This window comes from Lithobates pipiens, unplaced genomic scaffold, assembly GCF_037356315.1.
Source record: "Lithobates pipiens isolate NorthernLeopardFrog02 unplaced genomic scaffold, aLitPip1_a1.2 Scaffold_18, whole genome shotgun sequence".
Lineage (NCBI taxonomy): Eukaryota > Metazoa > Chordata > Amphibia > Anura > Ranidae > Lithobates > Lithobates pipiens.
In genome coordinates, this window is record NW_027507758.1 from 375,808,916 (window position 1) to 375,881,004 (window position 72,089).

Sequence of the window (72,089 nt, forward strand, 5' to 3'; positions counted from 1 at the left end):
AAAGTCAGGGGGATTCCTCAATTCAACAGTTGTCACTGGAAAAGGAGCCCCATTGGCAGCTTTCCCCTCTATTCCTGTTCTGATGACAAGTCAAAGTTTTGGATGTTCTCTCTGTTTCAGTCCCAGTGACAATGAACAACAGGACAAATTTAAATAATTAAATTAATAGACGTTCTAATCCTTCACCACTCTATCCAAAAGTACAAAAAAAATAATTTGCCAATACATAGACATATACACTTCTCAACAAACAATTTGTGACAAATATATTTTGATAAGCAACATTTATTAACATTATTTTTTGTTCAAAAGTGGGAGATTTCTGCAAATTTTTCCCATTTCGACAGTCATTGGGGAGGGCAGACGACGATTTTTTTGATGGTTTGCAAAAGTGCAACGGACTTTGAATGACTCCTAATGCTGCATACACACGACTGGACTTTATGGCAGAAAAGGTCCGACAGTCTTCCCGACGGACGTTCGACAGAGTTATGACAAACTTACAAACAAACGGACATGCCCAAACACGAACGGACTAAAGTCCGTTCGAAAGTCAGTTCGTTTTGAACACGATGACGCATGACTGGACTAGGAAAGGGAGTTCAATAGCCAGTAACCAATAGCTGCCCTTGCATCGTATTTGGTCCGTTGGACCAGCATAAAGACAAACGTTTTTTTCCTGATAGGAATTGAGTCCATCAGACAGATTTGAAACATGTTCTATTTCTAGGTCCGTTGGAATTTTTTTTAAAGAAAAATGATCAGATTATCCCACACGCGATCGGCATATCTGACGGAATGATTCCGTCTGACCTATTCTGCCAGAAAGTCCGGTCATGTGCACGCGGCATAACAGTTATGAAAGCTCATTTCAACCATCCAAGTCCTTTTTTTTTTGTGACAAAAAAGCGCTTTATTAACCTCCCTAGCGGTAATCCCGAGTCTGCCTCGGGTTGGGATTTTACTATCATAAGCGGTAACCCCGAGCCAGACTCGGGATCGCATCGCTGGATACAGGGAGGACACAGGGAGAAGTTACTTACCTTGTCCCCTGGATCCAGCGATGTCCTCCGCGCTGTGTGATCGAGCTGTCCTCCGCTCGATTCACACAGTGCCCTAGTGCCGCCGAGCTCCGTTCCCTGCGACGTTATGCCGCACGGGAGCGGAGATCGGCGCCAAATTAAAAAAAATAAAAACACACACAGTACTGTAATCTTACAGATTACAGTACTGTATAAAACAATTACACACCCCCTTTGTCCCTAGTGGTCTGTGCAGTGCCCTGCATGCACTTTTATATTATAAATACTGTTTTTTATGCCTGGAATTTGGAGATTGTCCATAGCAACCAAAAAGTGTCCCTTTATGTCAAAAGTGATTTTAGACCAACTAGAAAACATAATAAATTATAATCACTTGTAGAATTGAGCGATAGCGATTTGTGAGGAAATTCGTCATCAAACACTAAATCTAATGACAGCGACAATTCTGCAAATGAGCAAGTTTCAGTGTTTTTGGATTTGATTACATTATTGAATAATTTTTATTATTATTTATTATATTATAAACGTTATCATACCCGGGATGTCTGCTAGACTCTGGTTTGAACAGATTTAAGAGAGTTATTCCTAAGAATTACAGGACTACAATATAAAACGCCAAATTTCCATGCAAAATAATTGTACCGCTTTCAGCACCTAAAACCAGAACTAATCATACCGCCAGGGAGGTTAATCCCATAATTTTACACGTTTTAATAAAAAAAAAAATAGAGTTAAATAAAAAATAAAAATAAATAAATAGCATAACAGTACAAAAATAATTATTAAATACATAAAAAATAAGGGAAAAACAAAAATATAAAGAACTCCTACTACATACACCAAATACACCAAGAAAAGCCCTTTAAAGAATGAAAAAAGTCTAATTTTGCTTCTCCTGACTTTGCCTATTGTGCTACTTTTTTATTTTTTTACAATAGTCACAAAAATTAAGCCATTAAGTTATTTTTTTTTTTTTTTTTTTTTTACTATAAAGGCAAGGAAACAAATAATATCTGGATTTAAAAGGTAACAAAACTACCGTTACTGGGACAGATGTTGCTGTTTTGTATAGTTTGAGTGACCAAGATGGAAATTTGGTTGAAAATGTGCAGTGTATGATTCTACCCATTAATAACTATGCCTCCATGTAGAAAGTTGCAGTGATACAAGTATATTGAGGACCAGACCACAGAAGTTTCATGTGTAAGGATACTGTTGTATTATCCTTTAGGACATTGATCTCAGCATGAGTTCAACCTTTCCTATTGATATGTAAATATGTGATAATAGAGTTATTGTGTGAAGGAGTCACAGTAATTAGTAGAGTGTTTTATAATATGAGTCTTTAATAGGCTGTGTATTGCCAATCATTGGATGTGTTTTACTTTGAGTGGGGAAGAAAAAAGTGTTTTGTTATTGTGTTAAAGATGCAATTTGTGCTAAGAATTGTTTTTATTATGTGATAATCAGACTGATAATCAGCAATCAACTTGCTGTAAGCTGAGGTGCTGTGTGATAACTGAACTGTTAATACTATAGCTCTATTTACAAAGGTTGGAAATTCAATAAAAAAATTCAATAAAAAACATCTAACATTCGGCCCGCCTGTAAGGTTAAAAATATTTTTTTTCTTATAGAGATGAAGACCCAGACAGGGATCCCCAACTCTCCCCTCCTTTTTTTTCTTTTTATTCCTGTTTTGATTGTATCACTTTTTTTTTTATCTCTAACATTCTCTATTCTCTCTATTACCATTCTCTGTTCTTCACCTTTTTCCACCTTTCCTTTACTCCATTCTTTCTTCATATTGGGGATTATTTACTAAAACTGGAGAGTGCAAAATATGGTACAACTCTGCATAGAAACCAATCAGCTTCCAGGTATATATATATATTACAGTATGGAGAGTACTTGTGTATTTTGAGACACTTACTTTGATGAGCCTAGATCAGTCATACTAAGAAATAACTTATTCAGTTTCTGAACACACCTCCCACACTTGACTACAAATCTGTATATAAGGACTTTCTAACATGATCCATGTCTCTGTTTTAAATAATTTTAATAAAATTGACTTTCTCCTGAGGACTACATAAATATTTCACTAAAGAAGTAACTTTGCAAAATTATTTTTAATCTATACCCTAAATCTGATTCTCCCGTAAAGAAGTATTTTATTGCTGTGTTCTTGCTGGGTAGATTAAAGCTCCATACACACAGGCCCGAATGCAGGCCAATATTGGCCAGTTCACTAAAAACTGTCCAACATTCGGCCTATGTGGAAGGTTGGCTTCTGTCGGACGTGCATGCTGGAAAACCAGCAGCTGACTAGCTCCCGATCAGTGCTGTCCGCCAGTGGCAGAGAGCATTGATCGGAGTGTTCTGGAAGTTGGGCCATCCCCCTGTCAGACCACAATATCTCAGTGGGAGAAATCGCTGTGGTAACATCGGATCATTAGTACATTGACTCAGACCGGAGCTGACAATTTTATTTTTTGTTCAATCCGCTGGGTTGAACAAATAAAAACTATTACTGTGTACCAGGCTTAACTTTCTTTATTTGTCTTCGTGACCATAAAAAAGGGAAAATCTAAAATTTTGAGTTGTTCCTGGATAAAGCTGGTCACATGTGATCAAAATTCGATCAGGGTGTGGCAGTCCCCACTTGACAGAAGTAAATCATTTCATTAACTTCTGTTGAAAGGACACGTTGGAAAATCTTTTTGGATCAGTGGCTGCAGCCAATCAGCTGCATCTGCTGATCAGTGCATTCTGACAGCGTTGGGTATTGCTGTCACAATATAATGTTCTGGTACGGGGAATTCCTCCATCCAACTCATTTGTGTGGAAGGAGGAATATGTTATATTTTTATTTTTATCTGCCCTTTGGCTGAACAAAATGAAAAAAAAAAACAACACAAAAATAATGAATGTCCAATGAATGACCAGCTTAATGATTAGAAGGGAATTCTTTCAAAAGGGACTGGCAACTAAAAGAGCATTTCTGTTATTTTGGAGAGATTTGACCTCTTTTCCTTTTGCATCACATAATAGGAAGTGAAGGGAATTCTCAATGAGTGGAATAAAATGGCAGGGGGTTTTAACTTTTTTTCTGCCGTAGCCAAACCATAGCATTTTGGCTTTAGGTATACTTTAAGACAAGGGTCTCCAAATTATGGCCCTCCAGTTGTTCAGGAACTACAATTCCCATCATGCCTAGTCATGTCTGTGAATATCAGAGTTTTACAATGCATCATAGGACATGTAGTTCTGCAACAGCTGGAGGGCTCTAGTTTGGAGATCCCTGCTTTAAGGTAATGATAACTGGCCTTCGCTTTTGGTTGTCTGCCAGCCTCAACACTGTATGGTTAATTTGTTAACCCTTCAGAACCGTCAATTGATGTAGTTAGGGCTGACTATAGGAAAACCCTGACAAATTGTGCTGTACGTATCCTCACTTGTAAAACTTTATAACAAAACTATCGAAGCACAAATTGATATTTTACTGTTGTTTTTTATCTTAACTGCCTCATTCTGCCATATTTTGACTAAGCTGAAAATATTTGTAGATAACTATTGCCAATGTATGGCAGAAGAAGGGAAAGCAATATTACTGTATTTTTTTTAAGCATATATGTCCTTTTTATTCTGTTTTCACTTTACTTTTAGCATTGCAAAATTATTTCACTGTTTTAAGCTTAGAGAAAATAAAGAAACAAAATTGATTCAATAGTCTCTATAAATATGGCAATCTTTATTTTAAAAAAAATGTCCTTAGTGTATGCAGATTAAATATATGTATGCAGATTTGTATAATTGGGGTATATGTCTATGTAATATTTTAGGCAGCCTCAGTGGCAGAATTTAGGTTTGCTAGGCTACCTTTCCAGTATACACTATTTCCTGGTTATTATTGATGCATATTGAATGCACAGTAAATGTTATGCCAAGGGGTTGGGTTTTAATATACTGTCTGTATGGATGTGTCTGCAAATTACTCCATTTATCAAGGTATAGTTAGTAGCAGTTAGTCGCACTAAACTGAACTTATTTAATAAGGTCTGTGCATGTTTTTTTTTTCTCTGGTTGGGGGGATCTGCACAGCAAACAAATAGGTAGCCACAGCCTGAACCTCACATACAGCGGTCTGTGGCTCTGAAGTCTATCGTATGTATGTATATATATATATATATATATATATATATATATATATAAAATTCATATTATGACATTTGGTAACACCCAGAACTCCGAAGTGGGTGGAAACAGAGCCTAGAACGATGGAAGAAAGATTTTACTAGTCAAGTTCCTAAAAAATATAAGCAGCTGGTAGGTTATCCAGACTACCAGGCCCCATCTGTAGTTACTGCTTCTGTGTCAATTGGCTCTGTAAGGCCTATGGTTGATTTAAAAGAAAAAAAGAAATGTTGTTGCCTTTGGTACAATACTTCAGAAATTAGGCAGCTAGAAAATCCACTGAACATAACATATAGTGTGCAAGGTGTTATATGTGTAACTGAAGATATGTATCATAGAAGTGTAAGAGTTAATAAAGATGGTCACTGTACTGCACTATTGGACCTATAAAGAGAAATAAGCTGGTCTTCACAATGCAATGGAACTCAGAAGAGACAGTAGAAAGTGCATACTTCTCAGGAAAAGTAACTTCCAGGCAAGTCTACCACCAGCATAGTACTAATCCTGTAAGCAAACACTTCCATATGTTTGCCACTGTATAAAAGTAATTTGCAGATTCTACCAAACAATTTATCACCCCCTTTACACCTACTGCAATTTCCTCTCCATCTCTCTTTTGTTCTTGCTCCCTCTATATTCATATGATGCAATGCAAATATTATATTCATTGGGATGAGTAAAACAAAGTATCTAATTGCGAAAATCATGTTTAATAAATAAATGACCACTTATAAGGTCTGCATTGGTATGGTATGCCTAAAAATTTAAACAAATAATTTTATGTGTAATCTGTTTATTTGGATTTTCAGGATACAGAAACCATTTAAAAAAAATAAAAATAAAATTCCAGTTATTCCAACAAGTGTTTTACAGTTAAAGGAGACATGCATTTAGATTTATGTGCAATTGCAACAGTAATGGTTGGGAAAAAAAATAATTTTATATTGCAGGTTTTACGACCATTGACCTGTGATATTTTTCAGCAGATCACAGCATATGCTGCAAAAGGTTTAGCTCAATTAGTAGTTTAAAAAAAAAATTGTATAGATTGTATATCATTTTTTGTATGTTTTTATAAGAGACGTATGCTTATTAGCATGTGCATAAAGTAATTTACTAAGGGGTGAATAGTTAACTTTAGTCGTTGAATTATATTTAGTGCAAATGACTAATTTTGGATTTTTTTTAAAAACAGAGTAGAACTGTAAAATAACACTCTTTAGGAAATTGTCAGCACAATAAAATACCTATCGAGAAAGTTATGTGTGTATGTAAAAAAGTTAGTTTAAATAGCGTTGTGCTTCTATTAGGAGATGTCAATAAAGCAATGCTTACAGCTAATTTATGAGACTACCATAAGATCAGATATTAAACTATTGTATTAACTCTTATGTATAATTTTGCTGTGAGTCATATTTTTTATTGATATTTCCTGATCCCCTAGCCTAAGCTCCCCTTTAACTCTTATTCTGCATGTGCTTGTGTAGGGCTCTTTCTGTACTCATCCTCTTCCCCCACCTCTTCCTCGCTCTCAGTGTATCACTCTCTCTCTCCCCTCTCTGCTCATCCTCTCCCCTCTTTTGGGTGGGTCTAGGCTGAGTCAGGATGCTATGTCTGAGTGTGTCAGGTTGGGGGGGAGCCCAGAGTCCCTGCTGTGCCCTGCTGAGCTATTCAATATTGTTAACAGACACTTTCCTCAGGCAGAAACCCTGCTGAGCGACTCATCAACTCCCAGAGTGAGTGCAATATACTTTGGCAAGATTGGAGAGAGGGCTGGGGCAAGGAGGGGGGGCTTTGTTTGCTAACGGTGCCTATAAAACCTGCTTTTGACCAACTCAGCTATAAGAGGAAGCATCAGCTAACTGTGCCTATTTCAGATTGAACTGTGCCCTCTGATCAGTTTGACCTGCTGCAAGAGAAAAGGGTGACAGGGGAACAGGCGTAGTTGCAAAGTGCCACATAGTGCCACATAGTGCTGCTCAGGCACAAGTGACTCAGTGGCAGGGCAGTGGAGAAGAGGATTTATATTAGTGCTCATCTGGTAGGATTAAGGATTGGAAGGGGGAAAGGTATTTCTTCAGCTTACACCACTGAAAAACTGGAAAAATGAAGACAACATGTGCCCAATTCCTCCTACTGGCGCTCTGGATTCTAGATGTTGATGCCTCACGTCGCAAAGCTCTACTTCCAATCAAACCTGAGCAGGATCCTTTGCCATTTAAGTCTCAGATAGGTGAGTGATAACAACACTTAGATTCCCAGACTGTACTTCTTATTCTTTTTTAGTTGATTAACTGAATTAACTGTGTGAGTGTGGAAGAAAAATGGGGTACAGTAGCAAGGATATATCTGTGATGGGGTAGAGTACCACACATCTCTTAGTGGTGGGGTACAGTAGCATGGCTCTGTCTGTGATTGAGTACAGTAGCACAAATCTGTCTGTAATGGACTACAGTAGCACAGATCTGATAGTGGTGGGGGTACAGTGGTATGGATTTGTCTGAGTTGGGGTACAGTAGCATGCATCTCTCAGTGATGGAAACAAAGATATGGATCTATCAGTAGTGGGGTACAGTAGCACTAATCTGTTCTGTGATGGGGTCCAGTAAGTAATTGTGGGGTCATGGGACCTCTAGAAGCATAGGCATCAAATCTTGATTCACGATGCACAGGGTAGGAGGGTTGCATTTGCCCTGACTATATGGGTTTTACACTAGTTTAGGGATTGTGTCCAATTTGCCCCCTCATACATTTAACGAGCCCTGACCTGTGGGGTAAGGCTGTCTATTACTTTGTGGCTGCCTTCGAGCACAAGAGGCAGAGCTGCAGTAAATACGTTTTTTCTGCAGACTTAGGGAATGTTTTGTCACAGTAATGGCTCTCATAGGAAGAGAATTGCTTATTAGTTGTTATGAGAGAATGTTTATGTAACTCAGCCCCATTGCACAGAGCTCTTCTGCTGCCAGAACACGATTTAGTCATGTCTCATTCGGACATTCAGGGTTCTGCACTTTTGAGTTAAATTTTTCCTTCTTCCTTAAAAACTGCATTATTACAGTGTAATATACCAAATGTAGCATCTGTCTTGCAGAACCATAGCTATTTGTCCATTTCACATTCAGAAAAGTTAGGCTCCATATTTCTTTGCATACCCATTGCCTAATCCCCTGTGGTTGGCAATTTTGGTGTATTTTGGCATACATCCTATGATTTTCCAGCTGGTGTGGAACTGCAAGTGCCAAGAAACTCTCTGGTCAGCCATACCTGCTGAATTTTGTTCCACAACAGCTGGAGAGAAGTAATAGATCTGTCACACTTTGTTTCTGCAAGTTGGCCTCCCGTTCTGTGACTGTGCATAGTGTATATTTAGTGTTTGCATTTTGCAGTGGGAGATTGTACATACTGGTAAATGTATTAATTAGATGTTTAGTATACTCAGAAGAAGGTTTTTTTTTAGGATTCCTCACTTTTATCACATTAGACATCACCTTACCTGGCCACATTGTACTGTGAGATCCTGTTTGTGGCACACAATGTCTATGCAGGGCTTGTGTGATGCATATGTGACATCATTTTGTTATTTTTCTGGTAAGAACAATTGTCTTGAGGACATTTCCCCTACAAAATCCATACCTCTGTATAAGTAGTAAACGGCTGCTCCAGGTTTAGATTTCTATATTTCAGATGAGATTGAAGGTGAAGCACATGTTCTTCAGGGCTTAGTTCTATGTGTTTGTTAACTTATGAATTCTGTATTTGCTCCTTCACCAGATTTCTCATCTATTTTCTGTTCTGAAGATGTGTTCCCTGCATTCAGCTGCCTAATACATATCTATTTTTTAGGTTGTCACCTTGGAAATAAGGTGTACTCCCTGGGGGACACATGGCACCCAGATCTTGGAAAACCCTTTGGAATAGCCTACTGTGTGGTATGCCGTTGTGAGGCGGTAAGTGCTGTTTTTCAGAAACTTATGAGTCATTTACTAAATATATTAAATGAAGAAGCATGATGGCTGCATGTGCTGACCAGTTCGTCTGAAATGCTAGCTGACTGGCTATCGTGCTATCTTGCTTTAACACTTTGGAATTGATTTACTAAAATCAGAGAGTTCAAAATCTGGTGCAACTTGTTCAATTAAGCTTTGACAAAAAAAAAAAACTTGGAAGCTGATTTTGTGCAGAGCTGCACTGGATTTTGCACTCTCCAGTTTTAGTAAATCAACCGCTTTGAGTCACTGACCCGAAACAGGTATACAGATAATGACTTCCTTCTTTTCTCTGTATTGCCTGATCTGCATACTTGTTCCAGCTCAGTGATTTAAATAACTGAAGCCAGAAGCTCTACATAAAAGCCAGACAACTGGCATTTTCAGAAGAAAGTGATGCCTACACCTGTATTCTCTCATTACTTATTTACAGTAGTTTAAAGTCAAGTTGGTATTTTTCTTATTTACCTTAAAGAATGCTTCATATTTTGTATTGTTTCACTTGCTAAATGTTGCACCCATTTTTCTTTTTTACTCCATTCTCTGATTTAAAAAAAGAATGCTTAATATTTTCAGGCAAATGTATTATATTGGATCAGATGTCATTTTGTCAAATTAGCTTATGGACGTTACCAAAATCTAGACTTAAATGTATAATAAAATTATAATCAAGTTCAACCAAAAGTAGAATTGCTTCCTGTTATGGATTAATGAATCCATATTCATAAATCCAGAAATAATGGGGGGGGGGGGCATAGTAATAACAATATATATTTTAATGTTTTTTTCCCTTCAGTATGGCTAGCAAAAAGTTTTAGGGCCCATTTACACTATTTTAATGTCCACATTGCAACACACTAAAACGCATGTGTCCAATTTCCCCATAATAATAATAATAATAATAAGCTTTTTTTAGAGGTAGGAAATGTATTTTTTTCTGAATTTTAGTGTGTTGGAAAGCCCATAGAAGTCAATGGCATTGCATCAAAATGCTATATAAAATTAGTTTTTATACATTGGCAGCATATATTCACAAGTCTTAGTAAATGACTGGTAATTGTATCAACTTCTTAAATTCTAAATTCAAAAACACATTGAAAATGTACAGTATGTCAATGTGTGTTGAAATGCCTGCCAATGCACATGGAAGCAATGCACCCATTTAATGCTACAAACAAGAAAAAAATGCACCTCTGCACCTACATCCATGGTCTAAGTAGGTTCATGTTTAAAAAATAGTGGGAAAGGAGAGCTGTCAAAAAAATATCAAAAAATCAACTATCTGCACTTTCATACTGTAATAGTATAAAATAAACAATGATATTACCAAATAAAAATATAATATTTATATAAAGTCACCGGTAACTAAATTAGAACTAGAAGTTTATTTATTTCTGGAAATATCCCAAAGCCTTGTTCCAGATGTACAACACAGCTGATGCAGGAATGGCTCAGCAATCATAGGACCATCAGCTGTGCAGTATATCTGTGCTGCAGTGTGGTACTTAACAGAAAATGTGACCTGCATCAATTTTACTGTGTCACTGCCATTCTTTGAGCCCATACAAATAAATAGTAACGCAGTAAGAAGTAAATATGGAGAGTTCTTAATATTGCATACCATGCTACCAGCAAATAGATTTTGGTATATAAGGAGAGGATATACAATATTCAAGACAATGCAAGCCTTAATTGCGTAAAGTGATTAAAGGTTTGGGGTACCCTGGTTGACCACAAGGGGCTTTTATGTTCCACTATGAACTTCTACCTAAAGTCAGAATTTAGTTGCAGTCTCCTTTTCCAAGCATTATTTTCCTCTTAAATGTCACATGGGCCTGAAAATGAATTAATGTCATGCATTTAACCATATGCATGGAAATTAAAAATGTAAAAAAACTTGACCACTTGAATATGTTTGAAGATAATACAAATTCACTTCAGCTTTTTTTTTTTACACTTTAGGAAAATTAAGTTCGATGTCCTTTGTACCAAAAATAGCACAACGCTGGTTGCTGGGTTCCCCCAATTCGTAATACAGGATATAATTTTTATGCCACAGATTTCATGATCTGTACATTACTTCTTTAGTATGTACAACATGTTGAATGGCTTGCCCTTGTGCCCTTTAAATAAAAAAAAAGTAAAAGAAAAAAAGCCAGAAAATGAGAATGCTATTCAGAAAGCAGTTGAAAACATCCTGACTATGTTGTGATTGATTGCTAATTACAAGATGCATAATGAATTGAAAAGACTGGAGAAGCAAGCAGTAATATGTTAAGTGGAAGTCTTTGTTTTGTATATTGGAAAGCTCAGTCTGAGGGCAATTACTGACAGGCAATAGGAAGATGCTCCTCCTGGTCATTATAGCCTTTAATACCTCTGGTCAAAGTGAGAGTAGCAATCTGGAGGTTGACTTTTTTTTTTTTGTAAAGATTCAGGATTCAAAGATGCCATTAAGTTCCTGGCTAGGATAGCTTGTGAATTACAGAAATAAAACAACCATGCAGCCAATGAAGTCTGAAAAGTTTGAGATCTCATCCTGCATACTTGTTCCAGGTCAAACACTTACTATGGAGAAAAGCTGAGGATGACACAGCCCTGGAACCTGCATCTTTAAAAACATGTCAACCAATAGGTTCACTTTAACTGATGCTGCTCAGGGATGTCAATTACTCATTATTTTTTTAAATCTTCTTGCTTACTTCACTTGTTAGTTTACTTTGTGGTTTGATTGTGCAGAAAAAAATGCCTCTGTAAAACTTCTGGTATATGTCTTTTTTTTTTTTATAGCAACGAGGCCATTGGGGAAAAACATCTGGTAAAATCAGCTGTAAAAGCATTAAGAGTCATTGTCCTGCAATCACCTGTTCCAATCCTATTGAAATGCCTGGACAGTGCTGCCGAGTCTGCCCTAAGGGTAAGATATTTTTAAATTATCTTAAAATATTGGTTAGCCCTTATTCAGTATGGTCTACTACCCTGCAATGTTGTATAATATTTATCAATGACATTTTATTCTATGTCTGTGGACTTTTCAGCTGATTTTTAGCTTTACATCACTAACTACTGAGGGCCTTATATAATAAACAGTTGAGGCCCTATTCACAGTTTGCTATGCCTTGTGGTGTGCTAACACACATGCGTTACCACACAATATGTCATTGTCACAACCTACAAAGGTGACTAGGACTTGAACACCCATGATACATTTTCCTTACAAGTTTTTGCAACTTTTCGGGCTTAACTTTTTTTTTCCCCCTTTCCCAATTCAGCTCTTCCTCTACCCCTCCATCCGAAGAAATCAGAATTTATCTTTGAGGAGTTTGAGTATTTCCAAGAAAAAGACGATGATCTTTATAATGATCGTTCTTACCTTAGCTCTGATGATGTTGGTCCTGAAGACAGCCGTACAGGTATGAACACAAAACTCAAACAATGTAAATGACTAGAAACAGATTTTTTTTATAACACTGAGTAAAAAAACAAAACAAAAAACAAATATGTAAGCATTTCTGAAAACATCTTTAATGCAGCTTTTGCTTATTAGGAAAGGAGGGGAAGTGTGGGGGTATGTGCCAAATCCCGACATTGCTCAGTTTTAACGCTTTCTTTTCTTATTTATTCAAATCTCAGGCACTGGTAATATCATTTAATATAATTTCAACAATCTGAAAAGAAAAAAATCTGATATATCCTTCATGTAACTTTGGGCTGCAAAATATTTTCTGTACACTTGCAACTTTTCTTGTGAATGTTTGCACATGTTCGGATGCACAGTGTGGTGTTTATGTACATGGTCTGTGTTTGTTTTGACAGAATACGTTGCCTTTTTGACTGCTTCCAGTCCTGTGTGGCCCCCAGTGAATAGCGGTCTTGCCAAGGCTAAATTCAATTTGCAGCGTTCTAATTTACTGTTCTCCATCACATACAAAGGGTAAGATTGCTTCTGAATTGTTGTATCGTTTGTTCATTTGTTTAGATGTTCTCTTACAACAATAACTTTACCAATACTTTATCACTCTCTTTGACTTTGCTCTTATTGGTTGTGGTTGAGCTATTACATACTGCTACACAGTCTACAGATTTCTGTTCTAGTCATGTTTTACTGCATTTTTAGATGTTGCCTTCTACATGCTTTTATTTTTATATATTTAATTTGGTGCTATTTTATTGTCTTTAGAATACATGGCCTTTCCCGAGTTCGTTTCACAGACCCTGATGGCTCTGTGTTGTTTGAACATCCTGTGCACAGAATGGGGTACCCACATAGTGACACAGTAAGTAATGTTGCAGTGCCTATTGCTTTGTATTTTCATCCTTGTTGCCTCAATGTATAAGTTCTATATCTTTTTTTTTCTAGATTTGTGGCATATGGAGGTCTGTTCCTCGTCCCTCTCTGCACCTTCTCCGTTTAGGACACGTTCTTGTTTCTCTGGTGACCACAGTACTTTCCGAGCCTGAAATTTCTGGCAAGATTGTTCGTCACAAAGCTTTATTTTCAGGTTGTGCTTCTGAAAAATAACCATAAATTATAGTAAACGTATGATAATAGTGAAGCTTTTATTCAACGGGAAATGTTTTTATTATTTCTAACAGAATCTTTTAGTGCCCTTCTAACACCGGAAAGTACAGAGGAAGCATTGGAACGAGGTCTTGCCATGCTGACGCTTAGTGATGTAGATGACAATCTGCACTTTATCCTTATGCTCAGAGGAATACAAGGAGGAGAACAAGGTAAAATGTTTGGGATTATGTAGAAAGCATTATGCGCAACAGTCATCTATAACCTCTCCACAGCACTATGGAATTTTATCAGTTGTTCAGGCAATACTCTATAGGTGCAATAAAAATTTATTAAAATTGTATTATTCAAGTGCTACATGTCTGACATAGAACATTCTTCATTCAAGAGTTGGAACTCCCTGTTATGGAGTTGTATCAGGATCTGTTTGTGCTGGGAAAATCTAGGTGGGACAGGGGAACAAACTGATCACAAACATTAGAACTACAATTTAGAAAGACGGCAAAGTAATGTAGTAGGAAACCAGCAAATGTGCATTTTTAGTATAGCACTTGTATAGTTAAGTAGTCCAGCAAAAAGAAAATGGATTTATTTTTTTAAGGATGAAATGCAAAGATAAAAGTCAAAGAATTGCTTTATATTATACTGATGTTTGTTTCCCGCAACAGAAAGGATTCCAATAACCGTGCAAATCATACATCTCAATCATGTTATAAGGGAGCTCCACGCCAATATTACAACACAGGTAGGAGACAGTCATAACTATGCTATATGTTTCAGTTATATAAAGTTCCTATAACCCAACATAGTAGCTTGTTTTTATATTAAATGTTCTATATCCTTCTATCCTAAATGTAATGATTGTTTTTATTTATCTAATCACTTTTGATGTCCCTTTCAGGAGCCAGATTTTGCAGAGGTTTTGCCAGACCTCTCTAGCCGAGAGATGCAATGGCTTGGCCAGGGACAGCTGAAGATTGCAGTGCAGACCGAGGGAAGGCATGGACAGCGCATCTCAGGCATTATTACAGTCAGGAAGTCATGTGACAGTAAGTAAAACATTTTAGACAAAAACAGGCCAGTGTGCCAAGTTATACAGGTGATAGGTGTTGACTGATACAGTCGGACTGAATAGCTTTGGGGATTAAAGTAAAATTCCAGTTCAAACTTTTTTATTGCATAAGGAAGTGTTGGAACCTCAGCTTTTAATTGTCATCGATGTCCCTATTAGGGAGGTTTCCTTTCAATTCCTGCATATCAGAGAGACATGAAGTGGGGAAAGTCTTGCCAGTGAGGGCACAGACAGCAACAAAACACTTTTATTAGACTGGAAAAAGGTTAGAACCCCTGTCTGTGTCTCCACTGGGAAGATTTCTCCTCATTTAATGTCCCATTAAGGTATAACCAGTGCAGGAAGTGAAGGAACATTTCTCTGGAAGTGAGGGACTCAATGGGCAGTAAAAATTTGTTAGAGGTTCTTGGGTTGATTTGCTAAAGACAAATCCACTTTGCACTACAAGTGCACTTGGAAGTGCAGTCACTTTAGATCTGAGGGGAAGCTCTGCTGATTTTATCATCCAATCATGTACAAGAAAAAATGCTGTTTTTTATTTTCCTTGCTTGTCCCCCTCAGATCTACAGCGACTGCACTTCCAAGAGCACTTGTAGTGCAAAGTGGATTTGTCTTTAGCAAATCAACCCAAGAACCTCTAACAAATTTTTACTGCCCATTGGCTAGATTTCCAACATAAAGCAACTATTTATGTTCATCTTTTCTAATATATACTGCCAAATTTTCTGCTGGTTATACCATGAGTAGCTTACCTATGCACTAGAATGGTTGCAAACTGATTCCCCTGTCCATCAAGCAAGGTACTTTCTTTCTCTAAGCAAGGCACCCAGAAAGTTAAGCCAGGCTGTCGCTTCAGTCATATTGATTACTCTGAACCCATGAAAGTACAATTGATTTGAATAATCTGTTATCCATGTCAACAGCTCTAGTTGAATACATACTACTCATGAAGAGTGCATTTAGTGCATAATAAATCAACCCCAGTAAATTGCATGTTATTAGTGAGGATATTTATAAAAGAATATAAAGTACAGTGGAATCCTCATACATGGCAGTATATATACAGTATAGATGCTGTAATTTTATACAGGTGAGAAGACTTGTGGAGCAGTGGATCATGATACAGTGTAAGGAGGGAGACTATAGATATAAATGAAACTCAAATATTTAACCAATCATGCATATCACTTCCTTACAATAAGGGAACACATAGTGGTGTGCCTTGGTCAGGTGTCAAAAATTATATATATATATTATATATATATATATATATATATATATATATATTTATATACACACTATAGCCAACCAACATCCCCACCTAATGCCACAAAACCTCTGCTCTTAGCTTAATTATATACATAAAAAAAGCCTATGCTGAGAAAACTGGGGGTATTTTGTAACAATTGATGTCCAGAAGCCATGTGAGAAAATAGAAGTTTTGTCTTGCCCTTTCCTGCACTGAACAATAAAAAGAACAATAATAATAATAATAATAATAATAAGAGAATCATTAGCTACTGCTCATTATAAGGTGCCATTTTATGAAGCACCCCTCTTATTTCACATGAGGGTATGTGAAACTATATGAATATGTTGTGAGTGTGGCATTATTGTGAAGGAAGTCAAATAAAGTAAAAAAAATAGGTCAACAACTGATAACTGTAATATACCGAAACATCCTGATGTATATATGATCTACAGTTATGAAATGTTTACACCTCTTCTATTGTCACAGCTCTGCAGAGTGTTTTATCTGGAGGAGATGCCTTAAACCCAACAAAAAGTGGATCAGTGGGCTCTGCAACTATCACACTTCATGAAAACGGGACAGTGGAGTATCAGGTACACTTTAGAAGTGATCATGTTGGTTTCGCATTTTGTAGATCATAAAGTAGAGGAAAACATTTCTGAGAAGCACTGTCCTTATCTAATGTCTGACATTAGCTGGTGGTCACTCTAATATATGACTTATTCTTACAGCTCCAGCTTGCTGCCATTATGAGTGAAGTGACAGCTGTGACATTGGAGACCAAACCTCGAAGAAAGATTAAGAGAAATATTCTGCATGACCTAACTAAGGATTTCCATGATGGGATGGTAAGAAAATTAGTAATAAATCAAATGTTTTGTTGGCGTAAAATTTGAGAACCTGCTAGCCAACATTTGTTGGTGGAAAGTCCAACAACAAATGTTCGATAGAGCATACACATGGTCGGACTTTCAGCCAACAAGCTCACATCCAACATTTGTTGTCGGAAAATCTGATTGTGTGTACGGGCATTACAGACTAACTATTCATTAATACACCACTTGGAATAAGTGGATAATGCACCATTTCCATATGGACAGGGGGGAAGTGGTTTTGAATAGAACTGAGCAATAAAGCAACAGTTGAGCATGCCTACAGCAAGAATTAAGTCACAGTCATGCATGCAGGCAATACAAGAAGAAAAACACATGCATACTGGACTATGTAAAATGCTACTGTGCAAGGGACTGAAAAGCCTTTTCTATATAAGATAAGCATTCTATATACTTATGTCATGCCCTCTATATGTATTGTAAAGGAAACATGTATGTGAGGTAGAACCCAGTAACATTCTAAATGTCCTAATGTATTCATTTTAGAAAGGATATGTTAAGGAGGAAGGTAAAAAATTGTACTTGGGGGCATACTTTAGGAAGTGGTATATACAGTAAATCAGGGAATTGCAGTAGTTTTCGGCACAGCTGGTGGCAATATCTGAGTGATTTCAAACTAGTGAGTCAGTATACATGTCTGTGAAAGGATACCAGATTATCTGTGTCTCAGGAATTTATTGGTAATGGGAAGCTTCGTTTACAGTGAGGATTTTAATATATATCTGTAACTAGTTTTTGAAAAGCAAACCATCCAAAGACTGATTTTTTTTTCCATTATAGAATCTGTAGGCAAAGACAAACTGGAGGGGATTTACTAAACCTGGAGCACATAGAATTTGGTGCAATTGAGCATAGTGACCAATCAGCTTCAAGAATTTATTGTCAAATTTTAATTGAACAAGCCGAAGTAAGAAGCTGATTGATTACTATGAACTGCTGCACCAGATTCTGTGTGCACCAGTTTTAGTAAACCCCCCCTCCCCCCCAAAATAGCCAGAAGTTTGGGAACTAATAACAAAGCAAAGAGTAATGCTATGCTTTAACTTGTAGTAACTTTAAGTTTTGTATAGCAACACCAGTGAAAATTGATAGAAGAATTCACCGGACATGTTCATTTTTTAAATTTATTGAATGTAAAGCTGATAGAAGAGTTCCTCTACAAATTATATTTAATCCATCATTTATTTACTTTTTCTGATCAGGCTTTTGGGTTGTGGACAGGCGCTAATGCCCGGGATCTGCACATGTTACTTCAGAGCGAACTTTTCCTTAATGTAGCCAGCAAAGATTTCCAAGAAGGAGAACTGAGAGGACAGATCACACCTTTACTATATAGCGGCATGTGGGCCAGACATGAGAGTAAGTGCGGTGACTGTATGTGTGTGTATATTTCTATCTTACATCTCTATAACTGCATATATGAATATCTGTACCATCTATTCATGTAAATGCAGTAAGATAATAAAATCTATGGACGGTGGCTTTGAGGTTGTGTGAGCTACCAGAAATTATGTACAATAGAGATAATCTTGTGGCTTGCAAACCGTCTAAATGTGTGTATCTATTAAAAAACGTTCCCTCTTTCTTCCCTCTGTGTCAATCTTGCAGTTTTCATGCTTCTCCCACCCTCCTGGCTCACGAAAGTTTCATATTCCCTGCTCCTCACAAAGGGAGGTGGCTCATGACTGGGAATCAGTCTTGTTTAACTCTTTGCTGGCTGATTCTCCTAATGAGAATCATACTTTCTGTCCTTTTTGGAACTATTTGCTGAACATTCTGCACATCTGTTTATATTTTTAGATCTTCCAATCCCCCTGGCTGGTCAGTTTGTGTCACCACCCGTGAAGACAGGATCAGCCGGTCATGCCTGGGTGTCTCTGGATGAACACTGCCACCTGCACTATCAGATAGTGGTGACTGGTCTGGGGCGTGCAGAGGATGCAGCACTCAATGTACATCTGCATGGCTTTGCTGAACTAGGTGAAGTCAGTGACAACTCAAATGGTCACAAGAGGCTGCTGAAAGGCTTCTATGGATCGGAGGTGAGTTTAAAGGTGATGCAGGGCCATCTTACTTCTTTGTGTGTTAATGCATGTGCCTTAACATGGTTTATGTCACACATTAACATTAATGTGTGTTGCCTTAAGGTAACACATGACCCTTTCTTTCCAACACATTCTAACACACTAGTGAGCAATTCTACACTACACTACAATGCAGGTACATTGCCTTAGTACAATTGAGGTGCCTTTTAAAATGAATGGCACAGCAGTGCATGTTACTTGCATTACCATACATTGTGATTGCAAAAGTGTAAATGGACCTTCAAGATTTTAGTTTATTTATTTTTTGTGAGTGACACATCATCTGCATATATTAAACTTGACATATATTTGCTCCACAGTGTTGCATTAATAATGTGTATATTTATTACCTACTTAAAAAACTATATAAACGACATTAAAGTGTTACTAAACCCAGGACACTGCATTCACTATATCTGATCTCCCACAGTACACAGAACATGGAAACACAATTATTTTAGTAAATATAAACTGCTAAATACCCTTTTCATTCTCCCCTGATTGTCCTATGAGGCTGCAGGACCCCTGACCCTCTGTCTGGATAGTGATGATTGGTCCTGTGCTGATCACATGCACCCTCCCAAAAAAAAAAACCTCTCAAACTGAACATGTGCAGCTTTCCCCAAGGCTCTGTACTATCAGGAGACAGTAGAATAAGGGGAGGATCAAAGAAGACGGGATCAAACAGACAGGATCAAACAGCGTTTTTGCACAATGCACAGGATTAACCCCTTAGGTTCCACAGTCAGTATAACAACCACGCTTTACTGCATATACAGATTGATTTTACTGTTGTGGGTTTAGTAACACTTTCATTTTGATTTATACTAAATCTCAACTTCACAAACTTTTTTTTTAATTTTGGATAGGAGTGTGGAAGCTTTTATTGCTGCCTGTGCCCCTGTTTGGAAGATTTGTCAGAACAAAAAGTGAAGGAAAATATCCCAACTTCCAGTCTATTTCCCAGGAGAGATGCAGGCAGCTATAAAAGACATTTTCCTAGCAGAATGGGAAAGGGTTAAACCCCTTTTGAAAAAACCTTAATACTGTCTGTGTCCCCATGAGGGAGATTCCTCCTCACATCCTGGTGACAGATGTTAGATACAAGAGAAAGAGAAATCTTCTCTATGGGGACAAAGACAGCATTTAAAATCTGATGGAAAAATCTCCTCAACAGGGATAGCAGTAAATATCTTGCAGAAGTTTTAAACCATTCCTGCCTCTATCCAGTTTGGGCTGGAATATGTTCTAATAACTTTAATCTGAATATTGAACACGAATGACAGGCTATTTTTTCTCTAATGTTAAACAGGCTCAGGGTAGTGTAAAGGACCTTGATCTTGAACTGTTCAGCCACCTCAACCAAGGCACTGCATTCATCCAAGTCAGCACAAAGCTTAATCCGCGTGGAGAGATTCGGGGTCGAGTAAGTATGATGGACTTTTAATGTATGGTTTGTTTTAAAATACCCTATTTTTCGGATTTCTAGATCTTAGATCTAGATTGCGTGCTGTTATAGTGATATTATAACCAAATTCGATGAACACTAACCATATGTACTTCTAACTTATTCCAATTCTAACAGGTACATATTCCAAACAGCTGTGAATCGGGAAGTATACCACTGTCTCCGGAGGACTTTGAGCGTGAATCAGTTGAGAAGAGCAGCCAGCGTCACTCAGAAGATCTTGGAAAGGATTCCAGATCTTGTCATTTTGAAGGAAAACTAAGGGCTCATGGATCTAAGTGGGCCCCTGACTATGACAAGAAATGCACAGTATGCAGTTGTCAGGTAAGGAGATTTTCCAGCCTATAGGAAATCACAGTGTGCCGCTAAAGAGCCCATAAAGCAGTGATGGCGAACCTTGGCACCCCAGATGTTTTGGAACTACACTTCCCATGATACTCATGCACTCTTCAGTGAAGTTGAGCATCATGGGAAATGTTGTTTCAAAACATCTGGGGTGCCAAAGTTCACCATCGCTGTCATAGGGTATCAGTTCTGTTCGGTTAGCAAACAATATCAGATCCTAGTGTCACTCTATAGGGATGATTTAATAGAACTGGAGAGTGCAAAATCTGGTACAGCTGTGCATGGTAACCAATCAGCTTCTAACTTCAGTTTGTTCAATTAAGCTTTGACAAAAAAACAACAACTAGAAGCTGATTGGTTACTATGCAGAGCTGCACCAGATTTCTCCAGTTTTAGTAAATCAACCCTACTGTGTCGCAGAATATAAGGATTTCAAGGCTAATGTGTCTACACTCCCATCCATTATGTTTCCCTGGGTTATCAACAAAACATGGAGAGACTAAAGCTAGAAATTTTGCAGTTATATTATTTTGTAATTAGTTACAGAAAAGAAGCATGCTATCCGTTTGCATTTTATTTGCAATCAGCAACTTCTAGAAATATTTGCAACAGCAAGCAGCAGCAAGTTTAATTTGTGTATGTGATGTTATTTATCTATGTCAAAGTATTAGTAGCAAGTCTTGTCATCTGTAACAGCTTAGCTTTTGTGTACTGAGCTATAATAGCTCTGACACTTAAGTTAGCCAAAGCATCTGACATACATTAAACATAAGCAATTACTGCCTCCATGTGACTGTCCACAGGGCCATGATGACATCTAACATACATATAGTCAAAGCCGAAGTTCAGTTTGCTGAAATAAAATAAATATGTACACAGGAGAATCTTGGTCCAAAACAAATATTTCATTTGCTCTGCTCATTTGATTATTATTCTGCTACATATAACTGCTATGCTAGTATAGTATGCTGATATGACTATGTGTTATAGACAACTGTTAAACATTAGGATGATGGCATTTAAAGGTCGATAGCACTATTTTCCAACAAGTTCAAGCTGCAGACAGGTGATGTGTTTCGTGATGTCACCCACGCTTATTTCTTTGTGGTGTATCCCAAATTTATGCAAGGCTTATGCATTCTTTATTTATAGCTTTTAAAGGTTTTATGCATAAAAAATCCCCAAAAGACAAGACTGGGAGCAGACAATGGGGATGGCCCAGGGTGGGATTTACTAAAACTGGTGCACACAGAATCTGGTGCAGCTGTGCATAGTAACCCATCAGCTTCTAAATTCAGTTTGTTCAATTAAGATTTGGAAATAAAACCTATAAGCTGATGGGTTACTATGCACAGCTGCACCAGTTTTAGTAAATATCCCCCAGTACTGTGACTATGTCTAACATTGGTGTCATGTATTCAAAAAACATTGTTTTTTGTATCTGTGTATGATCCCATTGAAAGTTATGAAAAATATCAGAAATGACAGGTTGAGGCAGATTTACTAATGGGGTTGAGAATCTTCACCCAATAAAATAAGCGCAGTTTCGCTTTAATTATCCAATCATATGAAAAGCCAATTCCTGCTTTTTTTCATCTGCACATCACTGAGTAGTCATATGGGGTTATTTACTAAAATTGGATCATGCAAAATCTGGTGCAACTCTGCACAGAAACCAATCAGCTTCCAGAATTTATTGCCAACACTTTATTGAACAAGGTGACGTTAAAAGCTGCACCAGATTCTGAGTGCTCCAGTTTTAGTAAATCTCCACAAAAGTGAACACAGCTACAGTTTATTTAATAAAGATTCTCAAATCTGTTAGTAAATCAACTCCTTTGCATCCAAACATCCTTTAACAAATCAGAATTTAAAACAGTAATAAACCATCAACTATTTGTGAAAATTCGTACACCCAAGCAGTTGCTTGTTAACAGTTTTCAATGCTACTGGCTCCTGTGCAGCTTCTCTGGACTTACAGTTCTCCCAGGAAAGAGTTAGCAGTGGACAGTGCAGTTTGGAGCCAGTCTGTTAGCTTAGAGAAGGGAAGGGGTGGGAGCAGGAAAATGCCCTTCTAGGCTATGGGGCTGTGTGTTTCTATTGATGCACACACTGCAGGGAGCCAAAGCTCTAGTCTTTGCATGCAAGGGTGGCTCCATAGGACGCTGCAAGAGAAAGGAGCCATCCTGAAACTGGACATCAGCTTAAACTGGAACATAGGCAAGAATTAAAAGATAAAGAAGCTGCATACTTAGTGAATTATTAAATTGGCAGCTGAAAATGCTTAAAAAAAAAAAAAAGAGGTCTAATATAGCTTTAGGTTTTTGTTGTTGAGGTATTCTTCAGTCAATCAGGTATTATTTCAGATTTCAGATCAGCTGTATAATTAGGTTTTGTATATCCATGCTTACTGTAAAACCAGCCATAAATGGATTGAATCTCAGCTGGTTCAGCAAATAGCGGCCAAAATTGGATCTATCTATAGGCAGGCTGGTTATACCCAAATCGATCCACCGATCGAATTGGGTACAACCAGCCTGTCTGATTTTTTACATGTGATTACTGCCGGTGGCTATAGCTGCTAGCAGTGACCATTGTGCTCTGAAAGCCAGGAAGACTCCCAGGTGGCAGAACACAATAGCACTGCTGGAGGAATTCCCCCATCAACACTGACCCATGGTGGAAGGAAAGAAAATCGAATCATCTATGGCTTTCCTTAATAACACAAAGCAATCTAGAAATAAAAGGCAAGAGATGCGGATTAAGTATGTTTTAAATTGCTGTGAGGTTCCTCATTGTCCCATTATTTAATCTGTTGAATTTTTGTTTTCACTCTCTCTTTTAGAGACGCACTGTGATCTGTGACCCTATTGTGTGCCAACCTCTGAACTGTACTGAGCCTGTCCAGTTATCTGACCAGTGCTGTCCAGTGTGTGAGGGTAAGTTGTTCAAAATGCATTTTTACATGAGTCAATGAGGTGTAGATTGTAAGCTCTTCTGAGCATGGCCCTCTTAATTCTCTTGTATTTTATTGTATTGTAACTGTATTGTTTCCTTTAATATTGCCAAGTGATGTGTAAACTGTTGGCGCTATATAAATCCTGTATAATGATATAATAATATAATAATCATTTTGCAGTTTTTGGAAAAAACTGAAAATGCAGACTCAGGGCTATAATCCAGATATAGAGTTTGAATAAAAATATATTTTTAAGAAGTAGCTAGCCATTTGTAATACTATACACAAATCGTTTAGGAATAAAAATTGATTTTACCTTTCACGATATAAAGTTCCTTCTCAGATTTTTCCCTTTATACCAATATTTGGCTTTTTTTTTCAGAAAAGAAAGAAAACCTGGAAGTGAAAAAGCCCGTAAAACCTCAAGCTGAAGGTAAGAACAGTTTGAAAGTTTTCCTTTCTAAACTATTTATTCCACCCTTATAGTGGATACTTAGTTACTTGACGATAATCTTCTACTTTTTTGCAGGTTGTTATTTTAATGGGTTTTGGAGGGCAGCTGGTACACATTGGCATCCAGTGGTTGAACCTTTTGGTCTAGTCCTTTGTGCAACTTGCACCTGCAAGGTATGATTTACTCGATATCTTAGTACTTCTATGTCCTATAAACATATATCTGCCGATAAATTGATATAATCCACTCATGCATATCTCTTTTGTTATTAGACTTCCTCACCTGATCTTCCAGACCTCCACTGTGTGAGAAAGACCTGCCCACGGCTTACTTGTGCTAATCCAATCCGTGCCAACCCAATGGACTGCTGCAAGAAGTGTCCAGGTGAGAGAAAGTGGCACATTGCAAAGAAACACATATTAAAACCATTTTAATGAGATTTATTAAAGGACAGTATGTTAGAGCTTTCACTATACATGAACGTGTAAATAATAAGGCGGTAAGGTTTGGATGCAGCGGGGAAGGATTTTTACTGTTGCCTGTGTCCTAGCCAGGGAGATTGACCCTCATTTTCTGTCCCAGTGATCACTCAGGAATGGAGCAGAACCTCCCCAACAGGGACACAGACAGCAATACAATTCCGTCAGGTTCTCCGCATTTTTTCTGCTACAGTGACCTCATAGGAGGCGCAGAGAAATATCTCCAGTAGGGACACAGCTAGTAGTTAATACCTGATAGATGTTATAACCCTTCCAAGCTATCAGAAACATTCTAGGAGATGCACTTGAAATATATTATGTTCTCACCTTCTTTACTAATAAGACTAATGGACTATTCTCCCTTACAGAGGAAGAGCAAAACCCTGTGGGGTTGGTATACAGAATGCAGTCTGATGAACCACGGAATTGCAAAGTGAGGGGTCAAGTGTATTCTAACAATGAAAAGTGGCACCCAACTTTTCTACAACTTGGAGGAGAGGTGAAGTGTTTGACCTGTGTTTGTGTGGTAAGTAGAAATGGTAGAAAATGTGCGGTTTCAGACAAAAATTATGAGGAAATATGATGAAGTATAATTTCACTAAAATGCCAGAATATAGCTAAGTGTGACAGTGTTAATGTGGTGGGAAAAAACACTTGTGACTCCACAGTGATATAATACAACCACTTATATCTTGACAGGATGGTGTTCCTCAGTGTAACAGACAGAAATGGAAATGCAGTGACCCTGAATGTAAAGTTAGAGGGGAGTCAGATGGATTTTGCTGCAGTGACTGCTATGGTAGGTATCTCCCAAATGTATGCAGTATGCATCACATAACCTTATTAAAATGTTGTCTTTCTTGTGCATTCAGCTCTTTTTTTAAAAACAATCTACTTAGCTGGTCAGAACTAGTCCTTGATAGAGTCTATTCTACATTTTCATACCTCTTACTGTGAAGAAACCTTTCTATATGTGAAGGTTAAATCTCTTCCTCCACATGTAAAGGGCGCCCCTTTCCTTATAATGGCCCTAAGGGAACAACTCTAAACCACTCCTTTCTAACGATACTGCTCTACTTGTAGATCAAACCCAGGAAGAAGATGAGAAGTACAACTCTGAGGAGCCAGCGGGTACATGGAGCTACTAAAGATGAGAGAAGGGGAATTTGGAATTCAGAATATTTTGGATACAGTTTCAAGTCACTGCAGGATTCTCCAATGACATCTCCTCATTTTGGATACTTTATTTGAAAATTATGACTCTGTGATATCCTACCCCTCTCCAAAAAACACCTCAAGACAGATCTGACCTAATAACTGTCTTTGCCAGCAAGAATTTCAGAATTGCCATAGAACTATGCTATGGTATTATTACTAGGAATCGTCTGAAGACAACTGCAGGACAGCGATGCCGTAATTTCCATTACAACATATTTGTAGGACTACGATGTTATGGCTTTCCTAATGAGGCGACTGCAAGATTTATGTCATACTGATCCTTGGTCATCCTGTGTAAGGATAACACTTGCAGAACTATGATGTCAGAGCTTCCCTAAATAGGCAACTGCAAGAATATGATATCATACCGACCCTTTACTGTTCTGTATAAGGGATGTACAAAGTGTAAAATGTGACAGTGTGATGCAGACTTTAACAAATGATCAGCTCATCTGCTTGGCTAAAGCATTTCTAGTTTTAGCTACCCCCAAGAAAATTGAGTACCTTTCTGGAAGAACATTTATCGCAGCATACAACTATAATGTACTCTACTGTATCCTGTGAAATGGGATGGTTTGCAGCACTGAATGAAAAGTGATTGCTAACACACAAGGATTACATTGTAGATATGAGAACAACTGGGTATGTGTATGTACATACATACATGCCTACTGCTGATATATATCATGAATGTATTAACAACATACACATGGGTTTTCAGATTTTGCACAAAGGCCTGTGAGGATTTTGTATGTATTATTTATAGCGTTTTCAGTGGATGCAGCAACTGTGTGAATTGATTATTTTGATTGTATTTATTAAACTTCAATTAAACTGCAGAAAGTTTCCAACTACTTATGACTACAGCATTTCACATTTTTATAGCGTTAAGGAGGTGTAGATGAGCATAGTTCCACTGAACATGCTTATTGAGTTATTATTCTAAAGTCAATTTAAATTTTTTATGTGACTTTTATATTTTATATGCTTGCTTTCCATCCCGCAGTTAACACAAAACAGAAGTGAGAGAAGGCAGAAGGTTCCTTCAGGCAATGTTTTTCCGTAAGCCCTGCCATATCCCATCAGATGAAAGACTACTTAGATAGAGTTTAACCCCTTTTCAAGTGTATTGACATGTGTGTGCCTTGCATTCCCCTTGCCTAAGGGACAATTTACACCTTGGAATCCTGGTGCGTTGCTTTAATGCATTCACATTAATGCACTTTTTTTTTTGCATGCATGCATTGCATGCATTGTGTTAAGGCAACACACCAAAATGTCAACTAATAAAAGGACATGTGCCATTTTTGGCAACCACGGTAGTACTTTACTGTGTATTTCAGGGCCCTGCAATGCACGTGCAGTTGAGCTCTATTGCCTTCAAAACAAATGGCACCGCAATATGCTATTATATTTTATGTACATTACTGCTTCTCATCGCAGCACAAATGTCTATTTTCAGCCTTAAAGTGGTAGTATGGTCATTTTTTTAACTTTTACCTACAGGAAAGCCTATAATAAGGCTTACCTGTAGGTAAAAAAAATATCTCCTAAACCTGTACGGTTTAGGAGATATTCCCCTCGGTATGCGCCGCTGACTGCAGCGGCGCATGCGCACAAGGGGGTTCTCTCCGTGAAAATCCGGCAGCGCTCGTGCGGCCGGACTGAAATCTCCCGCGCGCATGCGCGGGAGTGACGATATCGCGGCTCCGGCCACTCACAGCGCCGGAGCCGCGATACCCGGAAGAGACGCCGAGGGAGCATGTCGGCTCCCTCGGCGTGGATCGGGCCAGATGTCGGGGCCTCGTTCTAAGGTAAGTATTTCATAATGAGCTAGTATGCGGTGCATACTAGCTCATTATGCCTTTTGCTTTGCAGGTTAAAAAAAAAAAAAAAAAACATTGCGGGTTTACTACCGCTTTAATGATGTGAGATCTTCTCTACTTGCTCATTTTCTTTTCTTGCATTTGTGACCTGAGCATACTGACCCTTCTTAAACCTCCTAACCCTATATATCATAAAGCTTGAAGATTGGTCTTTCCATGCCTGGCCTAGCCTGTACATTAACAGACAGTTTCAATCCTGTGAATGAATAGCCACCCACCCCACGCCTGACTAAATGCCACAGTCCAGGTAATGACTCTATGAACTAACAAGCAACTGCAGATCTACAGACTGACATCAACCCTTTCCAGGCTAACAATCACCCATCTGAAAAATACAGAACCTTATGCTTGCAGACTGACAGTGTATCAGCCTTCATTACCCTAATGTACATACTATTTTGATGGAATTGGGAGACTACAGCTCCCAGCATGTATTGCAAGTGATTAGGGGGCCTGCAAGTTCTACCATAATATGTATGCGTTGATATTCTGTGACTGGGGAGACCCAGTAAAACACCATGTATGGCCTGTGTTTCAGGGACGTGCGTAGAGGTCAGTGGCTGGTGAGGCACTGGCTAGTATCAGAGCCAGATACACACAGCTTACATATGCCGCAATCATTAGAGCGAGAGCAATAATTCTAGCATTAGACCTTCTCTGTAACTCTAAACATGTAATCTGTAAAAAATGTAAAGCGCCGCCTATGGAGATTTTTAAGTACTGAAGTTTAGCGCTATTCCACCAGTGTGCACAATTTTAAAGAGTGACATGTTAGGTATCTATTTACTTGGCGTAACAAGATCCTTCACATTATACAAGAAAAAATTTGGGTTATCGTTATTTTTTTTTTCTTTATGACAGTTTTTTTCCCCCAAAAAAATGGGTTTGAAAAATTGCTGAGCAAATACCGTGCAACAATCGCCATTTTATTCCCTAGGGTGTCTGCTAAAAAAATCTATATAATATTTGGGGGTTCTGAGTTATTTTCTAGCCTAAAAATTATGATTATTACATTTAGGAGAGAAGTGTCAGAATTGGCCTGGGCGGCAAGGGATTCATTACCATAAGTAATATACAAATAATTATTATACATTATTTTTAAGGTCATTTAATATATTTTCAAAAACTGTACTCAAGCAGATGGCTTAACAGACAAATTACTGAAATTTGAAGTTATAACTTCAAACCAGTAATTTCACAGTAAATAGATAAATAATAAATTATTATGTTATAACATATAGCATAATAATATATGATTTAGCTTTATTATAACAGTACCTTTTCAACAGCAGCAGATTTTCATTCTCCCTCTTAACTGTGTGAGAAAAAACATGGGATTGTGGGTAAATCTTATAGTTTTTCATTGTAGTTAACCACTTGAGGACCGCCGTATTGCCATTGTACGTCAGCACAATGGCACAGGCAGGCATAATCACGTACATCTACGTGATTGCCTTCCAGCGGGTGGGGGGTCCGATCGGACCCCCTCCCGCTGGATACGGCGGTCCGATTCGGTCCAGGAGCGCTCCGTGATGAGGGGATGGCCGTTGGTTTTCGGCCACCCCCTCTGGATCGCTCCTGGCCAATGAGAAGCTTCCTCCCCTGTGTATTGTTTACACAGGAAGGAGGAAGTGATGTCATTCTCCTCGGGGCGGTCTTTTTGACCGGACTACGAGGAGAACAGTAAAAGTAAGTGTGCACCAACACTACACTGACATGTAGGTACACACAGGCACACAAACCCCCCCCGATCCCCCCCCCGATCGCCCCCCGATCCCCCCCCCGCCCCCCCTCCCCCCCCAGTCACAGTGTCACTGATTGCATTGATCATTTCTTTACTGATCAATGCATTCAGTGTCAGTTGTGACAGTAAAAACTGTCAGGACAGTTAGTGTTAGGTCCAGGGTAGCCCCCTATCACCCCCCAATAAAGATTTAACCCCCTGATTGCCCCTAGAGTTAACCCTTTCACCCCCTTTTGCCAGTGTCACTAAGCGATCATTTTTCTGATCGCTGCATGTGTCGCTAGTGTCGCTAGGTAGCTAGTTATTTTTTTAGGTTCACCGCCAGGTTTTTATAGCGCTAGGTACCCCGATATACTACCCAATAATGTTTTTAACCCCCTGATTGCCGCTAGTTAACCCTTTCACCCCCTTTTGCCAGTGTCACTAAGCGATCGTTTTTCTGATCGCTGCATTAGTGTCGCTACAGTCGCTAGGTAGCTAGTTATTTTTTTAGGTTCACCGCCAGGTTTTTATAGCGCTAGGTACCCCGATATACTACCCAATAATGTTTTTAACCCCCTGATTGCCGCTAGTTAACCTTTTCACCCCCTTTTGCCAGTGTCACTAAGCGATCATTTTTCTGATCGCTGCATGTGTCGCTAGGTAGCTAGTTATTTTTTTAGGTTCACCGCCAGGTTTTTATATCGCTAGGTACCCCGATATACTACCCAATAATGGTTTTAACCCCCTGATTGCCGCTAGTTAACCCTTTCACCCCCTTTTGCCAGTGTCACTAAGCGATCGTTTTTCTGATCGCTGCATTAGTGTCGCTACAGTCGCTAGGTAGCTAGTTATTTTTTTAGGTTCACCGCCAGGTTTTTATAGCGCTAGGTACCCCGATATACTACCCAATAATGGTTTTAACCCCCTGATTTCCGCTAGTTAACCCTTTCACCCCCTTTTGCCAGTGTCACTAAGCGATAATTTTTCTGAACGCTGCATCAGTGTCGCTAGTGTCGCTAGGTAGCTAGTTATTTTTTTAGGTTCACCGCCAGGTTTTTATAGCGCTAGGTACCCCGATATACTACCCAATAATGGCTTTAACCCCCTGATTGCTGCTAGTTAACCCTTTCACCCCCTTTCACCAGCGATCACAGTATAAGTGTCACTGGTGACGCTGGTTAGCCAGTTAGTTATTTAGGTTCCCCATCAGGTTTTTATATAGCGCCAGGGACCCCCATATACTACCTAATAAAAATTTGAACCCCCTGATTGCCCCTAGTTAACCCTTTCACCACTGATCACCGTATAAGTGTTACGGGTGACTCTGGTTAGTTTGTTTTTTATAGCATTTTATATTCAAATCCGGAAGGCAGTGCTTGGTTTTCGGGGTCCCGTACGTGGCTAGGCTCCCAAAAAGTCCCCCACATGTGGTATCCCCGTACTCGGGAGAAGCAGCAGAATTTATTTTGGGGTGTAATTTGACTTCTGCACATAGCATGTGTGAGCAATATATCATTTAGTGACAACTTTGTGCAAAAAAAAAAAAGTTTGTAATATTCCCGCAACTTTTGGCAAATAGCTTGGGGTGTCTACTTTCCAAAATGGGGTCATTTGGGGGGGTTTTGTGCTATTTTGGCATTTTATGGCCTTCGAAACTGTGATAGGTAGTGAGAAGTTAAATCAAAAATTTGCACCCTTAGAAATCCTGAAGGTGGTGATTGGTTTTCGGGGTGCCGTGCGCGACTAGACTCCCAAAAAGTCCCACACATGTGGTATCCCCGTACTCGGGAGAAGCAGCAGAATGTATTTTGGGGTGTCATTTCACATATGCCCATAGCATGTGTGAGCAATATATCATTTAGTGACAACTTGGTGCAAAAAAAAAAAAGTTTGTAATATTCCCGCAACTTGTGGCAAAATATAAAATATTCCATGGACTCAACATGCCTCTCAGTAAATAGCTTGGGGTGTCTACTTTCCAAAATGGGGTCATTTTGGGGGGTTTTGTGCTATTTTGGCATTTTATGGCCTTCGAAACTGTGATAGGTAGTGAGGAGTTAAATCAAAAATTTGCACCCTTAGAAATCCTGAAGGTGGTGATTGGTTTTCGGGGTGCCCTGCGCGACTAGACTCCCAAAAAGTCCCACACACGTGGTATCGCCATACTCGGGAGAAGTAGCGGAATATATTTTGGGGTGCAATTCCACATATAACCATGGCATGTGTGAGCAATATATCATTTAGTGACAACTTTTTGTAAAAAAAAAATTTTTTTTTTTTTTTTGTCATTATTCAATCCCTTAGGACAAAAAAAATAAATATTCAATGGGCTCAACATACCCATCAGCAATTTCCTTGGGGTGTCTACTTTCCAAAATGGGGTCATTTGGGGGGGATTTGTACTGCCCTGCCATTTTAGCACCTCAAGAAATTAGATCGGCAGTCATAAATTAAAAGCTGTGTAAATTCCAGAAAATGTACTCTAGTTTGTAGACGCTATAACTTTTGCGCAAACCAAAAAATATACGCTTATTGACATTTTTTTTACTAAAGACATGTGGCTGAATAAATTTTGCCCTCAATGTATGACTAAAATTTAGTTTATTCGATTTTTCTTATAACAAAAAGAAGAAAATATCTTTTTTTTTCAAAATTTTCGCTCTTTTTCCATTTATATCGCAAAAAAAAAAAATCGCAGAGGCAATCAAATACCATCAAAAGATAGCTCTATTTGTGGGAAGAAAAGGACGCAAATTTCGTTTGGGTGCAATATTGCATGACCGCGCAATTACCAGTTAAAGCAGCGCAGTGCGAAATTGCAAAAAGACCTCTGGTCCTTAAGGTGTTTATTGGTCCGGAGCTGAAGTGGTTAAAGAGGGCTGGGCTGGAAGGGAGCATTTGTCTTTTAGCCCTTGCACACATGGTAGGACACTCCGACGGAAAATGTCCGATCGGACCATGTTGTCGGATAATCCGACCGTGTGTGGGCTTCATCGGACTTTTTCCGTCGGAATGTCCGACCAACAAAGTTTGAAAGCTGGATATAAAAATGTCCTGATCCGATCGGACTTTGTCCGATCATTTGTAGAGAATTCCGATCTGACAAAGTGCCACGCATGATCAGATCAAATTCCTAGACCAAAGCTATTGGCTACTAGCCTGAACGTAGTCCCGTCGTAACAAAATAACGTCATCACGTTATGAACGATCGTATTTTCCGACAACTTTGTCCGACCGTGTGTATGCAACACCAGTTTCGGACTAAATCCGTCGGAATTTATATGACGAATTTGGTTGTCGGAATATCCGACCGTGTGTACAAGGGCTATGACACTTGCCCCTTCTATGACACTGCAGTGAGAGGCGTGCCTCCACTGCAGCATTTTTATTGGATAGCTGGGGCTAATGGTACTTTACCTTTGGCCCAAGACTCCAAGCTGTTCATTGAGCTCAGTGCCTCTGACAAGAAGTCAGAGGCATTGTGAGCTCATCCTCTCAGTCTGCTGCAAACAGAGTGTGCCAGCTTGTATTTAAACTGGCCGCGCTGTATGTTGCTTCTGACAGGCTGTGCAAGGAGCCCCGTATCTCTGGAACCATAAGGTCATAGAAGCCCCACATTTTTACCAGTTGTGAGGTAGGACTTAGGGCTTTTTTTATGTTCATGGCAGGTAAGACTCTGCCTCACCTGACTGCACGTCCCTGCCAGGGCCGTCTTTAATATTGATTGGACCCTGGGCAAAAAAAATTCTTGGGCCCCCATGCAATTTCACTCTCCACCTGCTCTGAGACATACAATAAATAGCAGGTAGACTTAAAATCAGCTTAATGTATCAGATCAGGCAGCAATTGCGATTGGTTGCCAGTGGTTACAGCATATCATTACTGCTTAATGACTGGTTGCTAGAGGTTACAGCACACATCATTTCGGCTCACTGATTAGTTGCCAGAGGTTACAGCAAAGTGATTTCTGCTTGTTTATTGGTTGCTAGAGATTACTGTACAGTAATACTGCTCACTGATTGGTTGCTAGAGGTTACAGCACATCATCTCCTCACTGCAGGGGAGCATGATATACTGTACATATGAATGCCGCCTTTATTTACATATCAATGCTGCCGAATGCAGCTATTTACTTAGTAATGCAGCCCCTATTTACATATGAATGTCGGTTATTTACATATAAACACGGGGTCTGCCGGTGAGTCATCCATACACAACAATAGGGCAGAGCTGGGCAGTATTAGTACCAACACTTCAGACTGAGATATCAGGACACAGCATGGGACTAAAACTGCAAGGGACAAGGGAATTTAAACTGGGATAATTGGCAAGTATGAGGCAGCTGCATAGTGCCCCACATCAATGACAGGGCCCGGGGCAGCTGCCCCTTTTGCCCTGCCTTAAAAACGGCCCTGGTCCCTGCTATGTTTACTATATAACTATGGCCTGTATTCTATGTAACTCGGGAAAATTAAATGTCTCATTATGGCTTATAGACAGTGTATCATGTGAAAGAGAGACCAGAAGTCCCAGAATTTATGATATACACTATATAAGTCTGAGGGAAATCCTGACATTTATAGATATAGCCACCTTCCAAACACCCAACCGTAACTGGCTATTGGGTCATTCAAGCAATTAGTACACATTTGGTAGTATTTTATTACTGTATTTAATGAGTCCTTTTTTGACTATCATGTCAGCAAGTGCAGTCAACATAAATGCTAAATTGTGGTTGGCAAAAAGTAGCTGGTCCCATGTTCTTACAGTAACTAATTTTAAGATTTTAAGATTTTTTTTTAAGGCATTACCATAAAAAAGCATAAGCTTGGCCAGCGGACTGTGTTATGAATTATTTTAAAAACCTGTTAAAAAATATTTAAAAATACAGACAATAATTACGAGAAAGGTACTTTATCAGAGTCACAGGCAGAAGAAATCATTAACATTTTCTTCTATTGGAAGATGAAGCTATTCGTGAAGGTTTGTATTATATGGATTACTGTGTACTGTAATTACCATGCCTTCACAGTGTGCACAGGCAGAACCGGAAAAATATACTGTAGTAGCAAACAGCTATCATACATCATCGTGGAGCATCATACTATGCTCCAGCCATATGCAATTAATGGCTACAAGATGCTTTTGCATTCCATTTGTGTAGCCTGCTCTATAGGGAGCTGTTTGTTCCATCTGTTTAGAAAAGCAATTAATATTCCTAGTGAACAATCAGTAGTGATTTAATAGCAAAATTGTGCTACTTAAAACTACATTTCCTAATCATTTATTAAAGCACAACTTCACTCTCTCAATCAACATTGACTATTTTTAATCCTTATGCTGCTCTAGCATTAGTAAATTGAAAGCAAAGTATACCATATTTACTAGTTTTAAACTTCTTTCTTTTACTTCTTTTTTTTCAGTTACATTACTTCCTGGTTTCCAGCCTTACGCAAATTATATCACACATCCCCAAGAGTCTTCAGGAGGGTAGGGGGAGTTTTCTCATCCAAGCACACCCTCCTGCTTGCCTGAGCTAATCATAGATGGATTCCAGGAAGTAAATGCTAAATGAATCATTTTCCCTTACTCAAGAAGGCCACGGCCAGAAATGCTAGGTGCAGGGATTTCAAACCTTGACACTCCAGATGTTTTGGAACTACATTTCCCATGATGCTCCTATACTCTGCAGTGCAGTTGAATGTCATTAAATGTAGTTCCAAAACATCTGGGGTGTCAAGGTTTGACATCACTGCAGCTAAGGGGTGTTTCTTAAAGTGATTTCACAGCAAAATAAAGAATGGAGACATGGATGGATGAGTTTGGGTGAGTTTGCACTGAGTTTACACTGAATATTAAAATTTATTAAATAGCCGTTTTGGTTTGTGGTGTGGTGTTAGATGCAGTGTAGTGCCACTTTAAGGGGCACAGAGTAGAAGTAATTCTGAGGCGTATGGATTATACTGCTGCCTACATGAGCTTGAACACCGGCAAACAAAAACTGTTAGTCGGCCAGGATAACTCCTACCCCCATCATGCTTCAATTTTTCGCTGATGTCCTAGAATAATTGACGTTTTCTCTCCTTAGAGAGAAGCAAACCCTTTTTACTACACATTTTTCTATTTTTATCTAAATCTTTTTTCTTCAATCACATTTACAATATTTGCTTACTGCAAAGCCAAGAGTGCTCTTTTATGTAATTTTTGCCAGATTGGCCAGTACCAAGAATTGCCTTAGGGGCCATACTCAGACCCCTCCATGAAGCTGTTGGGCTGGCCTGTAATGTCACCTTCAAGCACTGTGCTGTGCTTTGGGTGCTCTCCAGATGCCCAGTACACTGTTAATTACCCGCAGAGTATTTTACAGATCTAGGGCTGTGAAACATTTGCTGATGGAATCCTGTCACTGAAGACTGTGTTCCTCCAGATTTCAGTTGTGCCCCCCCCCCCCAGGACATTGTACCCACGCCTCCTGAGCTTCTCTTTCAATCCCCACACTCAGGGCTGGGGCAAGGGGTGAGGGGCAGCCTGGCACAGTTAACTAATGTAAAGTCCAGACAGAAGTGTCAGCGGCAGAGAGGGGAGAACTATGAAAAGGGGTGGGCTCTCTGTCCCCCCCCCCCCCCATCATAACAGCAATCCTCCATAGATTCAGATTACACAGGGTCGCTCTTAGAGCGGAAGGTACACGGCTTGATTACCTGCCCCTACCCACATTTCTGGGAGATGAGCAGTCCTAGGAAGAGATAGAGGGCGGGCAATCAAGCTGTGTATAGTGCAATCTAAGAACGACCCTGTGTAATCTGCTATATAGATGGAGCACTGTCGTGACAGGAGGGGGGAGAGCATAGTTCCCATCTGTAGGATTGGAGGGGGGCTTGTGGAGGCGGGATGATAGGGGGCTGTTTAGACTGAAAAGGGAAGGGTAAGGGGGTCATTTGTGCTAGGAGGAGGAATGGGGGTGGTATATGTTAGAAGGGAGGATTAGGGAAGATTTTTGCTTGAAACAATCTCGCTCACTGTGTCCAGTTCAGAAAAGGAAGGGGCTGGTAAATGACCCTTCCTCCGCTCTTCATCCTGACAGATCCCCACAGCATGCGGTAGAGGGGAGGAGAGAAGCTGGCTGTGGGGGACGAAGGAGAGCGGAAGAGTAGGACAGAGAGCTGGAGAAGAATGGGGGGGGGTTAAAGGACATGGAGGGAAGCCGTAGAAGAACGGGGGGAGAAGAACAGGGGGATGAAAGTACAAGGAGGAGGCTGGAGGAGGAGGATAAAGGGAAAAGTCAGGGATGATCGGTGCAGCAGGAGGGACAGCTGTGATCACCAATCTCCCTGTATAGCTTTTTAGCCGACAGCCACGGGAGGGAGAGAAGGAGAAGCGGATGTCAGCTACAGGGAGATCGGTGTTCACAGCTGTCCCTTCTGCTGCATTGATCATACCGACTGTGAACCAGGGGACCATCCAGGATCAGCCCCGCAGCTGGGATATTGGGCAGCACTTGCGGGTGTCTGGGAGCCGTCCCCAAAATGTGAGAGGCTCCCGCATCTCGCAGGAGACTTAGAATGTCTGAAAGTGGATGTAAACCCACTCTCAACCTTTCTAAACTACTGCCATAGTGGTTATCTATAAGGATATACATGCCTCCGGCATGTATCCTTACGTGTCAAATGACTCCCCGCCCACCTCTACACTCCTTTTGTTAATATACATTTTCTCCTATGTATTTCTTACACTAACATATAGTAAAAGTCACCACATGGCTTCAGCATGCCCAATCATGCTGAGGCGTGGAGCAGCCAATAATGGGAGAGCAGAAGAAAAAAGAAGGAGGAGATCTGATGTACACAGAATGTCTCTCTCAGGCTCATGCATGAGATATGTAAATCACCTGTCACTCACAGCAAGGGGGGAGAAACAGACTCCTATTTCTCTGTCTGACCATTTTTATCTTACTGAAAAAAAGATAAGAGGACTGCTCAGACCTGGATTAACTCTTTGTAGCAAAACTGGGCACAGATGACATGAAATCCTATACTGTACAAGGTGCAAGCCTTAATTAAAAAAATATTTTCTGGGTTTACATCCATGGTATTTACCATGGTGCTAGTCCCTGTGCTTGTTCTAAATAATAGGATTTTTATATACAGCTTACCTGTAAAATCCTTTTCTTGAGAGTACATCACGGGGCACAGGAGCTTCATTACATAGTGGGTTATATAGGCACCTCTGGTGATTGGACACGGGCTAACCCCAATTAAGGAGAATTCCTCCCCTATATAACCCCTCCCATATGGGAGGCACCTCAGTTTTGTAGCAAAGCAATAAGAAACCACGTAAAACCCAAGAAGGGTGGGAGCACTGTGTCCGTGATGTACTCTCAAGAAAAGGATTTTACAGGTAAGCTGTATATAAAAATCCTATTTTCTTGATCATACATCACGGGACACAGGAGCTTCATTACATAGTGGGATGTCCCAAAGCAATGCTCAGTTTGCGGGGAGGGAGACACAGATAAGAATTATAGACCGCCATGGACCAGAGGATCTAAACTGTAGCCTGCAGTACACTGCGCCCAAAGGCAGTATCCTCTTACCCTTTGACATCCACCTAATAAAATCTGGTGAATGTGTGGACTGATGACCAAGTCGCAGCCTTACAGATCTGAGCCAGGGAGGCCTGGTGATGCACTGCCCAAGAAGCACTTACAGCCCTAGTTGAGTGCGCTTTCACTTGAAAAGGAGGAATCTTCCCCTTTACACTATAGGCCTGAAGAATAACTTGTGTAATCCATCTTGAGAGAGTGGATTTTGATGCCGGTTGGCCCTTCTTAGGGCCTTCTGGCAAAATAAACAATCAGTCTTTCTTATCTGAGCAGTTGCCTGGAGATAGACACTGACTACCCTTACCACATCTAGAGTGTGCAAAGACTCTTCTTCTGCGGACTGTGGATCTGAAAAAAAGGATGGTAGGATAACATCTTGATTCAAATGGAATCCTGAAACCACCTTAGGTAGAAAGGACCTATTAGGGCGCATCACTACTCGGTCCTTATGAATAATTAGATAAGGTTCCTTACTCGAGAGAGCTGCCAGCTCTGACACTCTTCTAGCCGAGGATATGGCTATCAAGAAAACGAATTTTTTCGTCAAAAGAACTAACGAAGCCTGATGCAATGGTTCAAATGGTTGTCCCTGTAATGCTGAGAGAACCAAATTCAGAACCCATGGGCATACCGGAGGTTTGACTGGCGGCCTTAACCGCATGGCCCCCTGAATGAAAGCCCGCACAAGGGAATGTGATGCAAGTGGCTTCTGGAAAAACACTGACAATGCTGAAATCTGAACCTTGATAGTGCTTACTGCCAAATTTATTTCTAGGCCTGACTGGAGGAAAGCCAAGATCCTGCTAACGACATTCTTTCTAGGATGCCATCCCCTGGGTTCACACCAGGAAACATATGCCTTCCAGATTTTGTAGTAAATAAGCCTGGAGGCCAGCTTTCTGGCATTGACCAGAGTAGAAAGGACTGGCTCCGAGAGCCCACGGTCTCTCAGAATGTGGGTCTCAGCAACCAAACCGTTAAATTCAGACTGTGTAAAGCAGGATGGTAAATTGGACCCTGGGAGAGCAGATCTGACCAGAGAGGAAGGATCCAAGGCCTGCCTACTGCCAACTTCATGATCTCTGCATACCAAGGTCGCCTGGGCTAAGCCGGGGCCACCAATAGAACCGACTTTGTTTCCCTCTTGACTCTTCCCAGGAACTGTGACAGAAGTGGGTATGGTGGGAAGGCATAAATTAGATTGTACCGATCCCAGGGAATTGTCACAGCATCTGACCCCTGAGCAAATACATCTCTTGTCCTTGACACAAACTTGCTTCCTGTTGAATCTGGATGCAAACAGATCTATGTCTGGAGTGCCCCATTTGTGACATATGGTCTGAAAAATGTCGGGGTGTAGAGCCCATTCTCCTGGGCATAACTGTTGGCAGCTTAGAAAGTCTGCTTGCCAATTTTGCACTTCTGGAATGAAGACTGCAGAAAGGCATGGAACATGCCTCTCTGCCCAAGCAAGTATGCGATTCACTTCCACTTCCTGGAACTCTAGTTTGTAGCCCAGAGATATTGAGGAAGTTACCCACTTGTCCCGAATCTCTTCCCACCAGGCTTCTGCAAACTGCAGGAGCCTTCCCCCCACTTGGCCGAGTGGGGGAGCGCCCCTTCACAAGGAATCTTTTGGGCTCTGCTTGGCAGGCTTTCACCCCCCCAAGTCTTTTTCTGCCCCTGGGCGTGACCTTGGGCCTTCCTCTAGAGGGAAGGCAGTCGCCACTGCTTAGAACTTGATGAGCTTGATGCTCCGGGAGAAAGAGAACGCCTAAATGATGGATGTTTGTACTTTTTAATTGGCAGGAGAGTAGATTTACCCCCCTGTAATCTTTTGGACGAATTTATCCAATTCCTCCCCAAATAAGCGTTCCCCTTTAAATGGGAACCCAGTCAAATATCTTTAACACGACAGCTCAGCTGCCCAATTCTTGAGCCACAGGGCCCTTCGCATGTGTACCAACTGGAAAGACAAACAAGATGCTTGTTGGACCGAATCCAAAATCGCATCAATCGTGAAACACAGAATTTGAGGAATTTCTGCATAATTCTCCACTTCCTCACTGGGAAGGAGGCCAAGCATCTGCTTAAAGCGGAGGTCCACCCTAAAGTGGACCTTCCGCTCATCGGAACCCTCCCCCCTCCGGCGCCACAATTGGCACCTTTCAGGGGGGAGGGGGGTGCAGATACCTGTACAGTACAGGTATCTGCACCCACTTCCGGGATAGCTCTCTGCGGAAAGGGGCGTAGATTACGCCCCTTTCCGCAAGTGCCCGCCCCTTTCCGCAAGTGCCCCGCTGCCTGCTGGGAAAACACACAGATCCCAGAGGCAGCGGGGACCGTCCTTATTGCGCAGCGCGGCTCGCGCATGCGCAGTAGGGAACCGGGAAATGAAGCCGAAAGGCTCCATTTCCTGATTCCCATACCCAAGATGGCGGCGGCAGCACCCAAGAGACGATCAACAGATCGGCTTCGGGTGCCGACATCGCGGGCGCGCTGGACAGGTAAGTGTCACTATTTTAAAAGTCAGCAGCTGCAGTATTTGTAGCTGCTGGCTTTTAAAAAAAAAAAAAAGGCGGAGTCCCGGCGGAGTCCCGCTTTAACCTGTTCCTTGAGGAACTGACACAACCCCACAGTTGCGACTGTAGGTTGCACTACAGCTCCAGCCATGGAAAAGGAGGCTTTCAATAACGTTTCCAGCTTCTTATCAGTTGGATCCTTACCTGAGCATTATCCAAAGGACAGGTCAGGTTTTTTATTCACACAAGAAACAGCTGCATCGACAGATGGGACTCCCCATTTCTTGTTGAAACTTTCCTCCAGAGGATAAAGCATAGAAATCCTTTTAAGAGGAGCAAACAGTTTATCGGGATGTCCCCAATCCTCATACAACAATTTATCCATTAAGGGATGAATTGGAAAGGAAAAGACAGTCTGTGGGATTTTCCTGACCCCCAGGGAAGAAACAGAGGATGTAGCGGCCTCAGCAGCGGACATTCTGAAAGTTGTACGCACCAATTCAGTGTAATATTGAACTTGCTTTCTAAGTGCCTGGGAGGAGGGGACTCTCCTCTGATTCATCCGACTGCTCTTGATCCCTATCCCATGATAGGGATCTCTCCTCATTGTCAGAGGTGTCATGTGAATGTCATGGTTATGCAGTGATCTTCCTGTGTTTGCTTACCTCCTCTCATCTGTCCAGACTAAGAGGCCAGCCACTTCCACCTGGTGGTTTTTATAACCTCTCCTCTAAGCATGGCTCCACCCCAGGCCCTATCAGGGAGCCCTATATTAACCTGTGCACTGCAGGCCATCAGTGCTGATCAACCATTGTGTATTCGGCTTCCTGTTACCTGCCGTGTGCTCTTCTGTTGTTCCGTTACCGACTTTGGCGTGTCTTTGACTATCCCTGTTTGCCTGTGATCCTGACCTTTTGGTGTGTCCCTGACTTTTCCCGTCTGCTTGTAGCCCCGACCTTGGCTTTGTCCCTCACCATCCCTATCCTCCTGTTGCCTACTGTGGGTGGGAGCTGGGGGACCCTGGGGGTCGCGACCTGGAGCCAGTTGCAGCCAAGTCCATCCTCACCACTCGAGGCTCTGGTGAACACCTGCTGGCTCTTAGACTCCGCGCCCCAGGGAATCTTACGCTCTAACCCCGTTGGGACCTGTCTCCCATCCGCAGCAGTCAGCTGTAGGGTCCACAACCTTGCGGTGCACTCCTGATTCCTACGGTGTGCATCTGTCACCTCGCCTCAAGGTGACCTGACAGTTTGATCAGCCATGGACCCGGCTGACGTGCCGCTTCCTGCAGATGATCCATTGCAGAGCTTAGTTCGCAGACTTGAGACCCAAGAATCGCATCAGACTCAGGTGATGCGATTCCTTCAGGATTTGGCATCGCGTGTTGAACAGGTTCAGGCCTCATTAGGACCCCCGGTTCAACAACCTCAACCGTTATCTGCCGCTGCACCTATCGCATCAGTCGCAGCCACACATTCATTATAACTACCAGCTCCGGTATGTTTCTCTGGGGACTCCAAGGCTTGCAGGGGGTTCCTTAGTCAGTGCACAATTCATTTTGAACTTCAGCCCCAAAACTTCCTGTCCGATCAGGCAAAAGTCACATATATCATACCCCTCCTATCCGGCGAGGCGTTAGCTTGGGCCGCCCCTCTGTGGGAACTGATAGCGCCAGCAATTTATGCAGCGCTTTACAATATATGATGTCAAAATTAACCTACATAATTAACCCTCAGAACCCCATTACCGTTCTGAGGCAAAAACTAAATTTACACATGAATAACACTTTGTCCAAAATGTCATTCGCTAAACCAAAGAAAGACACAAGACACAGTCCTTCAATAGTAGGTTAGAGGATAAGGGGGAGTTCAGGCACCTAGTAATTGCGGGTTAGAGGTATTAGTCAGATTCAGAGGACAAACAGCTCCACAGACTGGATCCAGCAGTCACCGGATAGCCCACGCTCACTTGACCTAGCAGCCGTACCAGATTCTTTCAGCCGATCCGGCGATACTGTAAGGATATTGATCCGGGTTGCGTCCTCAAACTGAGTTTCCAGGCTCCTCCAGAGACACCAGCCTTGCGCTAGGTCCTCCACTGGAAAAGTCCTCTCCTGGATCCTCCAGCTTTTCTTGGCTTCTCCCCGCAGGAGAGACAGCACAGGACCACCCCTGGATCAGTAGGCCCCAAGAAATTCCCGGGCCTACACTCTCAGTTGTGAACCCTCATTGCCAGCCGGCCCCGAGGCACAAGACCATGCGACACAGACCCCAGGCCAGAAGGGTTGGGATAACGCACCCGGAAAACGAACCAAAAATAAATGGCGTCGGTACCTTAAATACCCTCTCCCACAGCAGGGAAACCACACCCACTGAACCATTTCCGCGCAAGAGGTGGCATTCAATGCATCCAGCCTGTTGCTGTTCCATACCAAACAGTGACAGCGACACCTACGGTCAGGTGGGAATCAGTGCAACCCAGCTGGACTGGTGCAGAAACCAGAACTTTTAGAGAAATTAGTCTGAGCCAAACTACAGCTTCAGACAATTAAATTTGAAAAAAAACAATAGTGCCTGCTCATCAGGAGCTGGGCGCTACATTAGGTTAAGGTTTATAAATGTCATAGAGTTTACTGAACACTGATATGATAATCATTCATATGCATGTTGCTATGAACCATATTTAGTAGGTGATTACTTATCCTATTGATCATTGTACATTGATAATAGTCTTATATATATAACCTGTAAAACTGTCAATATTTCCCCAGTGTACCCTCCTCTATCTTTGAAGATATGTCTATCAACATTCCAAAGTCAAAGCTATCTCCTGCCACTCCTCAAAAGGTGAAAAGAATGTTTGTGAAGTCCAGGATTCCATGAAATACCCATTTGAACTCTGCTCTTTTCTGTCCATTTCTAATCAATAAACATTAAAGTACTGTAACACTACAGATATTAAAATGAATATCAGTATTGTAATACCATACATTTTAATGGTTAACTAAAATTAAACAAACCAGTTGCTTCAGCAGCCATCTGATGAAAGCAGCCATTACTAATCTGCAGATTGCATAGGTCCAGGACAGTGATTCTCTAGCAGGGAAGCTGAAAAAATGCCGTTTCATTGCTCTAGAAAGTGAATGCAACCCATAGGCAGAATATGAGTGGTTTCATCATAAGCTTTTCAGTCAGCGGTATTTGGTTAACACCAGATTACCCTAGTGTAGTGACATCAGTGAAAACGTTTTATTCTATTTTTTGGTAGAAGGGAGATGGGTTATAATCTCTGTCGGGTTTTTATTGCTATCTGTTTCCCTGTAGGGTCAAAATAACCTTACAGTTTGTCCTGGAGATAACTGTTACTGACAAATTGTACAGTTAATACTCCAAATATTCAAAAATATTGTGGTTGTCAATGGAACAGTAGTAGGTGGGACACATGATCCCTTGACAATTTATGTGGGATTACTCCTCAAATTGGTGAGATTTACACTTACACTACATTACCAAAAGTATTTATTGGGATGCCTGCCTTTACACGCATATGAACTTTAATGGAATCCTAGGCTTAGTCCGTAGGGTTTTATATTGAGTTGGCCCACCCTTTGCAGCTATAACAGTTTCAATTCTTCTGGGAATGTCTATGGGATGAGAAGGCCTGGCTCGCAGTCTCCGCTCTATTTAATCCCAGCGGTGTTCTATCTGATTGAGTTCAGGACTCTGTGCAAGCCAGTCAAGTTGCTCCACCCCAAACTCGCTCATCCATGTCTTTATGGACCTTGTTTTGTGAACTAGTTCAAATCATTTGGTGGAGGGGGATTATGGTGTGGGGCTGTTTTTCAGGGGCTGGGCTTGGCCCCTTAGTTCCAATGAAGGGAACTCTTTAAAGTGTCAGCATACCAAGACATTTTGGACAATTTCATGCTTCCAACTTTGTGGGAACAGTTTGGGGATGTCCCCTTCCTGTTCCAATATGATTGTGCACAAACAAGGTCCATAAAGACATGGGTGAGCAATTTTGGGGTGGAGGAACTTCACTGGCCTACACAGAGTCCTGACCTCAATCTGATAGAACACCTTTGGGATGAATTAGAGCGGAGACTGCAAGCCAAGCCTTCTCGTTCACATCAGTGAATGATCTCACAAATGTGCTTCTGGAAGAATGGTCAAACATTCCCATAGACACACTCCTAAACCTTGTGGACAGCCTTCTCAGAAGAGTTTAAGCTGTTATAACAGCAAAGGGTGGGCCAACTCAATATTGAACCCTACGGACTACGACTGGGATGCCATTAAAGTTAATGTACGTGTAAACGTAGGCGTCCCAATACTTTCGGTAATAGCGTACATCTGTCTTTGTTTATAGAGACAGAAAGTCCAGGGAAATTTCCCCAATGTGAAAACAGGCAGCAATACAAACCTAACACACTCTTTTAAAAGCCAGGAAAAGGAGTAGTGGAGTTACACTTTAAAATCAAACTACTTCTACATAATAGACATTAATTGCAATTACTATGTTTTAGAAATGGCTGTACAAAATAGTACAAAACACAAATTCTCTGTACTGTACTGCAGATTTCAGTATGCTATACCAAAATCTTCCAGAAGAGGGAACAAACGCACCATAACTATCTCTATAAAATGTATCCATGATCTTCCTTTTTCCTTGATGCTCCAAAAATCATCATGAATAATTCTATATATACTGTACATTATAGTTATAAAACTCTGTCTGGATTGACACCCCCCCCCCCCCCCCCCCATGCTTGTTTTTTTTATCACAATTTTTATCACATCTGATTGCTATTGAAGACTCACTTGACTACAACTGCCACCCTGCAGGTGAGCCTAAAATCCAAATGGCATGAGTCATATATGAATCTTGCAGATAGTGGGATGTGAATGCTGAATAATGAGATCCAATTCAGATATTGGTTTGGATCCATAATTATTATTATTATTATAAAGGATTAATACAGTATATCAATCTCCTATTTATAAACAGACCCCTTAGAACAGTTTTTGTTTACACCATGCAGTAAAATATGTGATTTAAAGGGAACAAACTTTTTTCTTCAATAGAACCCCCCAAGCATTCTTGTGGAAGATCGTATGCTTCTATCTATATGCATCGGGAAAGAAAAATTACAATGAGTTATAAGATTTTAATTTTCCTGGTGCCTACATGGAAACATACTAGTGCTAAATTAGAGCTGATAGGATGGATTAAATGCTTAACAGTTTTAATGACAGAAAAGACTGAAGCTTGAATCATTCTTCTCCTAAAGTTTATTTTCGTCTATGCATAGCTCTCAACTGTCCCTGATTTGGAGGGACTGTCCCTGTTTTGGAGCAATGTCCCTCTGTCCCTCTGTCCCTCATTCCTCCTCATTTGTCCCTCATTTTGGTCTGATCTATATAGTTGTCTATAAAATGCACTTTTTATCTATCAAACTGTGTTTTCCAGTGCTAATCCTTTCATCTGATGTCTAAATTGCTGCATTTGTAAATTCCAAAATCCATTATAAAGGAATATTAAAGTGAAAAAAGTGCAGCGCTAATAAATGAATGATAATAAAAAGATTCTCAAAAGAGAAAACTAAGGCAATTGTCTCAAAGCAATTGCTATGAATGAATGAACCACTGATATTTAATTATATAAAAAATAAAAAGGAGAAGGTAACATAGCTCAGGCATGCTTATGCCGTGTACACACGTAGCGGACTATCCGGCGGACTTAGTCTGGCGGACTTCCCGCCGGACTGTCCGCCGGACTTCCCGAACGAGCTACTTGCCCACACATGGCACTTTTTCAGCGGACTAATACGGCGTACTAAGTCCGCCGGACTATCCGCCGTACTTTTGAAATGAACGGACTCGCCCACACACACGGAGCACCTTGTCCCCATGTTGATGAGGACAAGGGCCTCTTCCCGACAACCCTGGCCGTTGGTTGTCGGGGTCTGTGGGTGGGGGCTTATTGGAATCCGGGAGCCCTCTTTAATAAGGGGGCCCCGGATACCGGCCCCCCACCCTATGTGAATGAGTATGGGGTACAATGTACCCCTACCCATTCACCTGTAAAAAAAAAGTAAAAAAAACACAACACACAAGGGTTAAAATAGTTTATTGCACAGCTCCGGGGGTCTTCCATCTTCAGGGGTCTTCTCGCCGGACTCCTCCACTATCTTCTGCTAACTCTTTTACTAGCGGAGGAGCCCGGCTTTCTTCTTTGCCACCGCCGCCCTCTTCTTCCGACTTCGGGGGTCTTGTCCCCCTCTTCAGTTCTTCTTGCCGGGCCACCGCGCCTTCTTCTAGCTCTTTTACAGGCGGTGGCCCGGTCTTCTATCGCCGCTGTAGCCGTCTTCTGTTCTCTTCTTCTCTTCTTTTCTTCTCTTCAGATGTTGCCTCGTCGATGTCTCTGCTTACAATGACGGGGACGCGGCGCACGGCGACTTATATAGGCACATCGCCGGATGATGTCCCCGCCCATTATGATGTCACAGTTCCAGAGGAAACTTATATCAAATTATATCTTGAGCAAGACCGATCCCTGTCATCAATATAGAGGGACTTTATCTTAAATCTCTTGACTTTCGCTACTAGCCATAATTACTTTTGGTTTGGAGGCAATTTCTTTTTACAAACTGTCGGTGTAGGTATGGGCGCAAAGTTCGCCCCTAGCTTAGCGAATTTATTTATAGCCTGTTTGGAAAGTGAAGTGATTGATGTTGATCCACCAAAGGAGCTACTCCTATGAAGAAGATACATTGATGATGTACTCCTCCTCTGGAAAAGGGACCTGTCTTCTCTTGAGGCCTTTTTCCAGAGGCTCAATTTGAATGATAGGGGCATCTCCCTGCAGTACGAGGCCAGCCAATTACAGATCCATTTTTTGATCTTAATATATCAGTTGTAGACAGTGAATTAACAACGTGTTTAATTGTGTTCTATGCCTGTATACATTTGCTGATAGGTGCCCCTCATTCACATCTCCAAAAATTGGGAGGTATGATCTATGTAATAGGATTCACTCTATAGTGCCTTAGGAAAATAGTGAGAAGGCCATCTTGCCACCTTCTCAAATGTTTTCCGATATTCTGGCACTAGCTGCCCAAGAAGCTGCAATCGATCTTGTATCTACCACCTGGTTGTAGGGATGTGTCCCTCAAAACATTGGCTTCAGTTTGTCCTTTGCTATTGCTTAATTAACCACTTACCGACCAGCGCACGATGATGTACGTCCTATTTTTGAAAAGGGAAATCTCGGTAATGGCAGCAGCTGCTGCCACAACCGAGATATCCATCTCTTCAGGCACCGGTCGTCTGTACGATAACGGTGGTCTCCGCGGCGCATTCGCCGCGAGATCACCGATATCGGCCGCGGGAGAGGTGCCACCCCCCTCCCGCCGCCCTCCCGCCACCCTCCCGCACCTTCCGCCGCTTATCGGAGCCGTCGGTAGCGGCGGAGGCGATCGGGTCCTTTCGCTAGCTGGGTACGAGTGAGGCTAAGATGGCCCCCACTCGTCTCTATGCCATAGAAGGGCGGAAGCGACGTCAAAACGCCACTTCCGCCCATACCTCTTAAAGGTATATTTTTTTTAAATGTCATTTTTTCTTTTTTCTTTTTTTTTTTTTTTGCATTTTAGTCCAAATATGAGATCTGAGGACTTTTTGACCCCAGATCTCATATTTAAGAGGACCTGTCATGCTTTTTTCTATTACAAGGGATGTTTACATTCCTTGTAATAGGAATAAAAGTGATCCATTTTTTTTTTTAAAACAGTGTAAAAATAAATAAAATCAATTAAAATAAATAAGAAAAAAAAAGGTTTTTAAAAACCCCCCCGTCACGACGAGCTTGCGCACAGAAGCGAGCGCATACGTTAGTAGCGTCCGCATATGAAAACGGTGGTCAAACCACACATGTGAGGTATTGCCGCAATCAGCAGAGCGAGAGCAATAATTCTAGCCCTAGACCTCCTCTGTAACACAAAAAATGCAACCTGTAGAATTTTTTAAATGTCGCTTATGGAGATTTTTGAGGCTAAATGTTGAACATGACGCCATTCCACGAGGGCGCAATTTTGAAGCGTGACATGTTGGGTATCAACTTACTCGGCGTACCATTATCTTTCACAATATAAAAAAAAATTGGGCTAATTTTACTGTTGTCTTATTTTTTTATTCAAAAAAGTGATTTTTTTTCCAAAAAAAGTGCGCTTGTATGACCACTGCGCAAATACGGTGTGAAAAAAAGTATTTCAATGACCGCCATTTTATTCTGTAGGGTGTTAGAAAAAAAACAATATAAAATGTTTGGGGGTTCTAAGTAATTTTCTAGCAAAAAAAAAACTGTTTTAAACATGTAAACACCAAATCTGAAAAAGAGGCCTGGTCCTTAAATGGTTAAGAGTGCTTTTTTAAGAATGGCTTTTTATCTGTCAAATCTTAATATGTGGCAACACTGTTATCATAGAAAAGATGATACTAAGAAGTGTGAAAAAGATAGTTGTAGACGGTTTGTCAATACACCCAGAAACTGTTTATAGAATATAATCATAAATACTAATAAATATGTCTGGAACATAATTGGAACTAACTTTAAGATTGTACACTAATACATATATACTGTATAGACTTTATGAAGATGTGTATTAATTACTAACAGGTGTTAAGAGGGACAAATATATGTGTATAACTGTATAAACAATTCTATTAATGTGGGCTTGTCTTTAATGGTGGCAAGCAATGTGTCATGACTCTGCAGTAGTGTCCATGTCTGTTTGCTCACCTTTCTGTTGTGTTCAGCTTAGAGGCCAGTCGCTGTTCACCTGCATGCTTAAGTAATCTTCCCTCAAGCATGGCTCCACCCCAGCCTCTAATTAGGAACAATATATTAACCTGTGCACTGCAAGCCAAACCTTGCTGATCAATACTGTGTGTTTGGCTTCCATGTGCTCATTGCTGTGTGTCCTATGTCTGATCCTGTTTACTAACTTTGGCTTGTTCTTGACTGTCCTCGTCTGCTTCATATCCTGACCTTTGGCACGTTCTTTGACTATCCCTATCTGCTTGTTGCCCTGACCTTTTGGCTTATCTCCTGACTAACCTTGTTGTCCCAGTCTGCTGCTTTCTTTCTATTCTCCAGTAGTTTACCATGAGCGTGAGCTGGGAGACCCTGGTGGCTGCAACCTGGAGCCAGACTGCAACAAAGTCCATCAAGGGCCATCAGGGGCACTGGTGAACACCCGCTGGCTCTTAGATTCCACGCCCTGGGAAATCTCCTGCTCTAGCTCCCAGTATGAACCGTGTTGGTGCTCCAGAGTACCTGCTTTCCTGAACCACCCGGAGCTCCATCCACAGCAGTCACCCGTAGGGTCCACTACCTCAGTGGTGCACTCCTGACCGCAAAGGGGTGCATCTGTCACCTGGCCTCAAGTGACATGACGCAATGGGTGGACATTTTACTATTGGTGTAATGTTGTAAATATCGCTTGCTCATATCCTGATAATATATTGTATTTAAAATACCGAACCAAGAAATAAAAGACGAGCGATTCATTATTCTGTGTCCATGTATTGACTTTAGTCTACATTGGAATATGAACCAGCGACCCTTTAGGTGAGACCTGCTAGGTGAGAGTGCTAACCACTACACCACTGTGCCGGGTCAGGTTGTAATATCCTTTCGCTGGTCTAAGGATTTAGTGCAATAACCTCCAAACTATTTACTAGCAAGTCCAGATGTGGCCCTTTGCTTTTTTTGGACCTTGAGGCACTATTCCTCCCACTGATATAAAGCAGTATTCCTTCCACTGACACCAACAGTGGGACATCTTTCTTCCTACTAACACCAACAATGGGGCACTATTTCTTCCACTGACACCATTGATGGAGCACTATTTATCCATGTCCAAATTTTGCTTATTCAGAGGCTTGGTGAATGGCTCAACTAATGGGGTGTTTGGTGGAGGGGAACCTAGCAGCAATACTACTACCGATGCAAAATGGGACAGTGTCCCACTCAGGGTGGTTGTTAGATTGCTAGTATCTGTACACAATGTAAGAAGACACAACTCTAGTCCTTGCATGTAAAGTTGATTTTATAGGATGCTGTAAGAGAAAGGAGCCACCCTGAACCAGGAAACTAAGGATGGTGCTCGTGGAACTGGAACATAGGCAACATTTAAATGATAAATACTGTCAGGAATCATGAAACAGGCAGAGACAGAATTTGCAGTAAAAATCACACCTTTTAATAAAATGGTAAAAATGCTACAACTGGTAAATGTAGCCAGGGTTTGGTAGCAAAATGGGATGGTCAGAACAAGCCAATAAATCAGGAAGCCAGAGATCAGTGTAGTCAGAGGTAGCAGACAGGATCAGGAACCACAAGGGACATCAGCCAGGCAAGGCTTCAACAGGTACACAGCAGAGAGTCTCTAGATATGTTGACCAAGGCAGAGGCATTGAAGAAATTAACCAGGCAGTTTAATTAAGGACAACCCGCAGTTGTTATACGTCGCTACTTTGACGTTAAATACTGTTGTTATGGCAGCAGCTAGCTTCCACAACCCTGATATTTTTAAAAACGTCCGGCAGTCCTCTTTCAGATAAAAGTGGTCTCAGTGGTGGATTCGACGCAAGATCACTTTTATCGAAGGCGGGAGAGCGCCCGCTCCCCTCCCGCCACTCTCCAGTTGTCTCCATCGCTTATCGGAGTCACCAGTAGCGGCGGAGATGATCGGGGTCCTATCCCCTCACTGCCTGGATGCTGAGTGAGGGAAAGATGGCCCCGCTTAGCTCCATAGCATTGGAGGGTGGAAGCTACATCAAACGTCACTTATGCCTAATGCTCTTAAAGGGGAATTATTATTTTTTGGAAAAAAAAAACATTTCATTTTTTTTTTTATGCCATTTTAGTGTAAATATGAGATCTGAGGTCTTTTTGAACCCAGATCTCATATTTAAGAGATCCTGTCATGCTTTTTTTTCTATTACAAGGGATGTTTACATTCATTGTAATAGGAATAAAAGTGACCCAAACATTCTTTTTTAAAAGGACAGAGTAAAAATAAAAAGTTTGCAAAAGTGAATGCATACATAAGTCACGCCAGCATATAAAAATGGTGTTCAGACCACACATGTGAGTCCCATGGAACAGTTCAGTTCAATAGAGTTACACTTACATAGGCCGCCTCAAGCCTGATTTCATTGATAAGTGACTGTCACGGGAAGTACATTCCCAGGGAAAGAGTTCACTAACACTTTGCAAAATTGAAGTTACTGCTTTATATTATCCTACACTGCTTTACCGACCAGAAATCCTCCAGATTCTAATTACTGCAATATAAATGGCTAGCTGAAGACAAGAAGATAAGAGACTATATTCTTTACTGTAAGGCCTTACAGTGTTGCTATTACCTACTAGAGACTGTAGGGGGAATATTGAGTAATTATATTGTCTTATCATCCTGCTCAAATACTGTGTAGCATATTACAGCTCTTATAGTGTCTGTGCAGTGTGCTGGAAGTGGGAAAGTGCCCAGTGCTAAGGTTATTGCCTGAGCATTAGTCCCACTTGGAGACACGCCTGCAGGAGCGATACAGGTAGCTCTCATGTGATAGCCATTCACAACTATTTGCTTCAGTGTTGTATACCAATTACGGTTCTTGTTTGAACCTGTTCTATAAACTTATCTTTTGGTTTAATACTATCTGTTATGAGGCTTGTTCATTCTTCAAACAGGTATAGCAGTGTATACTCAGGTGACAACACAGGTAAAGTGAATATAATCTGTGACTATTCAACTGTCTTTAATTATTGGGTTTTGCACCTACACTGTTACACAGCTGTGTCAAGCGGGTTGAGCCAAATCATTGGGGGTGGAAATAACAGAGTACAGGCCCAATTAATTATCAGCCGCTCCTTCGGGGTAAGTGCTACATATACTGAATATATATATATATATATATATATATATATATATATATATATATATATATATATATATATATATATAAATAATGTTTGGGAGTTCTAAGTGTAAATTCCTAGCAAAAAAATGATTTGAAATGAAATGAACTTGTAAACACAGAGTCTGAAAAATAGGCTCAGTGCTTAGGTGGTTAAATAGCCAGAAGGGGCTGGTAGTGGGCTTGACTGACAAGCAGGAGATGATCAATAGGTTAGCCTCTGTGGAAGATGAGTACTGACAGCTGAGCAACCTAAACACAAAGAAGGGAAGGCTGAGAGCCCAGCCCTGACACATACTAAGTGATAAGTGATTAGATAAGCTGCTGAAAGTGCTCAAAAAATGAGGGTTTATTATCACTTCAACTTTTTTACTTCTGTCTGTGTTGTTATTACAGAGATTTCCCCTCACTTTCTGACCTAAAGACATTTTTTTTTACCAGACGGGAAGTGACGGAATCTCTAGCAGAGTCCCCAACAGTAGTAAGGCCATGGTTTTTCCCAACTGCCCCTCTTAACCACTTGCAGACCGGACCATTTTGCTGGTCAAAGACCAGACCACTTTTTGGGATTCGGCACTGCGTCGCTTTAACTGACAATTGCGCGGTCGTGCGACGTGGCTCCCAAACAAAATTGACGTCTTTTTTTTCCCACAAATAGAGATTTCTTTTGGTGGTATTTGATCACCTCTGCGGTTTTTATTTTTTGCGCTATAAACAAAAATAGAGCGACAATTTTGAAAAAAACGCATTATTTTTTACTTTTTGTTATAATAAATATCCCCCAAAAATATATAAAAAAACGTTTTTTTCACTCAGTTTAGGCCGATACGTATTCTTCTACATATTTTTGGTAAAAAAAATCGCAATAAGCGATTATTGATTGGTTTGCGCAAAAGTTATAGCGTTTACAAAATAGGGATAGTTTTATAGCATTTCTATTAATAATTTTTTATTATTTATTTTTTTACTAGTAATGGCGGCGATCAGCGATTTTTATTGTGACTGCGACATTGTGGGGGACCCATCGGACATTTTTGACACATTTTTGGGACCATTGTCATTTATACAGTAATCACTGCTATATAAATGCAGTGATTCCTGTGTAAATGACACTCGCAGTGAAGGGGTTAACCAGTGGGTGGCAATGTAGGGGTTAAGTGTTCCTAGGGGTGTGTTACTAACTGTGGGGGGGTTGGGCTTTCATTTAGTGAACACTGATCTCTGCTCCAATCACATGGAGCAGAGATCAGCGTCACTAGTTGCTAGGCAGAATGGAAAAATGCTGTTTACTCGGCATTTCCTCCATTCGGCCGCTCCGTGAGACGATCGCGGGGATGCCCGCGGCGATCGAGTCCGCGGGTCCCGCGACCGGACTCACGGGGGTCCCGACCAGCGCGGGAGCGCACCGCCGGCGGCGCGCTCCCGATAGCAGGGCGGCATTGAATATTGGACGTACCTGTACGCCAATATGCCTGCCCGTGCCATTCTGTCGACGTACATCGTCGTGCGCTGGTCGGGAAGTGGTTAAGCTGCAAAGACAAGACTGAGTTGCACATATATATCACACTTGTGGCAAAAATTATACCCCTATAGTGTGCTGTCATCGAATGTGATCCATTTAAGAGAACTGCAGCTGTGACATGGTGATACAGGCTTTTAGAGTTAAAACAGGCACAGAGGAGGCAACATAGCTCCTCCCAGCTGCCTGTCATTGCTCATGTAGCACCCTGAGGTTTAGGCAGGGTTGCTAGTAAATTTATCTATACTTCTCATAGACTGTGTTACCATGCATTCTAACAATGTGGGGAAGAACCAACAAGTCTCATTGCTCATGGGAAAGTATCAGCCTGCTCTTTTGACACTTCCCACTAGCGCTGTGAGGGTTAAAACAGACTCCATTACAGATTTGGCACGATGTAGAAGTAAACGTGCGGGCGCTAAAGTTTCCAGAAAGTATCTGCACCAATCCATTGGCAGGGGGAGGAGCCCCCACTCTGCAGAGGAGGATAAGGAAGTGTTGCCACGTGTGCCTGGTTGTGGGTTGGAGAAGATGGCGCAGTTTGGAAGTACGATGGCTGATTGGCAGATGTACGCTCCGGGTGTTGGTTTCGGTCTGAGTGAGTCAAAACCTGCCACCCACAGATATGTATATATTGTAAACATCATTGGTTGTAGATAGTGGGTCTAGATAGATTCCCAATGGCAGGTATATGACTGCATCCTAAATTTCCAGCGCGTTTCGTGTATGACACACTCCCTCAGGAGTGGATCGTCAAAACTATCTACAAAATATATAATATAGTCTGGACCCTAATATAGCACTAGAGTTAACAGGAACAGGCAAGGCTGCCAATCCTGGGTACTTACATGAGATACATTGGTGTAAGGTGAGTATGGAGCCAGGGCCAGAAAGATTTGTCTCTCCCGGTAGCTGAGGTGGTCTAAGGCCGCGCACTAGTAGGGCACACATACAGGGTCCCCAAAACACAGATCACCAGTCTTCATGGTGTATGCAAGTGAGCAAGGTGGTAATATTCAACAGATCTATTTTCAATAAAAATAATATCCATGAATGATATAGTATGTAAATGGGGTGCATTGAAGATAGATAGTCAGATAAGACCATGGTGACAATGAAACCATGTGCAAGTGAAGTTATAGTAGTGAGCCACAAACTAGGAAAGCAGGAATGAAAGAAGAGTGTCCAGAGAACACCATGACCAATTACCAAGGCATCAAGACGCAGTAAAGAAAAAGTGACTCATTGAAAGAGGCATTGTGAAAGGATAGCATGGTAATTACCTGGAGTGTGTGCATAAGAGCAGGGAGTTCCTTAGAAGGGCAACCTGTCCAAATATGTTGTAGGAAGAACTGTATCTGGGGCAGTACTATACATATATGCCCCACACACGCAGATCATCACCAGCGCCACGTTGTCACGCCATGGGCGGTAATCACCGCCGTAACCAATGGCCACAGATCCCAGCTGTGCTGGCTATGGTGAAAGAATTCATGTCGCTGCCCCGACGCCTAGAAATTACATCACAGCGGAGACACAGTGTGTGGCACTGATGGGCTGCGGGAACCCGCCCAACCCCCCAAGCCACCCCGTCCACAAAGTACATTGCAGCTCCTGGGCATGAAACAAGGAATGATCTGAAACATGGGCAACCATAACAGACACTAAGTTTAATTAGTGAATTCAATGCAAAAAGTGCCATGAGATAACATGTCATAACAATATAAATGTCAAAGTATGTGGGCCCCAAATAGATAAACTAATATATGGGGCAAACCTCACACAAGGACGGCAGGGGGAACACTGTCAATCCAGAAATCAATTGTCTCCATCCCTGTTACATATGAAAATATGGGGGGCATTTTGAGACTTTAACCACTTCCTGACCAGCTGCCGTAGTTTTACTGGGGCAGGTTGGCTCAGCTGGGCATATCAACGTTCCCTTACGTTGCTTTTCTTTTTGGCCACTAGGGGCGTGCGTGATGACTGCCGGGCACCCACGATCACTCGTGACAGAGTGAGAACCAGGACTTGTGTGTGTAAACACACAGATCTCAGTTCTTTCAGGGGAGTAGAGACAGATTGTGTGTTCATACTAAGTATGAACACTAGTGATGGACGAACTTCCGACGGGACGTTTCGTGAACGTGGACCGCGAACGCGGCCGATAGTTCACGAACCGGAACATTCGCGGCGGGCCCCATAGACTTCAATGGGAGGCGAACTTCGCAAACCTACAGGTCAAATTTGCAGCCACAAAATAATTAATAGCTGTGCAAACATAGTCCCACCACATGGCCAATGACATAACACATGTATGAGGTGAATCTGGGATCGACAACTACAAGCATTCTTTTTTTATATGGGAAAATGTTGTGACAATTCAGGACTGTGGAGTGCATGAAGGCAATGGAGGAGAGGGAAGGTCAGGGTAGGCAAAGAAGAGGGTGCAGGAGATGATCACCAGCAGCGTGACATACAGCAATGACACCTGCACCGTGATAGAGTCATCTGACAACAGCACCGTGATAGAGAGCACTGACATCAGCAGCGTGACATAAAGCACTAACACCAGCACCGTGAAATGCAGCACTGACAGCAGCACCGTGATAGAGAGCACTGACATCAGCAGCGTGACATACAGCAATGACACCTGCACCGTGATAGAGTCATCTGACAATAGCACCGTGATAGAGAGCACTGACATCAGCAGCGTGACATAAAGCACTAACACCAGCACCGTGATATACAGCACTGACAGCAGCACCGTGATAGAGAGTACGGACATCAGCACCGTGATATACAGCACTGACACCTGCACTGTAAGCAGCCCCAGGAGGAAGTCAGCATAGCACAGGGATGGTATGAGCCCCTCATAATGAGCATAGCACAGGGATGGTGGGAGCCCCTCATAATGAGCATAGCACAGGGATGGTGGGAGCCCCTCATAATGAGCATAGCACAGGGATGGTGGGAGCCCTTCATAATAAGCAGCCCCAGGAGGATGTCAGCAAAGCACAGGGATGGTGGGAGCCCCTCATAATAAGCAGCCAAAGCTTGCAAATTGGGCAAGCTCTGGCCAGAGGTCAAGCCTGCCCACCCAGTAGTCCAGGGGTTCATCACTCCTCAGAGCGTCCACATCAGCCGTTAACCCGATGTAGTCGGACACCTGACGGTCTAGGCGTTCCCTGATGCTGGATCCGGATGACACCTGTCGATGGGTCGGCTGAAAGAATGACCTCATATCCGAAGTCACCAACACATCTTCAAACCGGCCTCTTCTTGCAGGCGCTGTTGGATTGGTACCCACAACTCCTTCTCTGGGAGTGGGAATTGCTCCTCTGCCAGCGCACGCAAAGGCAGAATACAGCATTTCTTGAAGCAAGGCCTGGAAGTGCTCCATTCTGCCAGCCCTCTGTGACGGCGGTAACATTTCCGCCATTTTGTGTTTGTACCGGGGGTCTAAGTACGTTGCCACCCAGTACTGGTCCTTGACCCTTATGCTTTTTATACGGGGGTCCCTATTAAAACACTGGAGCATGAAGGCCCCCATTTGCACTAAACTGGAAGCGGTGTGGTGGCCTGGCTCCTGCTTATCATCCAGGATAATGTCGTCCTCTTCATTCTCCTCTCCCCATCCACGCACAACAGGGATCCCAGAAAGGTTTAAAGCATGCTCTTCTTGCTCCTCCTCATCCGCCCCTGCACCATCCTCCTCTGACTCCTCTTCAGACTCCTGTTGTTGACTTGTCTCAGATAGAGTAGCCCCCCCCTGGGAATTCATCCAGCATTGCGACTTCCTCATCTTCCCACTCCTGCTCCTCCACAGCTTGATCAATGACACGACGCAATGCACGCTCCATAAAGAAGGCATAAGGTACCATGTCACTGATGGCGCCATGGCTGCGACTGACCAGTTTGGTGATCTCCTCAAATGGGCGCAGAAGTCTGTATGCGTCGCGCATGAGCAGCCACTGGCGCGGTGAAAAAAAACCCAGCTCCCCAGAACCTGTTCTGCCGCAGAGTTCATACAGGTAGACGTTAACTGCACGTTTCTGCTGGAGCAGCCTATCAAGCATATAGAAGGTTGAGTTCCATCACGTCGGGCAATCGCAAATAAGACGTCTGACCGGCAGATTGTGTTGCCGCTGAATGTCAGCAAGGCGAGCCATGGCCGTGTAAGATCTTCTGAAATGGGCCGAGATTTTCCTTGCCTGCCGCAAGATGTCCTGGACCCCAGGGAATTTGACAAGGAATCGCTGCACGACCAAGTTTAAGACGTGTGCCATGCATGGCACGTGCGTGATTTTGCCCTGTTTCAATGCGCTAAGCAGATTGGCACCGTTGTCACACACCACTTTACCAACTGTCAAATTAAGTGGTGTTAGCCACTGATCTGCCTGTGAATGCAAAGGTGAAAGGAGTGCCGGGCCAGTGTGGCTCTTGGCTTCCAGGCACAACAGACGCAGCACGGCATGGCAACGTCTCACCTGGCATGTCGAATAGGTTCTGGGGAGCTTGGGCAGCGCAGCGGAAGAGACGCTAGCAGCGGAAAAGGAGGAGTCAGCCGAGGAGGAGAGGGAGGAGGATGGAGTAGGAGGAGGAGGAGAAGAAGAGTCAGGCCTGCATGCAATCCGTGGCGGTAAAACCAAATCTAAACGGGTGCCACGGGTTACATGCTTGACGGCCGTCAGAAGGTTCACCCAGTGGGCACTAAAAGTGATATACCTTCCCTGCCCGTGTTTGCTAGACCACGTGTCTGTGGTCAGATGTATCTTGGCACCGACACTGTGTGCCAGAGATACATTCACTTGCCGCTGAACATGGCCATATAGCTCTGGGATGCCCTTCTCTGAGAAATACTTCCTTCCTGGGACCTTCCATTGTGGTGTTCCAATGACCACAAATTTGCGAAAGGCCTCCGAGTCCACCAGTTTATATGGCAGTAGTTGGCGGGCTATGAGTTCTGACAAGCCAGCCGTCAACCGTTGGGCAAGAGGGTTATCCGGCGTCATCATTTTTTTAGGCTCGAACATTAGGCCCACGGAAGCCTGCCTTTTTGCAGAAAAACGTGAGCTTGGTGTGATGGAAGGTGGAGTGGAGGACAATTGTGAGGAGAGAGGAGAAGGAGAAGTAGAAGACGAGGCTGGACGGTGAGAGCCTGGAGTGTGGCTTTGTGTGTTCCGTTGCTCCCACTGGGCTCGGTGATGGCTGCTCATGTGCCTTCTTAAGGCGGTCGTCCCTAGGTGAGTGTTGGGCTTACCGCGACTAATGCGTTGACTGCAAAGATTGCAGATGGCAACGCTATTGTCAGCAGCGGACACGTTAAAATAAGCCCACACTGCGGAGCCATGTGCCGGTGTCCTGGGAGCGCCAGATGTTACCGTACATGGTCGATGACTCGCTCCTGATACATTTGCAGTCTGCTTTGTCCTTCCTGTGCAATGTAAGTTATTGCTGCTTCTCCTCCCTATCTGCTAGTCCATATCTCCCTCTGAACTCCCCTCCTCTTCCTCTCTTGTGGGCACCCACGTGACATCACTAGACACGTCATTATCGACGTCACCTTCCCCACCGCTATAAGTAGAGATCTCGGAGTAGGCAGCAACACCGGGGACCAATCTCCTCCTTGGGCTGATCTGGGTACTGTCGTCAGACTGCTGAGTAGCGGTTGTTGCTACCTCCTCTTCCTGATCCAATACCAAGAGTGGCTGCGCATCAGAAATGTCTTGATATGGATCGGAAAATAATTCCTGTAACTCAACCGGAAGGTATGTGGTGGTGGTGGTGTTGGTGGTAGTATCTTTGGGGGTGCACATAGCAGAGAGTGAAGAAGAGGGTGCAGATCGAGAGGATGAGGAGGGTGCAGAAGAGTAAGACTGAGTGAGCCACTCAACCAAGTCTGGTGCGTCCTTTAAAGTAATTGAATGCACCTTCTGCAACTTCCCACTTTGGTTCAAGCCTGTTGCTCCTGCCCTACCCCTACCACCCCTGCGGAAGGGCCTGCCTCTTCCTCTGCCTGTCATTCTTTAAATGACCCTGTGACAAAACTCTCAGTCCCTATACCGATGAAGGACTGCTGCAGTATAGGGCAGCGGTCAGCAGTAGTGCACCTCAACCCTATGTATTGTGGACCTATACCAGTCCTTATAGAATAGCAGACTGTACCTCACTCAACCCTATGTACTGTAGTACCCTATACCTTACCAGTCCTTATAAGGACCTTTGTGGAACAAGTAAGTTTTGTGTGACTGATTAGCAGACTGTATGTCAGTCCCTATACAGATGAAGGACTGCTGCAGTATAGGGCAGCGGTCAGCAGTAGTGCACCTCAACCCTATGTATTGTGGACCTATACCAGTCCTTATAGAATGGCAGACTGTACCTCACTCAACCCTATGTACTGTAGCACCCAAGACAGACCAAGTTACCAGTCCTTATAAGGACCTTTGGGGAACAAGTAGGTTGTGTGTGACTGATTAGCATACTGTACGTCAGTCCCTATACAGATGAAGGACTGCTGCAGTATAGGGCAGCGGTCAGCAGTAGTGCACCTCAACCCTATGTATTGTGGACCTATACCAGTCCTTATAGAATAGCAGACTGTACCTCACTCAACCCTATGTACTATAGCACCCTACACCAGGTTATTACCAGTCCTTATAAGGACCTTTGTGGAACAAGTAGGTTGTGTGTGACTGATTAGCAGACTGTACGTCAGTCCCTATACCGATGAAGGACTGCTGCAGTATAGGGCAGCGGTCAGCAGTAGTGCACCTCAACCCTATGTATTGTGGACCTATACCAGTCCTTATAGAATAGCAGACTGTACCTCACTCAACCCTATGTACTATAGCACCCTACACCAGGTTATTACCAGTCCTTATAAGGACCTTTGTGGAACAAGTAGGTTGTGAATGATTAGCAGACTGCAGCAGAAGGGCAGCAGTCAAGTATAATATTCTTTCTATATTTGGAAGAAAGAATATTATACGTGTACAAGCCTATTACCATACCACTGATACCAGTCCTGAAAAGAACCTTTGTGGACCTAATATAGTAACAGCTACTGATTAAACTGACCCTCACTGCCTCACACACTGCTTCCTGCCTGTCCCTATATAAACTGACAAAACAGAGGCTACTGGAACAATAACTGGAATAGCACTTTTGTGGACCTGATAGTAACAGCTAATGACTAAACTGACTGTCCCTACAGCAGACACACCGTCCTGTCCCTTTCTCTAAACTGACAAAAGACACTCAGGCTGCTACAACAATCAGTAGCACAGCAAACCTATATCCTGAACTACACCTAACACCTATACCATGATACCAGTCCTTAAAAGAACTTTTGTGGACCTAATAGCTAGCGATTTGGGTCACAGAAGTCTCTCCCTGCTCCACACAGCAACCTCTCCCTACAGTGACAGAAGAAAGAATGTAAAATGGCCGCCGGATCAGGTCTATTTATAAGTTAGGGGGAATGTCCAAGTGTCCATGTGCTGTAATGTTTCAATTGGCTGTCCTGTACCCCATGATGGATATGTCATCATAGGTCAAAGTTCTTTTACACAGTAAACACAGAAGTCCGCTGGGCGAACGGCGCCAATAGTCCGCCGAACGGGCAGACCGCGAACAGCCGAAATTCGCAGCGAAACGACTGCCGGGCGAACCGTTCGGCCATCACTAATGAACACCAAACACAGTGAAGGAACACAGTTAACCCCTTGATCGCCTCCTAATGTTAACCTCTTCGCTACCAGTGACATTTATACAGTAATCAGTGCATATTCTTGTTTTGATTTTGTTTTTGTTTTTGATATACAAACGTTCACGTTCAAATAGTCACCATAAAATAATCACAACAAGGATGCAAAATCCAATAAAATCTGTGTTCCTGACTCAGTAAACATCACTGAAATATAACAATTAAGTATATAGTGTAGTTGGGGAGATTTTACTGTCTCCTATTAGCATCCTACCAAAATTTTACAACACGGCATTACAGAGTTGGTAACAGGAACATTTCAGGAAAGAAGAAAGAAAGAAAGAAAGAAAGAAAGAAAGAAAGAGAGAAAAAAAAGGGGGACGGCATGGGCGTCCGCAGAACTTTTTTCAGGGGGGGCATCATTTTAGGGACACCCATGCACCTCCACGTTTCGACAATGTCATTATCACATTATCATGGTCAGAGACTGCAGACGTAGTACAGTTCATAAGATTAGTAATGGATAATGACCAACAGGCCCTTTTACCAGACCCAGCGAAACTACAGCAGTGATCCCTCCGGCTTGACAATCGATCACTCTGGGTCCCCCGGGGGCGACTCTGGTCAGTAGTGTAGCATGTCGGTACCCTGGTCTCTCAGGCTTCCGCCCGGCACACTCCTCATTCTTTGTCCTGTACCACTCTCTCCCTCAGCTTTTTTCCAGGCTGCAGTCTCTCAATCTCTTTTGATCGAGCTGCAGCCTCCTCCCTGTGGAAAATGGGGCTAGCAATCTTTGGGACTACATGTCCCATGATGCTCTCCTCTCCTGGTCTCCTTTGATTGGCCCTCAGTTATGGCCAATAGGGAAGGAACAGAGCGGGCAGGAAGCCCAGATAGTAACGCGACTGTGCTAAATTTAAGATCTGGCCCCCAATTCCAGGGGGGGGGCACTTGACCCCCCTTGCTCCTACCTGCGGACGCCCATGGGGGACGGGGAAGAATCAGGAAAGAGTAGAGTTGGGTGTGTCCCTTCACTCCGGGTCTCCCCTAATAAACCCGTCACGCTCTCAAGGAGAGAGATAAGAGATCCAGGGGCTCCACACACCTTTTCAAACCTAGTTTGCCTATCCTGATGGATACTCAGTATTTTGTGATCCATGAGATCTTTTGTTTCACCAGGGTAATATTGATTACAGGCGATATCCATGCACGTACAATGGTTATTTTAGCCGCTAGAAGGATGAAAGATATGAGAATGCACAGATGTCTGGGGATCTCCTCCAGAAGATCACTGAACAACACCGTTTTAGCCCTTCTAGGTATATTTTGTCTGGTCATGGAGTAGATCAGGTTAAACATTCTAATCCCGAACTGTCGGACCTTTGGCAGGACCACCAGACATGGTACATATCTCCCTCCTGTCCGCATCCCCTAAAGCACAGGGAAGAGGTACCAGGGTATATTTTTGCTAGCTTCGTAAGAACAAGGTACCAGTGCGATAACACTTTATAATTCGCCTCCACCAATGAGGTGTTGAGTATTCCCTTGTGCACCATGGTTGACCATTTCATCAACACCTCCTCCTCAATTATCTCCCCTAGGTCCACCTCGCATGGCGTTTGGTAGGAGGGTTTGGTACCCTGATTAAACATGTTGTATAATTCCGTGATCTCTCCCTGTGCTTCTGGCCCTTTCACACACCTGTGCTCAAAGATGGTCCTTGTAGTGATATCTACCCCTCTGTAGGGTTTGTAAGAAGTGTATTATTTGGTAGAGACTAAATGTCTATCTGGGGGACATTTCAAAGGTTTCCTTAAAGTGATTGGGTTTTCTTACCCCTTGTGATCTATAAAATGAGCTAATCTGTATAGCCCCTTGTTGACCCACCAGGTGAATTGGGCAATCTGTTGGCCTGGGATGAAATGAGAATTTTTGAATAGTGGAGCCACTGGCGAGTGGGGCGATTTTAAGGGGTACTGTTTACATGCTGTGTCCCACAAACGTAGGGAGTGGGACAGAGTTGGGCTCAGCACCAGCCGCTGTTCTTTTGCATGGAGCCACATAAGGAGATCTAGGAGAATGGTGAGGCTGGCCTGTGACTCCAAGTGGACCCAGACAGGTCTATATCGTTAATTAAACATTTGATAGAATTGTACCAATTGTGCTGCTCTATAATATTGTAGGAAATGCAGAACTCCCAGTCCGCCCCTCCATTTAGAACTATACAGTGTGGAACAGGCTACGCGGTAGCCCCCTTTGTTCCATATAAATTTGTAGATCAGGGTTTGTAAATTCCAGAAGAAAATAGGAGGAATTGGAATTGGAACGCATCTAAAATAGTAAAGTATTTGAGGGAGAACCGTCATTTTAATGGCCGCTATTCTACCCATCCAGGAAATATCATGTGTTTGCCAGGTTTTCAGGTCACGCTCTGTGGAGTCATAAAGTGGAGTGTAGTTTGTCCGATACAATGTAACAATGTCAGAGGTCAGTTTGACTCCAAGATATCGGAGCACCTGCGTACACCATTTGAATGAAAACAATGGTCGTATAGAGTCTAAAACAGTTTCCGGGATGTTTATATTTAGTGCCTCCGATTTCGATTCGTTTACCCTTATTACAGAAATAGTTCCAAAGTCAAACATTAAGACAAATAAATTGGGTAAGGTCGTGACAGGATCCGATATGAATAGTAACATATCATCGGCAAATAGGCCACATTTGTGCATTTGCTGACACTTTCGATACCGTGAATATTGGGATTGGATCGGATAGCTATTGCCAATGTCTCAATAGCTATCACAAAGAGGAGCGGTGAGAGAGGACAACACTGTCTGGTTCCTCTTCTGATTTGGAAAGGGTTCGATGTACGACCAAACCCAATAATATTAGCCGATGGGTTGGAATATAAATCACTCATTAGATGAAGAAAATTCGGCCCACAGTTTCTGCAATATATGGAACAGAAAAGGCCAGGATATGGAGTCAAAGGCCTTATGCAGGTCCAGTGAAAATAGCATGCCCCGTTGATTCTCCCCACTATCCCAGTTTGAACGTATCACGGAGACAAGGTCTATGGCCCTTCTAATCTGATCTGCAGCCTCTCTACCCTGAACAAATCCAACCTGGTTGATGTGGATGTATTGTGTTAAAAATGTATTGAATCTATTCGTGTATATTTAGGTCAGGAGTTTTAAGTCATTATTGATCAAGGATATTGGGCGATATTTGGCCACATCAGTATGATCCTTGTCCGGTTTCGGTATCAAACATATGTTAGCTTTGTTAGAGTCTGCGTCGAGGGTTGCACCGTCTCTTATTGCCATAAAGAACTGTAGAAGATGAGGGACTAACTAAGTGGCAAATTTCTTAAAATATGCTGCAGAGAAGTCATCTGGGCCTGGGGTTTTAGAGATCTTGGCCTGTTTAATTACCGTCAGCACCTCTTCTGCTGTGATTTCCCCCTCCAAAATCTCCCAATGAGAGGTTTAGAGGGAGGGGAGGGCGAGATCCTTGATAAAACGGCCTATGGCTCCCATGGACACAAGCTCTTGTACAGCATATAATGAGGAGTAGTAGTCGTGGAATAATTTCATTACCGTTTGTAGGTTTTGTGTCAGGGTGCCATTCGTGCGTCTGAGCTTAGGGATCTCCGTTCTGTGGATTCAGGGTGTTAGGTTACGAGCTAACATGGTTCCTGGTTTATCTTTTAGTGTGTAAAAGGAGGCTTTGGACCAGCTAAGATTTTTTTCCACTCGTCGTCAAACATAGATTCAATTCTAGCCGGATAGAATCTATTTTTTCTCTAAGATCTAAGTTTGGATTTTATTTATGTCGGGTAATTAGGTCAGACAACTCTTTTTCTTTATCATGAATAGAGCGTTTGAGTTTTTCTTGAGGCGGGATGCTATTTGAAGCAGGTAACCCCTGATCATGGCTTTGTGGGCCGCCCAGTAAATCACTGGTGAGGTGTCTTCTGGTTTATTTAATGTAAAGTATTCTTTAATGTGTTGTTCTATGTCAAAACAGACTGATGGATTACTCAAGAGTGATTCATTCAGTCTCCAAGAGGTAGGACCCCTGTGTATTTGTAAAGAGTCACACAATGTCCAGATCAAAGCGTGGTCTGACCATGTCACGTCTACTATCTTACTTTCCTTGCGCCGTTTGAGGATTGGTAAAAAAATTATCGATTCTAGAATAGGTTCGGTGAACATTGTAAAAGAACATGTAGACCTTCCTGGAAGGGTTGAGTTCCTGCCATATATCAATCAGATTGTGGTAGTGTAACATTTTCGGCAGGTTTTGACCCAATTTTAGGGTAACATTTAGTAGTAGTTGATGGCTGTCTTGTTTTGTCAAATATGGAGTCTAGGGCTAGGGCTAGGTCAGGGGACACAGCATGGAGCAGAATTCTGAAGGAAGAAAGTTGACCTGTGATAGGAGCGTAATAGGAGAGCAGTGAAACTGGGGAGCCCTCTAGCTGCCCTACCAGCATTAAATAGCGTCCCTCCGGATCACAAATCTTCTTTTCCAGTGAGAAAGAAACCCACTTGGAAAAGCAGATCGCAACACCTCCTGTCTTCCCTGGACCATTCGCCAAGTAGAAATGGGGATAGCAGTGGTGCAAAAATTTTGGGTTGTAGGTCGGTGGAAAATGTGTCTCCTGAAGGAGGAGAACATCTCCCCATAGGAATTTGTAGTGTTGGAAGGCCATCCTCCATTTTAGCGGAAAATTCAGCCCCTTAACATTGTGTGTGATAAATTTGAAGGGGACCCCAGCAGTCCTGTCTGCCATGGTGCACAAAGAAAGTGGAGGGTTTACTTACCAGTCTTCACTGGAATGAGAGTTGATCTTCCCAGTTTACTGTATGTGGTTCCGAGGAGGCCCGGAATGAAGGGATAAAGGTTAGGAGAGAAAACTAAAAGGGGTTATACTCAGAAAGAAACAAAAGATCATAAGAGATTCTATTGGAGAACCGTCCTGCAAATAAGAGTAAAAATTGTCAACATCAACATAAGGAACTATAACTGTAAGAATCAGAAGACCCTCAGGAAAACAGTAGAAGCACCGCATTAAGCCTAAAACATAAATCCCAGGGTTTCTCATTCCCACTTTTAGCAATGAAATTTCAGGAAGCCTCCTAAATGTTCCATCTGTGATCCCGCCCTAGGATCAATTACATTTTTTTTAAAACAACCAGAAGGAAAAATAAAATCACTCCGCAATGTCTCATCCGACCCAAAAGCCACCTTTATATTCCTTCTCTCTCATGGGGGTCTACTTTTGTAGATTCTTGTAGAAATCAGCGTAGCAGTTGTAGGCCTCGCCACAGGAGCATATACAACAGACTCCTCGGTGGCAACGCCCGTGGCCCAGTCCATGCTGTACACTCGAGGCGGTACGGTGGGTTGTTCCACTCTGAACAAATACTCTCCACACTGCAGACAACGGACAAATGGTCGAAGACTTGCGACCAGTCCCTCGCACTTGTTACAGAGCATTCCCACTGCCTCAACGTCTCCCATCCTGTACAGTACAAAACGCCCCTGTGGTCTCAGGCAGTCTCACATTTGTGGGATTCCCCACCAAAGGCATCCCGGGTCCAGAGATGGACCAGGCTCCTGGCACTCAGAACATTTTCTTTTTCTTCCGCAAAGAAACGCAATCTCTTTCTTCTTTCTCCTACGACACACTCATGTGGTGCCTCGTGCAGGGAAAATAAACAGTCAAGACTCCTCCCACTGGTTCCTAAGGTCAGTCAACTTGCGGGCTTTTTCCAACTCCACCCACAGTTTACGTGCCAACAGTGGCCGTCAATTATTCCTTGCGAAAAATGGCGCAGTCCAAAAACATAGCCCTCTACCGTGTAGATTCCATGTGGACAGCTCCTTTTAGTTGGGAGAGGTAACGGCAAATCCCGGATGAGCCTCCACGTGTAGCACTGACCCCCGAAGGAGCTGCTGGTTAGATTTGGGCCTGCACTCTGCTAATAAACCCCACTAACTTGACTCAGTTCTCTTAACACAGCTGTGGTGCAATACAATCCAGTACTATATAATATAACACAATATACCTGTATTGTCACCTCAGGATCCACTGGCTCCACCTGCTGGGAGAAAACAATACTCCACACAACAAAGTACTTAACCAAAGTATATTTTACTGTATATATTGGCAAACAGGTGATTACAGTAATTATTTTGTCATCCCAACATAGAATGACAGAACAATGATTTTAGATAAAACAATTATAAACAATATAATTACCAGGGAGCTCCCCCCTACTTTTATAGCCATTTGTGAGATCTCATTAAAAGTGCTCAGTCTTTAGTCTTCTTGTCTTCTGACAGATATTGTAATTTCTTATAATTTGTAATACAAGGAATAAAGTAATTAAAGTAGAGTTAAAGATGAAACTGGTGTTACTTCCGTAACTATGATACAAGGCTTGAGATGCAATAGTAGATAGGTCTTATGCCTGCCTAGTGTCATATACAGGCCTCGCTGGGATCCATAATCCTATGGAGAAGGAGTATAGCAACTAAGTCTGACTAGGTGCAAAATTTTATAAACTATGGGCCGCAACCTGTTTGTCATGGTTATGCAGTGATCTTCCTGTTTGCTTACCTCCCCTCATGTGTTCAGACTAAGAGGTCAGCCACTTCCACCTGGTGGTTCTTATAACCTCTCCTCTAAGCATGGCTCCACCCCAGGCCCTATCAGGGAACCTTATATTAACCTGTGCACTGCAAGCCAACAGTGCTGATCAACCATTGTGTATTCCTTTGTGTGTTTAGCTTCCTGTTACCTGCCATGTGCTCTTCTGTTGTTCCGTTACCGACTTTGGCGTGTCTTTGACTATGCCTGTTTGCCTGTGATCCTGACCTTTTGGCGTGTCCCTGACTATTCCTGTCTGCTTGTGGCCCCGACCTTGGCTTTGTCCCTCACCATCCCTATCCTCCTGTTGCCTACTGTGGGTGTGAGCTGGGGGACCCTAGGGGTCGCGACCTGGAGCCAGTTGCAGCCAAGTCCATCCTCACCACTCGAGGCTCTGGTGAACACCTGCTGGCTCTTAGACTCCGTGCCCCAGGGAATCTTACGCTCTAACCCCGGTGGGACCTGTCTCCCGTCCGCAGAAATCAGCCGTAGGGTCCACAACCTTGCGGTGCACTCCTGATCCCTACGGTGTGCATCTGTCACCTCGCCTCAAGGTGACCTGACAGTTTGATCAGCCATGGACCTGGCTGATGTGCCGCTTCCTGCAGATGATCCATTGCAGAGCTTAGTTCGCAGACTGGAGACCCAAGAATCGCATCAGACCCAGGTGATGCGATTCCTTCAGGATTTGGCATCCCGTGTTGAACAGGTTCAGGCCTCATTAGGACCCCCGGTTCAACAACCTCAACCGCTATCTGCCGCTGCACTTATCGCATCAGTCACAGCCACACATTCATTACAACTACCAGCTCCAGCCTGTTTCTCTGGGGACTCCAAGGCTTGCAGGGGGTTCCTTAGCCAGTGCACAATTCATTTTGAACTTCAGGCCCAAAACTTCCTGTCCGATCGGGCAAAAGTTGCATATATCATATCTCTCTTGTCCGGCAAGGCGTTAGCTTGGGCTGCCCCTCTGTGGGAACTGAATGATCCAGTGGTTTTTAGCCTGTCTGATTTCTTGAAACTTTTTCGGAATATCTTCGAGGAACCGGGTTGTGTCTCCTCAGCGGCTAGCGCTCCTTTACGTCTCCATCAAGAGTCCGCGTCAGTGGGACAGTATGCTCTTCAGTTCCGTATCCTCACTGCTGAATTGAGCTGGAATAATGAGGCCCTAGTTGCAACCTTTTTACATGGCCTCTATGATAGAGTGAGGGATGAATTAGCAGGAAGATCCCTTCCTGCTGATCTGGACAGTGTCATCACCTTGTGTAACCAGATCGATATTCGCTTTCAGGAGAGGGCCCTGGAAAAAAAGACGCCAGCACTCCCCGTTCTTTGGGCAGCCTGAGCCCCCAGTCCCTTCTCTTCGATCCGAGGAGCACCCCCTGCCTACCGAGGAGCCTATGCAGTTGGGCTGGACTAAGTTATCTCCCAAAGAACGTGCTAGGCGCAGAACTCTGGGCCTATGTCTCTATTGTGGGGCCAAAGGTCATTTCCGTGACACTTGTTCTCTTCGTCCGGAAAAACGCTCAGGGCTAATTCATCTGGAAGGTGGAGTATTAGACCCTGAAATATCACCTTCACCTTCTCGTCTTCTCCTTTCTGTGTTGCTTCATGTCGGTGTTTCCTTTCGTTCGGTCTCAGCACATCTGGATTCCGGAGCCGCTGCCAATTTCATGGATTGGGAAACTGCATCCTCCATGAGACTTACCCTTTTGCCCCTTACAACACCATTGGTGGTCTTGGCGATTGATGGCACGGTTCTCCCAGGGGGCCCTATCCGCTTTCAGACTCTTCCTGTTAAGATGTCAGCAGGGACACTCCACCAGGAGTGGATATCCTTCCTTGTCTTACCTAAGGCTTCATCTCCTATCATATTAGGTCTTCCTTGGTTACGGCTCCATTCTCCACACGTTGACTGGTCTGCTGGACAGATCCTGGCTTGGGGTTCCTCCTGTTCCTCTTCCTGCCTACTCAAGGGTACCCCAAAGGAGAAACTTCCTGTTACCACCATCCCAGTATCTTCTGCTCTTCCCGCTGTATATAGCGATCTCTGGGATGCGTCCTGCAATAGTCGGACTGATGCACTCTCTAGGTCATGTGGTACTCTGGATGCGGGGCCCACCTATGAACCTGAGTCGATCATTCACTCCAGTTCGCATAACCATTTACCTTTGCCGGTCCCTAATCTCCCTTGGACGCACAGCCAAGCTAACTTGTCTGCAAGTTCCACAGTTGCTATGCCCTGTGATGCGATTGAGATGGTCGCTACACCTGACAATACTATTCAGTCGACCTCTGCACCAGTTATGCCAGTCCAGCCCATGCCCAATGAGCTTCCTGCTTCTTGTTCAGCACTTTCGGTGACCTGGCCTCACCCTACTGCTACTATGTCCGTTCAAACCCATTTAAGAGGCTCAATCCATCCTTTGGATAGAATACCTCATTCGGCCAGGAGGGGTTTTCAATCTTTTTCTCAGGGTTCTCTGCATTCTGTTGGTGTTGCAGATATCCAGCTTGACTCTTGTGACATGTCACCTTCTAACCAACATGAGCTCAGGGATCCACTGACCTCTGCCCAGTCTGGTGGTCCTGTTATGGATGCTCAGCTCATCTTTAAGGGTGTGGGGGACCCTGCTCAGACTCCTGATCTTCTCATGCCCTTACCCATTCCTAAAAAGCCTTTAGTCCTCAAGTCCTCTCGTCCTCTCCCTACCTCGGTTTCGGTCTCTGAGGATAATCTAAAATTCGAGGTTAGTCAAGTTTTGGATTCTCGGCTCCGTAAAGGCATTCTTCAGTACCTCGTACTTTGGAAAGGGTTGGGCCCTGAGGAGAGGTCTTGGATCACTGCATCTGAGGTCTTTGCTCCTCGTCTGTTGAGGAGGTTCCATCTGGAGTTTACCTTTAAGCCTGGACCCAGGCGGGGGAGGTGGAGGCCTCGTAAGAGGGAGGGTACTGTCATGGTTATGCAGTGATCTTCCTGTTTGCTTACCTCCCCTCATGTGTTCAGACTAAGAGGCCAGCCACTTCCACCTGGTGGTTTTTATAACCTCTCCTCTAAGCATGGCTCCACCCCAGGCCCTATCAGGGAACCTTATATTAACCTGTGCACTGCAAGCCAACAGTGCTGATCAACCATTGTGTATTCCTTTGTGTGTTTAGCTTCCTGTTACCTGCCATGTGCTCTTCTGTTGTTCCGTTACCGACTTTGGCGTGTCTTTGACTATCCCTGTTTGCCTGTGATCCTGACCTTTTGGCGTGTCCCTGACTATTCCTGTCTGCTTGTGGCCCCAACCTTGGTTTTGTCCCTCACCATCCCTATCCTCCTGTTGCCTACTGTGGGTGTGAGCTGGGGGACCCCGGGGTCGTGACCTGGAGCCAGTTGCAGCCAAGTCCATCCTCACCACTTGAGGCTCTGGTGAACACCTGCTGGCTCTTAGACTCCGCGCCCCAGGGAATCTTACGCTCTAACCCTGCAACAGTCAGCCGTAGGGTCCACAACCTTGCGGTGC

At 42.6% G+C, this 72,089-nt stretch overlaps 1 protein-coding gene and 1 long non-coding RNA gene across 2 annotated transcripts; one reads left to right on the forward strand and one right to left on the reverse strand.

Moving 5' to 3' along the window:
• The first annotated feature begins 6,856 nt into the window (after window positions 1-6,856).
• Window positions 6,857-26,826, forward strand: CHRD (chordin). Its single transcript, XM_077487742.1, has 23 exons — window positions 6,857-7,473; window positions 9,084-9,187; window positions 12,017-12,143; window positions 12,499-12,639; window positions 13,043-13,160; window positions 13,407-13,503; window positions 13,587-13,728; window positions 13,823-13,960; window positions 14,417-14,493; window positions 14,650-14,797; window positions 16,559-16,665; window positions 16,804-16,920; window positions 18,168-18,324; window positions 18,766-19,007; window positions 20,362-20,475; window positions 20,635-20,841; window positions 23,708-23,801; window positions 24,204-24,254; window positions 24,351-24,448; window positions 24,548-24,659; window positions 25,123-25,280; window positions 25,454-25,553; window positions 25,838-26,826. The coding sequence occupies exons 1-23, from the start codon at window positions 7,347-7,349 to the stop codon at window positions 25,900-25,902; spliced, it is 2,841 nt and encodes a 946-aa protein (XP_077343868.1). The 5' UTR covers window positions 6,857-7,346; the 3' UTR covers window positions 25,903-26,826.
• LOC143988290 (uncharacterized) lies at window positions 12,669-24,644 on the reverse strand. The gene is made up of 2 exons (XR_013276813.1): window positions 24,558-24,644; window positions 12,669-13,737 (listed from the first exon to the last, which is right to left on the reverse strand). It is a non-coding gene; the product is annotated as an uncharacterized LOC143988290 (long non-coding RNA).
• Window positions 26,827-72,089: the final 45,263 nt, after the last annotated feature.

Bases quoted from the DNA above. Each gene is read 5' to 3' on its own strand.
- CHRD (XM_077487742.1), top strand. From the start codon at position 7,347: ATGAAGACAACATGTGCCCAATTCCTCCTACTGGCGCTCTGGATTCTA. The intron at 7,474-9,083 runs GTGAGTGATAAC...TCTATTTTTTAG, and splicing joins GCCATTTAAGTCTCAGATAG to GTTGTCACCTTGGAAATAAG. The intron at 13,729-13,822 runs GTTGTGCTTCTG...TATTTCTAACAG, and splicing joins TCACAAAGCTTTATTTTCAG to AATCTTTTAGTGCCCTTCTA.